At 42.3% G+C, this 71936-nt stretch overlaps 2 protein-coding genes across 8 annotated transcripts; one reads left to right on the top strand and one right to left on the bottom strand.

Annotated features, from left to right (window-relative positions):
* Nucleotides 1–30737: 30737 nt before the first annotated feature.
* LOC125518606 (60S acidic ribosomal protein P1-like) lies at nt 30738–32043 on the top strand. Of its 2 annotated transcripts, none has more exons than XM_048683438.1 (4): nt 30738–30874; nt 30985–31086; nt 31171–31294; nt 31721–32043. In XM_048683438.1, exons 2-4 carry the CDS (start codon nt 31018–31020, stop codon nt 31858–31860), a joined length of 333 nt encoding a protein of 110 aa, XP_048539395.1. In that variant the 5' UTR covers nt 30738–30874; nt 30985–31017; the 3' UTR covers nt 31861–32043. The 2 variants fall into 2 exon arrangements, with proteins under 2 accessions (XP_048539395.1, XP_048539396.1); XM_048683439.1 differs by having other exon boundaries at nt 30813–30874; nt 30992–31086.
* Nucleotides 32044–33736: 1693 nt separating this feature from the next.
* LOC125518605 lies at nt 33737–58108 on the bottom strand. Of its 6 annotated transcripts, XM_048683436.1 has the most exons (49): nt 57781–58107; nt 57268–57345; nt 57027–57139; nt 56840–56933; nt 56171–56214; nt 56021–56089; nt 55315–55428; nt 55152–55225; nt 54366–54573; nt 54132–54197; nt 53971–54050; nt 53459–53608; nt 52739–52802; nt 51926–52027; nt 51329–51508; nt 51099–51217; nt 50421–50571; nt 50250–50339; nt 50049–50150; nt 49437–49495; nt 49252–49351; nt 47532–47723; nt 47333–47449; nt 46868–47127; nt 45253–46793; nt 43989–45142; nt 43306–43434; nt 43076–43228; nt 42173–42769; nt 42033–42104; nt 41004–41468; nt 40740–40926; nt 40419–40659; nt 39943–40317; nt 39420–39536; nt 38890–39163; nt 38704–38817; nt 38521–38604; nt 38071–38121; nt 37811–37987; nt 37407–37720; nt 36979–37323; nt 36814–36895; nt 36114–36260; nt 35652–35756; nt 35458–35568; nt 35266–35370; nt 34894–34963; nt 33737–34819 (listed from the first exon to the last, which is right to left on the bottom strand). In XM_048683436.1, exons 1-49 carry the CDS (start codon nt 57875–57877, stop codon nt 34158–34160), a joined length of 10395 nt encoding a protein of 3464 aa, XP_048539393.1. In that variant the 5' UTR covers nt 57878–58107; the 3' UTR covers nt 33737–34157. The 6 variants fall into 6 exon arrangements, with proteins under 6 accessions (XP_048539393.1, XP_048539389.1, XP_048539390.1 ...); XM_048683432.1 differs by having other exon boundaries at nt 35266–35568; nt 57781–58108; XM_048683433.1 differs by having other exon boundaries at nt 35266–35568; nt 50421–50568; nt 57781–58108.
* Between the last annotated feature and the right edge of the window lie 13828 nt (nt 58109–71936).

Below are 71936 nucleotides of genomic sequence, written 5' to 3'. Positions count from 1 at the left end.
ATTCACCTCATGCAAGACTATTTGCTAGGGCTCCAAAGCCAAAGTTCTCAGATGATGCACTTAGACTCGTTGCTTCGAAGCCACCCCTGAAAATGTGGGTGATTAAGAAAACTTAACTCTCTTTTGCAGGGAAGGGTCTCCAGCCGGAAATCAAAGGCGTCAGATGCTATTGTTGGGGACCTAAAACGTCTTGTGGGGCGCAAGATAAAATGCCCAAATGGTCTTACTATGTATTTTGTTCCTAAATCGCTTGCCAATCATCCTATCAGTCCTAACCTAGATTTGAGCTTTCATAATCCACTCGTTCATCAAATGTTTATGCTTCACAATACCCTTGGTGAAGCCTATCCCCCTAACTGCATTGTAGGGTATGACACCAAAGGCTTCAGAATGGATTATGGACGGTGGATGCACTAACCACATGACTGGTGATCGAAGTCTTCTCATGGACTCAACCTTACGTCCATCTGACAAGAGTCACATCATATTTGCTGACACTGGTAAAAGCAAGGTATTGGGTCTAGGTAGAGTTGCAATCTCAAAGGATCGGCACATGGATAAAGTGATGCTTGTTGAATCCCTTGGTTTCAACTTAATGTTTGTCTCAATGCTTTGTGACTTGAACATGATTGTGATTTTTGGCAAATATCGTTGCCTTGTGCTTATGGAGTCTGACAAATCTCTAGTCTTTGAAGGATATCGAAAGGACGATTTGTACATAGTAGATTTCTCAGCTGGACCACAAATGGCCGTATGTCTTCTGGCAAAAGCTTCAGAATGTTGCCTCTGGCCTCGGAGGCTAGGGCATGCTGGCATGAGGAACTTGTACACTCTCGTGAAGAAGAAGCATGTCGTAGGCATCGAGGGAGTCAAGTTCAAAAAGGATCATCTGTGTGGTGCCTGCGAAGCTGGGAAAATGACTAGGACCAAGCATCCCTCGAAGACAATCATGACGACATCACGTCCATTCGAGCTGCTTCACATGGACCTATTCGGCCCTACTCATTACTCCACTCTTACTACCATTGCTTGTCTCTATGGTTTTGTTATTGTTGATGATTACTCTAGATATACCTGGGTGCATATAATTCTCTACAAGACTGAAGTGCAGGATGTCTTCAGGTGATTTGCCAATCGTGCCATGACGAACTATGGCATCAAGATCAAGCACATCAGAAGTGACAACGGCACAGAGTTCAAGAACACTGGCCTCGACACCTATCTTGATACGTTGGGCATCACTCATGAGTTCTCAGCTCCATACACATCTGTAACGCCCCGGACACACCCGCCGGTGGTCGTTACTCCTGGCGGGATCTAGACTGGCCCCACAGATCAATACTAGTCTTTTCTGCGCACTTTGTCCTCACTCGTGCGCACCCAGGAGCAACTTCCCGGTCGGTCACCCATCCTGACACTACTCCAAGCTAAGCACGCTTAACTTTGGAGTTCTGTCCGAATGGGCTCCCGGAAAAAAAGGAATTCCTTATTGATATGAGTAGTCTATCATCCCTAATAAGCCAGGCTATCACATACACCCCCACTCAGAGGAACCAACGTCCTCGTCGGGCCACAGGAACGTTCCCTCTTGGCACATACGTCTGTGCTTCCAGTCCAGTACATGTGCCATGTCGTGTGCCATGACGGGTCACAAACGTCATGAACAACATGACCACGCACCTGTCCGCAACCATCCGTGTAACCGCGAGGGTCGGCTCTGATACCAACTTGTAACGCTCCGGACACACCCGCCGGTGGTCGTTACTCATGGCGGGATCTAGACTGGCCCCACAGATCAATACTAGTCTTTTCTGCGCACTTTGTCCTCACTCGTGCGCACCCAGGAGCAACTTCCCGGTCGGTCACCCATCCTAACACTACTCCAAGCTGAGCATGCTTAACTTTGGAGTTCTGTCCGAATGGGCTCCCAGAAAAGAAGGAATTCCTTATTGATATGAGTAGTCTATCATCCCTAATAAGCCAGGCTATCACAACATCTCAGCAGAATGGCATCGTGGAGCACAAGAACAGAACCCTCATTGAGATGGCTCGGATGATGCTTGATGAGTACAAGACTCCAAGGAAGTTCTGGCCTGAAGCCATTGATACTACATGCCATGTCATCAACCGTGTCTATCTTCACAAGCTTCTAAAGAAGACATCATATGAGCTACTAACTAGTAAGAAGCCAAACATAAGTTACTTTAGAGTATTTGGTGCTAGGTGTTGGATCAAGGATCCGCATCACACTTCAAAATTTGCATCGAAAGCACATGAAGGTTTTATGCCCAGTTACGGAAAGGATTCGCACTCCTACAAAGTCTTCAACCTCTTTCACTATAAAGTGGTTGAAACTATGGATGTGCGGTTCGATGAGACTAACGGCTCGCAAAGAGAGCACCTGCCAAATGTGCTAGATGAAGTCCCTCCTAGTGAATCGATTAAGCTTATGGGAACTGGAGAAATCATACCTTCAGAGGCACAGGCTGAAGAAGAACTCATCATTTCTACACCTAATCAACCTGAAGACACTGCTCTGCCCGAAGTCAATATTGATGATGAAGACAATGATCAACCAGAGCAAAGTCTTCGACCAGTACATCCTCATGTTGCAAATGAAGTACAGATTGAGAAGATAATTGATAGCATCAATGCACCTGGTCCACTCACTCGTTCAAGAGCAACACAACCAGCAAATTTCTATGGGCACTTTGCATTTGTCTCTATATCTGAACCCGAGAAATTTGCTGAAGCCTTCATGGAACCTGAATGGATTCAAGCGATGCAAGAAGAGCTTCAACAGTTCGAGCTGAACAATGTGTGGGAATTGGTTAATCGTCCCGACCCTCGGAAGCATAATATCATAGGCACCAAATGGATCTATCACAACAAACAAGATGAGCATGGTCAAGTTGTCAGAAACAAGGCTCGTCTCGTTGCTCAAGGATACACTCAAGTTGAAGGGATTGACTTCGATGAAACATTTGCTCTGGTGGCTAGGCTTGAAGCCATTCGCATACTGCTAGCCTATGCCAACCATCACAACATCCTTCTGTATCAAATGGATGTAAAGAGTGTCTTTCTCAACGGCAAGATTGAAGAAGAAGTGTATGTTGCACAACCACCTGGCTTTGAAGATCCAAAACATCTTGATATGGTATACAAGCTCAACAAGGCACTGTATGGCCTCAAACAAGCCCATCGTGCTTGGTAAGACACACTCAAAGACTTCCTGAAGAGCAAAGGCTTCAAACCTAGTTCCCTAGATCCCACTCTCTTCACGAAGACATATGATGGTGAACTATTTGTGTGCCAGATCTATGTGGATGACATTATCTTCGGCTGCACTGACAAAAGATACAGTGATGAGTTTGGACACGTGATGCAAGAGCAATATCAGATGTCCATGATGGGTGAGATGAAGTTCTTCCCTGGTCTTTAAATTCATCAGCAGAGCAATGTCATCTTCATTTCTCAAGAGAAGTACCTCAAAGATTGCCTGAAGAAGTTTGGAATGCAAGACTGCAAAGGTTACTCAACGCCAATGCCAACCAAAAGTCATCTGGGCCCCAACGACAAAGGTATACCGCTCCATGATTGGTTCTTTACTCTATTTATGTGCATCTAGGCCAGATATCATGCTTAGCATTTGTATGTGTGCCCGATTCCAAGCGGCACCAAAGAAATCGCATCACTTAGCTGTGAAGCGAATTCTTCGATATTTGGCTTACACCCCAACACTAGGATTATGGTATCCAAAGGGCTCGGAGTTTGATCTAGTTGGATTCTCAGATGCTGATTATGCTGGTAATAAGGTTGATCGCAAGTCCACATCAGGCACATGTCACTTTCCTGGACGATCTCTTGTCTGTTGGTCTTCAAAGAAGCAGAACTGTGTGTCTCTCTACACTGCTGAATCTGAATACATTGCTGCTGGATCTTGCTGCGCTCAGCTTCTTTGGATGAAGCAAACTCTCAAGGACTATGGCATTCGTCTGAAGCAAGTGCCACTATACTATGACAATGAAAGCGCCATCAAGATTGCCAACAACCCAGTTCAGCACTCAAAGACAAAGCACATTGAAATTCGTCATCACTTTCTGAGAGACCATGTCATGAAGGAAGATATTGATATCATTCACATCAACACTGAAGAGCAATTGGCAGATATCTTCACAAAGCCCTTGGATGAGAAAAGGTTTTGCAAGTTGTGGTGTGAGCTAAATATCTTAGAATCCTCAAATGTCCTGTGATTGGACACACATCCTAACGCTTATGCAGGTTGATGACTTAGATGTGCAACACACGAAGTAAAGTATATCTTCAATAAATGAAGACATACACTCTAAGTGTGAAAACATTAACGCGGAATTTGACTTCAGAGCGCCACGATAATTGTGCGCCGTGTCTGGGTCTAATACTTCCTATACGGTGAGTAACGCCACCACCAAAGTCTTGCTTGAAGTGTTTTGAATTGGCATCACATTTGCATAATCTTCGCATATGGTTTTGTCTTCAACATTGATTCGACTTCATGTTTATCTTCACAATGTTGATTTGGTATCATATTGATATATACATATATTGGTGTTCTGTCCTCTACAGCATTCACTTATAGCTATGACTTCATGTTTGAATCTTTTGGTCTAAGTGAATGTGATCGGACCCTAACCCCCTCTATGCTTCTACCTCAGATTCTATCTATCCAAATCATATGCATTCTATTGAAACTTTCGATTGTCTTCTCTGAGTCCTTGTCAGCAGAAGGCACAGAGACAAAAATTGAATCTATTTCAATGTTATATCCTTATTGCCTGAAACCCGGAGAAGCCGGAACGACCACCCGACAATTCAGGCATGCGTGGGAACATGGAACAACTTCCAATGTGTTGCATGCATGCCACGTGTCCTTCAGATGTGAACCGCCAGGGGCACCTACGTAACTACGTTGTGCTGTCCCCTTCCTTATAAATACTCAACTCATCGCGGTCATTATCTCTTCTTCAACCTCGCCACCTCGCACAAACCCTAGCGCCTCCGCTAGCTCACGACGACACTTGAGACGAAGCGCTTAGCTGCCGCGACTTCTTCGACGCCATCCTCACATCGGCCGCGGACCTCATACTCTCTGCCGCCGTCGTAGGTGTCTTACACCGCCAAGTTAGGGCGCGGGAGATTGAACTGCTCGGCCTCCTTCTCAACTTCGTCTAGCAGTTCTTTGTGTGGTAATTAAATCTTACTTTTACTGCCCTCTTCGATCCGTCAGATTCATCCACTTCATCCAAAAGTGGTTTCTAAATTTCCAAATCTGGATCTATTTTTTCTGCATCTCATATCTTGCTAGGTCTATTCACTTATGCTTCACAACTAGTTAGATTCCTCACTTGTACTTATTCTTGGATTTGTACAAATCTGGAACCAACTCTCATCAAATAAGTGACTGTCTTCACACTATGAGGTCAATGTCTTCAAACTGATTTATCTTCAAAATCTTCTAAGAATGCATATGACCTCTTCCCCTTCCCTCGCACCTCTAATGCTGTCACAGGTACATGTCCATGGGAGAATCCCTTGGTTCTCATAGTCTGCATTCGTTTGCAAAATTCTTACAGCTACACATCAATTCTCCTGAAGCCAGTTCCTGTTTGACCAGCAGACGGAAGCCATTTACAGTCTTGAAGCCTTTCAACTTAAATACAATGGCCACTGAGAAATCAGCTTGGAAGGGCGGCAGACAATGCCGTGGGAATACAGCCAAGGACTTGCCATCGGATCTCTTTGAAATGTACAAGACAGATCCTGAGGAAACCTACGGAGAACGCAAGAACCGAATCTAATGGATTCAAAGATATTGGGTAGAGGAATGGTACAAATACAGATTTGTAACTGCCAAATATGTTGAAAAGAACGCCATCAAGGGCCCCTGGGGAGATATTGTATACAGAGGTCTTCAGCCCAAGTCCAAGTCTGAAGCCATAGCTCAAGGCTTCTATCCTTGCATGGTCCGTGGACCGCAACTAGACAATGCCGACCCATCATCTCTGCTATGGTGTCGTGAAGACAATCTCTTCAAGCGCAATTTCCAGTTTGCAAAGGAGTCTGTTGCAAAGAACAAGAAGGACCTGGGACTCAATTTCAACCCTGGTCCGTCTGCTCCAAGGGATGATGGCACACGTGATGCCAATCCCAATGAAATTGGCCCCTTCTACAACCTCGAAGGCCTCATCACTTACATAACTATACACTGGGCTACGGTGGACCACTCAGCTAACGACGCAGATTCTGAAGATGCGCCAGCACCACCAAAGCAGAAGCCAAAGAAGTCAAAGGCTTCAAAGCCCTCTGCCGCACCAAAAGCTTCATGTGCGAAGCCATTGGCCACTGCACCTCCTGAACCCAGTGTGCAATCTAAAGATCTTTCTCGTGTCTCCAAGAAGACGGAGAAGCCCAAGAAGAAAAAGCCCATGAAGATTTTTGGGCATGAACTTACACATGCTGCTGTTCTGCGGAACGAAGATGAAACTATTGATCTGTCCAGTGATGACGAGCTTGGCGATGAAGCCCTTGAGCAGCTGATCAAGAGCAAGCAGGAGGCAGAGATCTTCAACGATCTGCCCCTCTTTGACATTGACATTTTGAATAATTTCATTAATGAATGGTTCAATGATCAAAACCTCAGCATTGATGATCTTCAGCTGCCAATCAGCATAAGCGTCACGTTTCATGGAGCCATTGCAAACGAACTGGCCGTGGCTCAGAAAATCGTCGAGCTGAAGAACAAAATTGATTATGAAAAGGCGTAGTTCAAGAAGAACATGGCAAAGCTCAGTGTGGTAGAAGTTTAAAGCTTAAAGGTGATGATGAATGAGCTCGAGGAGCAGTTTCACAAGAAACGCGAGGAAGCTAAAGGTTCAATAGAGCATATGAAATACTTCGTTGAGAAATGTGTCCAAGCACACAATGAGGCTGAGAAGCGCAAGGCTCTGGGGCGTCCTGGTATCGACCCCAGAATGGCTGCCAAACTGAAGAAGAAGTCTGCTGCGGCACACACTGAAGCACCAAGGCAGGAAGCACCTAGCATTGTCTTCCCTGCCAGCATGACAGGCTTGAAGCCTAAGGTCCCCTCAGCAGCTTCAGAACTGAAGAAGACTAGGGTAGCTGAAGCCGAAGCCAAGAAGCGAAAGCACAAGAATGCCTCTGATGGTGCTCCATCAACAAAGAAGCCGAAGACAAAGTCTTCGCAGAAAGAGCTTGCTGCTCCACAGAGCCACTTGTTGTTGATCCCATCTCAGTTGCTCGTCCTGCCTCCTCCAACCAAGAGCGTCAACTTGTAGTTCACGAGCCTGCTACCACAGAGGCTCCTGAAGACGAAGAAGTACCAGCTGTTGAGCCCATCACAGCTGAAGACATTGGTCGTGAAGACAATGTATAAGATGATGAAGTCCTTCCTTAGATCGAGCACCAACTAGTATCATCGCCTGTTCTCATGAACAGCGAACTCATCAGCATTGGTCGTCCCATGACGCCAATTGCTTAGGATGCTTCGTGGGCATATTGCCCTCAACAAGAGACCCCAAGTAATGAAGACACACCCAGTACTCCACCACCTCAAGTCACCACTCCGGTGCTTGACGACGACTACATGGTCCAGACCACTCCATCACCACAGGCATCGCCCGCACTCCGCAGGCTTCGCAAAGGCCCTAGGCCATAGGTCATCATGTCGAGCATTCCAAAGGGAGAAGTGCAACAAAGCTCAATAGCACGCGAAGTGTTTCCTGAAGCCACTGCTACTGTGAATGTCTCTGAGTCTGAAGCCAAAGCTACTAAAGACATTCTGGCTGCATCAGCCAAAGAAGAAAGAAGAGAAGAAAGAGTTGCCACACCCCCAGTCACTCAAGAAGTTGTTCTCGAGGAGAACGTGTCAGTGCCCGACCCTCCTATTACTGAAGAGGAGGTTGAAAACATTGAGGCGGCCACAAACAACACTGCTGAAGCCAATGGCGTTGTCATGGCTGAAAATACTATGGCGCCTGAAGCTAATGTTGCACCTGAAGCTAGTCTGCAACCTGAAGCCACAGTCAATGCCGAAGCTGCAGTTCCACCCCCAAGGCCTCACACTATTGAGCAAGCATTTGATCGCGGCCAACTTGTCACTATCAGATGGCCTGTTCTGGTTCCTCCCACTGCTCCTGGACCACAATATGAATATCATGTGGAGCACAGGCCTCAGGTCAGAAGCCAAAGCCCAGACTACCAAGGTTTCCCAGTGCTGCAACATCGCCAGGATCGTTTAGTGTGAATAGCTTTAGGGCACAGAACACATTCTTTGACAGTGCCAAGAACCCGTATTCAAAGCCAAAGATCTCATCTGATCGCTTCTGGAGCTTTCAGCGGCGCAGTTATTACTCATGTATCTTATACAATCAAGGGCGGATCTTTCCTCACATGCGTCTGGATTGTGAAGCCATTGCTAGACTGCCCTACTTGGAAGAAGCTCTAGACTGTTTCAGAGATGTTGGCCTTCTGCAGTTTGTCACTGACAAAGAGCATTGGAACGAAGAGCTTGTGCTGCAGTTCTATGCTACTCTTCACATTTGTGGCTACAACAGGGATCCGAAGACTTGGGTCCTTGAGTGGATGACAGGTTATGTGCACCATGAAGCCAAAGCTCAGGATATCATCGAGCTTACTTCCCTGCCCACTCCAGGTGAGTTCTATGAACCTGGTTCTTAGCTACACAGGAATGCACTGGAGAGCATATTTCAGAAGCCTGAGCCCAACATGAGTCGGATGCTCAGCATGATGAAGCCACTTCCACAAGATGCTGAATATCCTAAGGAATTCTTTGTCGAAGACCTCGAGTATCTGCCCCAAACCATTTATCACATTGTAAGGTGAACTCTATGGCCCGTCAAAGGACATTCTCCTGCAGCCAAGCTTGAAGGAGCGATGAAGACATTGGTGTTCTATATTCTCAATGGCATCAGCTTCAATGCTCAAGATTTCTTCATCAGGCAACTTGCTGCATCTGGAATTGATCTATTTGGCCTGAAGTTTTATGCTCCATGGGTGATGCGCTTAATCAAGCTTCACTCTTCTGTCAACTATCAGCCCTCTATGCGCAACCATCTTATCTTCTTGCCTAAGGTTGATATGTCTGTCGAAGCCATCTACCCTGAACCTGCCAAGGAGCCAATTTATCTTCATAATGTTGATCGCCAAAGCTTCTCACAACCAATTGAGGGAGTTCTTGCTGCAACTTGTGTCTATCCTCTAGTTGGCAATACACGTGCACCTCATCGTGCAACTACTGAAGCCACTGAAAGCACCATTGCTCAAAGGCCTCGGAAGCGATCTCGTGTGCTCAATGACCGGGAGCTTCTTGTGGCCTTGCATCAGAAACAAGATAGGCACCATGACTGGCTAAAGCGTCAGATGCAGAGCATCTTGGTGGACGTCAATCACATCAGAAACTTGGCCACCAAGAACTCATTTGTTTCCCATGAAGCCTGTAGGAGGTCCTGGAAGAGTCTCACACTTCTATGCCCTAAAGAAGATCTTCGCGGAGATGGCTTCACTAAGGGTTACAAATTTGACTCCACTCCTCCTCGCAATGCAAGCTGGCGTCGAACTCCACCCATTGAAGATTCTGAGTATTCATCTTTGGCTGCAACTGTTGTTGCGAGAGTCATCGAAGAAGAAGACGATGCCACTTCACCAGCCATGGCTTCACTGCATCTTGACACTACACCAGGCCCCTCTGCACCACCGAACTCCAACGTCGACCCTACTCCTTCATCTACTCCTGATGGGAATGAGTAGATGCTCTATGTCTTCAAACCTTTTTGGTCCTTACTAACAAAAGGGAGAGAAGCATATGAGTTGATAGTCTTCAAGCGGGTCCATATTGGTGGTTGCTATATTTTTTTGATAAGTGGTTACAACTCCCGTTTTTGATATATTTAGTTCTTTGGGTTGTAACACTTAAACTTGATGGTCGTCTGCTACTTTGTCTTCCACTCTGTGATGCGATGATAAATTCCGCATGAAGTCATTCCACAGACGTCCATTTTTCATTGTGCATGTCATTATCTTCGTTATATCTTTATATGCATAATGAATTTTCTTCATAGGTTAAAGAGGATCTCCACAAGTAAAACCTGCCATGTGCATTTGCATTCAAGAGCAAACTACTTATATGCACATCTTCAGGAGGAGCCTTTTGCTACTTATGAAGACAATGCCTTAAATCTCTAAACTTTCACATACTTTTATCCCCGTTGAAAACTTCAACCAGTTTGTCATCAATCACCAAAAAGGGGGAGATTGTAAGTGCATCTAGTGTCACCCCTAGTTGGTTTTGGAGTATTGATGACAAACTTGGTTGTGGGACTAATGTGTTTGTGAGAATTGCAGGATAACACAGGTAGTAGTCCCTCATTGATTCGGTTTACCTACCAGGGATGACCCCTAAAATGTTTGAAGACAATGGTGGTCTGTGAAGAGATTCACATTGAAGACTATGACATGAGAAGACATCGCATGAAGACTATGGATTGCGAAGACATAGTTGTTTCGTAGTTTCCTTTTCTTCTTTGGTGAGTCATAGGAACCACCGTACTGTTAAGTGGGGTCCAAGTGAACAAAGTCAGTGTGACTGAAGTGATGCTCAACCAAATCCTATGTCTTCGAGTGAAAACAATGAGAGCAAATCTTATCCAGAGCTGGACGAGTCAGCTTTACTTGTAGCCCAACTCAAGCTGCCGCATGTGTTTGAAATCTAACCATTGGACACGTGTCAGTTCCTTAGTGACCCAGGGTCATTCCGGACAAATCAGGTCGGGTTGCCTCCTGGCTATAAATATCCCACCCCCTACACCATAAATTGGTGGCTGCTCAAAGTTAGTGCACGGCTTTTGTCGTTTGAGAGAAACCCACCTCCGAAGCGTTTGAGAGAGAAATCCTTGCGAGGACAAAGCCCTAAACACCCAGAGCCAGACAGTGTTAGGCATCACTGAAGTCTTTCTGTCTACGTGATCTGAAGACTTGTTACAATTGAGGACTGTGAATCCTCCAGCCGGTTAGGCGTCGTGTTCTCAGCATCCAAGAGTCATTGTGGATCACCGGTGAATGAAGTTTGTGAAGGTTTGGAAGTATACCTTGAAGACTTACCAGAGTGATTGGGCGAGGACTGTGTGTCCTTAGCTCAAGGGGAATAAGGTTGTAACGCCCTCGATGCGGCTATATCTCCCACGTGTCGAAGCACGACTTAGAGGCATAACCGCATTGAAAGCAATGTCGCAAGTGAGGTAATCTTCACACAACCCATGTAATACATAAGGGAAAAAGATACATAGTTGGCTTACAATCACCACTTCACACAATACATGAATAAAGCATTACATCATCCAGATACAATCAAGGTCTGACTACGGAACCAAAATAAAAGAAGACTACCCCAAATGCTACACAGATCCCCCATCGTCTCAACTGAGCTCCACTAGTGATAAACTGGAAACGGAACAACATGACGAACACGATCTTCATCGAGCTCCTCCTTGAGCTCGGTTGTGTCACCTGCATGGTATCATCGGCACCTGCAAACTGGTTTTGGAAGTATCTGTGAGTCATGGGGACTCAGCAATCTCACACCCTCGCGATCAAGACTATTTAAGCTTATAGGTAGGGAAAAGGTATGAGGTGGAGCTGCAGCAAGCGACTAGCATATTTGGTGGCTAACATACGCAAATGAGAGCGAGAAGAGAAGGCAAAGCACGTTCGAGAAATCTATGATCAAGAAGTGATCCTAGAACAACCTACGTCAAGCATAAGTCCAACACCGTGTTCACTTCCCGGACTCCGTCGAGAAGAGACCATCACGGTTACACACGCGGTTGATGTATTTTAATTAAGATCAACTTTAGGTTCTCTACAACCGGACATTAACAAATTCCCATCTGCCCATAACCGCGGGCACGGATTTTGAAAGTTCAAATCCCTGCAGGGGTGTCCCAACTTAGCCCATCACAAGCTCTCACGGTCAACGAAGGATATTCCTTCTCCCAAGACAATCCGATCAGACTCGGCATCCCGGTTACAAGACATCCTCGACAATGGTAAAACAAATCCAGCAAAGCCGCCTGAATGTGCCGACAAATCCCGATAGGAGCTGCACATATCTCGTTCTCAGGGCACACTCAGATGAGACATCCTACGAGTAAAACCAACCCTCAAGTTGCCCCAAGGTGGCCCCGCAGTCTACTTGGTTCGGACCAACACTCAGAGGAGCACTGGCCCGGGAGGGTTAAAATAAAGATGACCCTTGGGCAGGCCTACCCAAGGGAAAGAAAAGGCTAGGTGGCAAATGGTAAAACCAATGTTGGGCCTTGCTGGAGGATTTTTATTCAAGGCGAACTGTCAAGGGGTTCCCATTATGACCCAACCGTGTAAGGAACGCAAAATCTGGGAACATAACACCGATATGACGGAAACTAGGGCGGCAAGAGTGGAACAAAACACCAGACATAAGGCCGATCCTTCCACTCTTTACCAAGTATATAGATGCATTAATTAAATAAGAGATATTGTGATATCCCAACCAAATATCCATGTTCCAACATGGAACAAGCTCCAATCTTCACCTGCAACTAGCAACGCTATAGTGAACAAAGCGGTAACATAGCCAAACAACGGTTTGCTAGGGCAAGGTGGGTTAAAGGCTTGGTTTAGCAAAATGGGAGGCCTGGTAAGCAAGTGGTAGGTATCGCGGCATAGGCATAGCAAAAGAGCGAGCAACTAGCAAGCAAAGATAGAAGTGATTTTGAGGATATGGTCATCTTGCCTGAAATCCCGCAAGGAAGAAGAACGAGTCCATGAAGAAGACAAACGGACGTAGACGAATGAATCCTCACAAACACGACGTTATCGGAACCAATCCGAAGAAGCAACACCGGAAAGAAGCAAACAACATAGTAAACAACCACCACATAAGCATGGCACGATACGCAAACAAGTATGATGCATGTCCGGTTTAATGAGGCGTGGCATGGCAAAGTGCACAAACAACCCTACAAATTAAGTGGAGCTCAACATGCAACTCCGTTGCATATTGACGAAACACGACATTCAAGTTATTTAGTTTCGATCTTGTTTATGTACCCAATAATATTAAATGTTGTTAAACATTGCAAGAGACGAAGCATAATGAAACTATCTATCTAGGCAAGTTTAAATGAGGCCGGAACAACAAAACAACAAGTCCGGAAACTCCTCATATGCATATATTAGGTTTGGTATTGTTCTGCCCTAAACCATATTTTAGAGTTGTTAAACATGCAAAGTAAATCCACCATGTTAAACTAGGCATTCTTCTACCCCATTTACATATAAAGTTTGTTAAATTTGGAGCTACGGTTATTTAGTTATGAATTAAATAATTTTAGCATGGCATAGGAGCAAATTATATGCAAACAACATTTTAAACATGGATGAAAAAGGCATATTATGAAACTACACAAAATTCTAAGCAACTTTCATATTAAGTTTGTTTTAATCCGATGCACGGTTATTAAGTTATTATATGCATGAAGATGGAGGGGTTTTCTGCAATACACTAAACTCTGGATAAAACAGAAATTCACAAAGCCTAGAAATAACCTATACGGGCTGAAACTGGAAGGCTGGCCCAACAGATGTGGGAGTGCAAAATAATAGGAAAACCTAGCAAAAAATGGGGTCGACCAGGACTCAAAGCCTGGACCCTTGGGATGGATAGATGCTGCGCTAGCCACTGGGCTAGCTGATATGCTTGTGGTAAAACTTAGTGGCAACTCTAAATAACCTCTACATGCCAGAACGGATCTAGGAAAAGAACGAAGCTGTAGTAATGGAGGAAGTTGCTCATAGCGGGAAAAATAGAGGCCGGCGACCATGGCGATGTTGGCCCTTGGTTGGCTGGGTAAGAGGAAGGAGCTGGGTGCCCCTAGCCTTGAGGCCCTTGCGCACACGCGGGCGTGGGAAGTCAACGGGCAGGGGCGGCTTCCGCTATCTGCTCCCGACAGAAGGAGCCAGTGCAGCGCGGAGCAGCGTTTGGGCTGCAGCACGAAGGCGATGACAGCAACGCGCATGGCGAGCAGGGATGGCCGGCGGTCGACGAAGACGCCCGGGACCAGGCGGATATGACAGGAGATGGTGGTTGGCGGGCTGGAGCTTGGCAGGGCCGGCCATGGCGACGTGCTGTGAAGAAAGGGACACAGAGAGAGACGGACAGCGTGAGAGAGAGCTAGGGAAGTACAGGAGAAATGAGAAGGGAGAATCAAGGGCACACGGCGACCTGCAGGGCTCAGGTCGGCGGCGCTGACCCACGCACGTGGCTCGGTCAATGTGAACGATCGAGCTGCTGGTGCTCGACGCCGCATAATACGAGGCAGAGGGTTCTGCCAACGGCGAAGCGACTCTGACAGGTTGGAGTCGAGGCAGCGCATGGATCCGGCCAGTCTTTGTGGCGGACGTGCCAGGACAACGAAGAACGCCGGCGAGCTACTCCGGGACGAGGCGGTCAACAAGGAGCAGGTAGTTTCTTCCATGGCGTCTCCTGTTCCTGTGAATAAGAGAAGGGAGAGAGCTGAGAGAGGGAAATAGGGAGGGGGAAAGGGAGGAGAGGGAGGCGACGGGGAGCTGCAGCATGACCTGGTGCTCCGGTCGGCCAGGTCGAGGTCGGCTTTGCTTGAGGGGCTCGGGCTCCATGGGCGCGAGGGGATCGAGGAGGAGCAAGACGCATGGCTGGATGGCTCGATGGATTTGGAAGGTGGCTGAAAGAGGAGGGAGGTGGTTGGCTGGTTGTGGATCCCGATGGGGAAAGTGGCGGCGGGGTGAGGAAAATGAGGGAGTTGGTCTAGGGTTAGGTTATGGTAGGATGGTTTATATATATAGAAGTGGGATTAAGTTAGGGATATCTCGTCCCTACGATCGTAATCGGACGGTCGAGAAATAGATAGGTAGGGAGTCCAAATAAGAAAAGGGAGATGTTCTAGGGATATTTGGGGATGAACCGAATCCAACGGTGACGAAAGTCCGAGTCGGGTTCGGGACAACTATCGGACACGCGCGCGAGGAGGGCTGCGAGCTGACGAGAGAGGTTAGGTTGGACCTGGCGGTAGGTAGTGGGCTGTGTAGACGGTCTCGAGCTGAGAGAAGAGAAGAGAGGGAGGCCCGGCGACTGTTTTCGAAGACCAAAAACGTTCGACGTTAGACCGGCTATAATGCCGCTATAGTTTAACGGTTGGGCTATCAAACGAACTCCGAATGAGATGAAACTTGACAGGCGGTCTATCTACACTAAAATAAGACCACACACCAACTTTCAAACCAATCCGAGAACATTTTCCGGCCACTTATAAAATAATATTTCAGACGTGCCGCGGGCTCGGGCAAGTGTGGTTGGACTCAGAACGGACAACAGAAGGAACGGGGAGGCCGGGATGGATGCAAGTTTTGAAAACATGATGATGCAATGCACATGATGACAAGACAAGATGCAACACGCAAGCGAATGACATGGCAACGACAGCGAATAACTGGAAGACACCTGGCGCAACGGTCTCGGGGCGTCACAAAGGTGAAGACGCGGTCTTCTAAGTTAAATCCCAGCCTCCCTAACCAGACGTACAGTTGTCACAGCAACTGGAACTGGTCCAACAAATCCTTGTCCTCGCCAAGCAACTGGTTCTATCCTTTACCTCTCTTTACTTACTGTTTGTCTTCGTGAAGTCATTGCCTGCTTGCATGATCTGATTGACTTCACTGTGTGAAGACTGTTGTTGTTTGGCTTCATACTATCTTCCATCCTGATCCATTCTACCTAGTTGTTGATAGTCTTCGTGCTTTCACTTCATTGCTTACTTGACTATGGCTTGTCTAGTGTAGTCTACCTTTCGCTGCATATAAATAGGTTCATTTCTATTGTTTGTATTCAAAGCCCCAGTGTTTTGAAGACTTCCATAAAAATCGCCTATTCACCCCCTCTAGTCGATAACTAGCACTTTCAAAAATGCTATGGAACATATTCAAAAGTTGCTAGACAAAAGCGATGACCTGTTGGACGCGGAAATGACTCGAACTCAGTCCTTAATTGAAGACATTAAAAATCTTCACGTTAAGTATGAAGAACTTGAAATTCATCCTGAAACGCTCTCAACCACTCATGAAAAGCTCTCCTATGATTATCTTCAAAGGAAGCAAGAGCTTGAGAACTTGAGATCGGCTCATGAAGATCTTCAAAAGGAGAATGAGTCACTCCGCGCTCAACAGATCAGTTCCGCTCAGGAAGACTTTGAGCCACCATGTTTAAATTGTCTTGAGCGTGATAATGTTGTCTCTTTTGCTGGATGTTCTACTGATGCTACTGTTGCTATGTCTTCACCTACTGATGTGGAAACTAACCCCTCTTTTGAGGATACCACTACTATTGCTGATGAGAATGCCAGGTTGAAGACATTGCTTGAAACAGGGGTGTACAAAAGTCTCAAAGGGCATCAGACACTATGCGATGTCCTCAAGAAACAGATTCTGAACTGAAACCCTAGGAAAGAGGGTGTTGGGTTCGAGGAGGAAATGAATGTTGATAGTTCATACTGGAAGCCTGAGCAGTACCCCAAAATCACATGGGTTGCTGCAAAGGAACCTTCAGTGGATCCATCTACCCTATCTGGCTTCACTTGTGCTAACCCTATTACCATTGATGAATCCTTTGATGTAAACTACAAATTGTTTAAGAATCATAATGGTGAAGTATTTGCCAGGTATATTGGTACTAACTACAGGAATGGACCATCTTTGAAGAAGATCTGGGTGCCCAAAAGTTGTCTTGAGAATCTTCCTGTAAATGTCATCATGCCACCACCTGGGAAGAAGACAAACCCCAGACCAAAGGCTTCATATGGTCCAAAGACTTCATACAGACAAAGGACTCACCAAGTCACCCTAACGCCAATGTTTTGCAGGGAAACCATACTCAGACTTATGAATATGAGCGTGTTTCATCAAACCACTATGTTCATAAGACCAAGAACTATTCTGCTTATTCTTATGAGTATTATTCACCATCTGCAAGGCTATTTGCTAGGGCTCCAAAGCCGAAGCTCTCAGATGCCGCACTTAGACTCTTTGCTTCTAGGCCACCCCTGAAGATGTGGGTGGCTAAGAAATATTAACTCTCTTTTGCAGGGAAAGCCGAAAATCAAAGGTGTCTGATGCTTATGCTGAGGACCTAAAACATCTTGTGGGACGCAAGATAAAATGTCCGAATGGTCTTACTATGCATTTCGTTCTAGGATTCCTTGACAACCATCCTATCTATCCTAACCAGGATCTGAACTTTCATAATATGCTTGTTCATCAAATGTTTATGCTTGACATTTCCGTTGGTGAAGCCTATTCCCCGAACTGCACTGTAGGGTACGACACCAAAGGCTTCTGAGTGGATTATGGATAGTGGATGCACTAACCACATGACTGGTGGTCGAAGTCTCCTCATGGATTCAACCCTATGTCCATCTAACAAGAGTCACATCACATTTGCTGACACTGGTAAAAGCGGGTATTGGGTCTAGGTAGAGTTGTAATCTCAAAGGATTAGCACATGGATAAAGTGATGCTTGTTGAATCCCTTGGTTTCAACTTAATGTCTGTCTCAATGCTTTGTGATCTGAACATGATTGTGATATTTGGAAAATATATTTGCCTTGTTCTTATGGAATCTGACAAGTCTCTAGTCTTCGAAGGGTATCGAAAAGACGATCTGTACATGGTAGATTTCTCAGCAGGACCACAGTTGGCCGTATGTCTTCTAACAAAAGCTTCAGAGTGTTGGCTCTGGCATAGAAGGCTAGGGCATGCCGGCATGAGGAACTTGTACACTCCCGCGAATAAGAAGCATGTCGTAGGCATCGAGGGCGTCAAGTTTAAGAAGGATCATCTATGTGGTGCCTGCGAATCTGGAAACATGACAAGGGCCAAGCATCCCTCGAAGACAATCATGACGAGATCTCGTCCCTTCGAGCTACTTCACATGGACTTATTTGGCCCTACTCACTACTCTACCCTTACTACCACTGCTTGCCTCTATGGCTTCATCATTGTTGATGATTACTCAAGATATACATGGGTGCACATAATCCTCTATAAGAATGAAGTGCAGGATGTCTTCAAACGATTCGCCAATCGTGCCATGACCAACTATGGCATCAAGATCAAGCACATCAGAAGTGACAACAACACAGAATTCAAGAACACCGGTCTCGACACTTATCTTGATACATTGGGAATCACACATGAGTTCTCAGCTCCATACACACCTCAACAGAATGGCATCATGGAGCGCAAGAACAGAACCCTCATTAGATGGCACGAACAATGCTTGACGAGTAGAAGACACCAAGGAAGTTCTGGCCTGAAGCCATTGATACTACATGCCACGTCATCAACCATGTTTATCTTCACAAGCTTCTAAAGAAGACATCATATGAGCTACTTCAGAGTAACTGGTAATTCGCACCGAAAGGACATGAAGGTTTTAGTCTTCAGCCTCTTTCACTATAAAGTGGTTGAAACCGTGGATGTGCGGTTCGATGAGACTAACGGCTTGCAAAGAGAGCACCTGCCAAATGTGCTAGATGAAGCCTCACCGAGTGAATCTATCAAGCTTACGGGTACTGGAGAAATCATACCTTCAGAGGCACAGGCTGAAGAAGAAATCACCATTTCTGCACCTAATCAACCCGAAGACAATGCTCAACCCGAAGTCAATGTTGAATATTAAGTCAACGATCAGCAAGAGCAAAATCTTCGTCCAGTTCATCCTCGTGTTGCAAATGAAGTACATATTGAGAAGATAATTGATAGCATCAATGCACCTGGTCCACTCACTCGTTCAAGAGCAACATAGCTAGCAAATTTCTGTGGGCACTTTGCATTTGTCTCTATATCTGAACCCAAGAGAGTTGCTGAAGCCTTCATGGAACCTGAATGGATTCAAGCGATGCAAGAAGAGCTTCAACAGTTTGAGCTGACCAATGTGTGGGAACTGGTTAAGCGTCCTAATCCTCGCAAGCACAACATCATTGGCACCAAATGGATCTATCGCAACAAACAAGATGAGCATGGTCAAGTTGTTAGAAACAAGGCTCGTCTCGTTGCTCAAGGTTACACTCAAGTAGAAGGGATTGACTTCGATGAAACATTTGCTCCCGTGGCTAGGCTTGAAGCCATTCGCATACTGCTGGCCTATGCCAACCATCACAGCATCCTTCTGTACCAAATGGATGTGAAAAGTGCCTTTCTAAACAGAAAAATTGAAGAAGAAGTGTATGTTGCACAACCACCTGGTTTTGAAGACCCAAATCATCCTGACATGGTATGAAAGCTCAACAAGGCACTGTATGGCCTCAAACAAGCCCCTCGCGCTTGGTATGACACACTCAAAGACTTCCTAAAGAGCAAAGGCTTCAAACCTGGTTCCCTGGATCCCACACTCTTCACGAAGACATATGATGGCTAATTGTTTGTATGCCAAATCTATGTGGATGACATTATCTTCGGCTGCACAGACAAGAAATACAGTGATGAGTTTGGACACATGATGCAAGAGCAATATCAAATGTCCACGATGGGTGAGCTGAAATTCTTCCTCGGTCTTCACATCCGTCAGCAAAGCAACGACATCTCCATATCACAAGAAAAATACCTCAAAGATTTCCTGAAGAAGTTTGGAATGCAAGACTGCAAAGGATACACGACGCCAATGCCAACCAAAAGTCATCTGGGCTCCGACGACAATGGTAAAGATTTGGATCAAAAGGTATACCGCTCCATGATTGGTTCTTTACTCTATTTATGTGGAGGCCAGATATAATGCTTAGCGTTTGCATGTGTGCCCGATTCCAAGCGGCACCAAAGGAATCACATCACTTAGCTGTGAAGCGAATTCTTTGATATTTGGCTTACACCCCAACACTAGGATTATGGTATCCAAAAGGCTTAGAGTTTGATCTAGTTGGATTCTCAGATGATGATTATGCTGGTGACAAGGTTGATCGCAAGTCCACATCAGGCACATGTCACTTTATTGGATGATCTCTTGTCTGTTGGTCTTCAAAGAAGCAGAACTGTGCATCCCTCTCCACTGATGAATCTGAATACATTGCTGCTAGATCTTGCCGCGCTCAGCTTCTATGGATGAAGCAAACTCTCAAGGACTATGACATCCATCTAAAGCATGTGCCACTCTACCGCGACAATGAAAGCGCCATCAAGATTGCCAACAACTCGGTCCAACACTCGAAGACGAAGCACATTCAGATCCACATCACTTTCTCATAGATTATGCCATGAAGGAGGATATTGATATTATTCACGTCAACACTGAAGAGCAATTGGCAGATATCTTCACAAAGCCCTTGGATGAGAAAAGGTTTTTACAAGTTGTGGTGTGAGCTAGATATCTTAGAATCCTCGAATATCCTGTAGTTGGACACACATCCTAACGCTTGTGCATGTTGATGGCTTAGATGTGCAACACACAAAGTAACATATATCTTCAATCAATGAAGACATACACTCTAAGTGTGAATACATTAATGCAGAATTTGACTTCGTAGTGCCACGATATTTGTGCGCCGTGTCTGGGTCTAATACTTCCTATACGGTGGGTAACGCCACCACCAAATCCCTTTTGGAGTGTTTCATTTGATGTCATAATTGCATAGTCTTCGCATTTGGTTTGTCTTCAACATTGATTTGATTTTTTTAGTTTATCTTCGCAATGTTGAGTTGGTCTCATACTAATATATATATATATATATATATATATATATATATATATGCATGTTCTGTCCTCTACAGCATTCACCTATAGCTATGTCTTCACTCTTGAATCTTTCTGATCTAAGTGAATGTGATCGGACCCTAACCCCCTCTGTGCTTCTACCTCAAATTCTATCTATCCAAATCATATGCACTCTGTTGAAACCTGTCAAATGTCTTCTCTGAGTCCTTGTCAGCAGAAGACACAGAGACAAATGTTTAAATCTGTTTTAAATGCCATATCCTTTTTGCCTGAATACTGGAGAAGCCAGAACGACCACCCGACAATCTAGGCATGTGTGGGAACATGGAACAATTTCCAATAAGTTGCATGCATGCCACGTGTCCTTCAGATGTGAACCGCCAGGGGCACATGCGTAATTATGTTGTGTCGTCCATATCCTTATAAATACACACACACCGCGGTCATTATCTCTTCTTCCACCTCGCCACCTCGCACAAACCCTAGCGCCTTCGCTAGCTCGCGTCGACGCTGGAGACGAAGCGCTTAGCTGCCCCGACTTCTTCGACGCCATCCTCACGCCGGTCGCGGACCTCGTCTTCTCCGTCGCTGCCGTAGGTGTCTTCCGTCGCCAAGTTAGGGCACGGGAGATTGAACTGCTCGGCTTCAAAACTCTGCCTCGTCTAGCAGTTCGTCAGCGGTAAATAAAACTCTCTTTTTACTATCTTTTGATCCGTCAAATCCATCCACTTTGACCAAATGTAGTTTCTACACTTCCAAAATCTGGATTTGTCTCTGTCTGCATCTCATATTATGCTTAGGGTATTCACTTATGCTTCATAACTAGTTAGATTCCTCACTTGTACGTATTCATGGATTCATACAAATCTGGAACCAACTCTCTTCAAATAAGTGAATGCCTTCGCACTATGAGGTTAATGTATTCAAACTGATTTATCTTCAAAATCTTCTGAGAATGCATATGACCTCTTCTACTTCCCTCGCACCTTAATGCTGTCACAGGTACATGTCAATGGGAGAATCCCTTGGCTCTCATAGTCTGCATTCATTTGCAGAGTTCTTACAGCATCGCATTCACTCCCCTGAAGCCAGTTCTTGTTTGACCAGTAGACGGAAGCCATTCACCATTCTGAAGCCAATCAGTCTGAATATAATGGCAACAGAGAAATTAGCTAGAAAAGGTGGCAGGCAGCACAGAGGCAACACAACTTTAGATCTGCCTCCGGATCTGTATGAACTGTACAAGTCAGATCCTGAAGAAAGTTACGGTCAGCGCAAGACCATAATCCAATGGATTCGAAGATATTGGGCTGAACAGTGGTTCAAGTATAACTTCGTGACCCCTGAATATGCAGAGAAGAAAGCTATCAAGCGCCCATGGGGAGATATCATGTACAGGAATCTACAGCCAAAGTCGAAGCCTGAAGCCATTGCCCAAGGCTTCTACCCATTGCATGGTCCGAGGACCGAAGCCTGAGAATGCCGACCCATCATCCATGTTATGGTGTCGCGAAGACAATCTGTTCAAGCGCAACTATTAGTTTGCTAAGGAGTCAGCTACAAGGAATAAGAAGGAGCTAGGACTCAACTTCAACCCTGGTCCATCTGCTCCAAGGGCTGATGGCACGCGCGATGCCAATCCAAATGTCACCGGCCCCTTCGACAACTTCGATGGCCTCCTCTCTCACGTCGCTGCTCAGAGGGCTACGATGAATCAATCTACTGATGACGCAGATTCTGAAGATGCGCCAGCACCACCGAAGCAGATGAAGAAGAAGTCAAAAGCTTCGAAGCCCTCTGCCACACCCAAAGCTTCGACTGTGAAGCCATTGACTACTGCACCTCCTGAAGCCAGTGTGCAGTCCGAAGATTTGTCTCGTGTCTCCAAGAAGGCCGAGAAGTCCAAGAAAACCAAGAAGCCCAAGAAGATTTCTGGGCATCAACTGACTCTTGCTGCCGTTCTGCGCAACGAGGAAGACACCATTGATCTGTCTAGTGATGAAGATCTTGGCGATGACGCACTTGAGCAGTTGATCAAGAGCAAGCAAGAGGCGGAGATCTTCAATGATCTGCCCCTCTTTGATGTTGACATTCTGAACAACTTCATCGATGAGTGGTTCGGTGACCATAGCATTGGTATTGATGATCTTCAGCTGCCTGTGGACATCAGTGTCACCTTCCACGGAGCCATTGCCAATGAATTGGCCGTGGCTCAGAAAATCATCGAGCTGAAAAACAAGATTGATTATGAGAAGGCACATTTCAAGAAGAACGTGGCCAAGCTTAGTGTGGCAGATGTTCAAATCTTCAAGAAGATGATGCATGATCTCAAAGAAGAGTTTCACAAGAAGAGGGAAGAAGCCAAAGGCTCACGATAGTGTATGAAGTACTTCGCAGATAAATGTGTTCAAGCCCACAATGAAGATGAAAAGCACAAAGCTCTTAGGTGTCCTGGCATCGATCCCAGGATGGCTGCCAAGCAAAAGAAGAAGTTTGTTGTAGCCCAAACTGAAGCATCAAGGCAGGAAGAACCTCGCATTGTCTTCCCTGCCAGCATGACAGGCTCGAAGCATAAGGTCACCTCAGCAGCTTCAGAGCTGAAAAAGACAAGGGCAGCTGAAGCCGAAGCCAGGAAACACAAGCACAAGGATGCGTCTGATGATGCCCCATCCAAGAAGAAATTAAAGACAAAGTCTTCAAAGAAAGAGCGTGCTGCAGCCTCTGAGCCCCTCATTGTTGAACCCATTTCTGTTGCTCTTCCCGCCTCCACCAACCAAGAGCGTCGCCTTGTGATTCATGAGCCTGCTTCCACAGAGGCTCCTGAAAATGAAGAAGTTCCAGCTGTTGACCCCATCACAGCTGAAGACATTGGTCATGATGACAATGTTGAAGATGATGTAGTCCTTCCTCAACTCGAGCCCCAGTCGGTATCATTGCCTGCTCCCACGAGCAGTGAACTTATCAACATTGGTTGTCCATTGACGCCAATTTCTCAGGATGACTCATGGGCTGAGCGCCCTCAGCAAGACACCCCCGTCCTTGATGAGACACCCAGAACTCCACCACCTCAAGTCACCACTCCGGTGCTTGACGACGGCAACTACATGGTGCAGACCACTCCTTCACCAAAGTCGTAGCCCGCATTTCGCAGGCTTCGCAAAGGCCCCAGGCCATAGGTCACCATGTCGAGCATTCCGGAAGGGGAAGTGCAACAAAGCTCAGTAGCACGTCAAGTGTTTCATGAAGCCACCCCTACTGTGAATGTCTCTGAGTCTGAAGCCAAAGATGCCGAAGACATTTCGGCTGCATCAGCCAATGAAGATAAATGAAGAAACAAGAGAAGAAGAAAGAGTTGCCACACCCCCTGCTACTGATTAGCCCCTTCGCAAGGAGAATGTGATTGTGCCCGACCCTCCTGTTATTGAACAACGGAGGTTGAAAACACTAAGGCTGCCACAAACAACACCACTGAAGCCAATGACACTGTCATGGGTGAAGACAATGTGGAGCCTGAAGCCAACGTGGAAGCTGAAGCCACTGTTCCACCTCCAAGGCATCACACCATTGAACAGGCCTATGATCATGGTCAGCTTGCCACAGTTAGATGGCCTATTATGGTTCCTCCCACTGCTCCTGGGCCACAGTATGATTATCATGTGGAGCAGAGGCCACAAGTTCAGAAGCCCAAGCCACGACTGCCAAGGCTTCCAGGTGTTGCAACTACTCCAAGTTCTTTCAATGTGCACAGCTTCAGAGCGCATAACACCTTCTTTGACAGTGACAAGAATCTATACTCGAAGCCAAAGATCTCTTCCGATTGATTCTGGAGCCATCCTCAGCGCAGCTATTACTCCTGCATTCTATACAATCAAGAACAAATCTTTCCACACATGCGTCTTGATTGTGAAGCTATTGCTGGGCTGCCCTGTCTTGAAGAAGCACTTGATTGCTTCAGGGATGTTGGTCTTCTACCATTTGTGACAGACGAAGAGCACTGGAATGAAGAGCTTCTGCTGCAGTTCTATGCTACAGTTCACATTCGTGGTTACAACAGGGATCCGAAGACATGGATCCTTGAGTGGATGTCAGGTGATGTACACCACGAAGCCAAAGCTCGTGACATTATCGAGCTTACTTCTCTGCCCACTCCAAGTGAGTTCTACAAGCCTAGTTGTCAGCATCATCAAGATGAACTGCAGAGTATCTTCCAGTGGCTCGAGCCAAATATGAGTGAGATGCTCAGTATGATGAAGTCACTACCTCCCGATGCTGAATACCCCAAAGAGTTCTTCGTGCAGGACCCCGAGTACTTGCCACACACAGTTTATCATATTCCGAGGCGTACTCTCTGGCCAATCAAGGGACACTCTTCTGAAGCCAAACTTGAAGGAGCCATGAAGACTTTGGTATTTTATATCATCAATGGCATCAGATTCAATACCCAGGATTTCTTCCTCAAACAACTCGCTGCATCTGAGATTGATCTGTTTGGCTTGAAGTTTTATGCTCCATAGGTGATGCGCCTGATCAACCATCTTGTTTTTCTGCCTGAGGTTGATATGTCCATTGAAGCCACCTACCCCGAGCCTACCAAGAAGCCTCTACATCTTCAGAATGCCGAACACCAAAGCTTCTCACAACCAATGGAGGGAATTCTTGTCCCCAATACTGCGACCCCTACTTATCATCTGGCTGGGAATATGATAGTGCCACATCGTGCCAACACCGAAGCCACTGCAAGTACGGTTGCCCAAAGGCCTCGGAAGCGATCTCGAGTACTCAATGACCGAGAGCTTCTTGGGGCCTTGCATCAGAAGTAGGATAAGCATCATGACTGGGTAAAGCGTCAGATGCAGAGTGCCTTGGTGGATGTCAATCGCATTCGAAACTTGGCCACCAAGAACTCGTTTGTTACCCATGAAGCCTGTCGGCGGTCCTGGAAGAGTCTCACACTGCTTTGTCCTGAAGATGATCTTCGCGAAGATGGCTTCACTGAGGACTTCAAGTTTGATTCCAGGCCTCCACAAAATGCAAGCTGGCATCGCACTCCCTCAATTGAAGATTCTGAGCGTTCATCTTTGGTTGCAAATATTGTTGCGAGAGTCGTCGATGAAGAAGACGACGTCACTTCACCAACAATGGCTGCACTGCATCTCGACACTGCATCAGGCCCGTCGGCACCACCAAACTCCAATGTTGACCCTGCTCCTTCATCTACTTATGATGGGAACACGTAGATACTCTATGTCTTCAAACCTTTTTGGTCAGTACTGACAAAAGGGGGAGAAGCTTATGAGTTGATAGTCTTCAAGCGGGTCCGTATTGGGTGGTTGCATTATTTTTGCTAAGTCTTTACAACTCTCGTCTTTTGAAACATTTGGTTATTTGAGTTGTAACACTTAAACTCGATGGTCGTCTGCTACTTTTTCTGCTATCTTGTGATGCGATGATAAATTCCGCATGAAGCCATTCCGCAGACGTCCATTTTTCATTACGCATGTCATTATCTTCGTTATCTCTTTATATGCATGATGAATTGTCTTCGTAAGTTGAAGAGAATCTCCACAAAGTATAACCTACCATGTGCATTTGCATTCAAAAGCAAACTACTTATATGCACATCTTCAGGGGAGCCTTTGCTACTTATGAAGACAATGCCTTAATTCTTAAACTTTCACATACTTTTATCCCCGTTGAAAACTTCAACCGGTTTGTCATCAATCACCAAAAAGGGGGAGATTGTAAGTGCATCTAGTGCCACCCTTAGTTGGTTTTGGAGTATTGACGACAAATTTGATTGAGGGACTAATGTGTTTGTGAGAATTGCAGGATAACACAGGCAGTAGTCCCATATTGATACAGTTTACCTACCAGAGATGACCCCTAAAAATGTGTGAAGACATTGAAGACAATAGTGGTATGTGAAGATATTCATAGTGAAGATTATGACATGAGAAGACATTCACATAAAGACTATGGAGTGCGAAGACATAGTTGTTTCATAGTTTCCTTTCCATCTTTGTTGAGTCATAGGAAGCACCGTACTGTTAAGTGGGGTCCAAGTGAACAAAGTCAGAGTGACTAAAGTGATGTTCAACCAAATCCTATGTCTTCGAGCGAAGACAATGGGAGCATATCTTATCCATAGCTGGATGAGTCAGCTTTATTTGTAGCCCAAGTCAAGCTACCGCATGTGTTTGAAATCTGACCGTTGGACACGTGTCAATTCCTTAGTGACCCAGGGTCATTTCGGACAAATCAGGTCGGGTTGCCTCCTGGCTATAAATAGCCCATCCCCTACACCATAAATTGGTGGCTGCTCAGAGTTAGTGCATGGCTTTTCTCGTTTGAGAGCAACCCACCTCCGAACCATTTGAGAGAGAGATCCTTGCAAGGATAAAACCCAAAACACCGAGAGCCAAAAAGTGTTAGGCATCACTGAAGTCTTTCTGTCCGCATGATCTGAAGACTTGTTACATTTGAAGACTGTGAATCCTCGAGCCGGTTAGGCGTCGCGTTCTGAGCATCCAAGAGTCATTATGGCGGTTAGGCGGCGGCGGCTAGGTCTAGGAACTTGCTGTGATAGATACCATGTAAAAGACTAGAATAGGCTATGCAACACAATTGCATTGATCGGTGCACCACATACGTATATATGATATACAAAGGGGGGCACAACCTCAATTATACAGATAAACTAGAAGGTGAACCCAAGATACAATATACACGTACAATATATTTAACGCTCGATACTCCTCCTTCCTTCTCCCATGAACGAATCCATACAGACTTGGGCTCTCGTAACTTCTTTAAAAACGAACCGAAAGTACACCGTGAAACATTAACGAAAGAAGAGAAAACGATGGGAGCAACTAGTTAACGAGCGCTCCTTCGGGAGCCTCGTAATGATCAGCGTCACTTGGCGCGCTCTCAGCCATTTGCCACGTGTCGCGCTCTGGATGCTCCCTCTGGATTTTGTTTTTTTATTTTTCCGCACGCTTCGGTTTTCTAAATGTTTTTTTTCTGGGTTGTTTCGACGTTTTGGTTTTCTCCCGGTCTTCCTTAACTTTTCGATCAAAAAAATTTGAAAAACAAATTTTGCGCGAAAAAAATGCTTTTTTCCTTTCGCGAAAGTCACGGTTTTTTTTGCGAGAGGCACGGTTGTGCTTTAGCGAGAGTCACGGCCGTGCCTTTTGGAAACGTAAAAAAACATGTTTTCTATTTTTTTTTGCGAGAGTCACGGTTTTGTTTTCGCGAGAGGCACGGTTGTGCTTTCGCGAGAGTCACGGCCGTGCCGCTCGATGCTACCTCTTGAGCACTGCGTTGGTTTTCCCTTAAAGAGAAAAGGGTGATGCAGTGGAGCAGCGTAAGTATTCCTCTTAGTTTTTGAGAACCAATGTATCAATCCAGTAGGAGGCCACGCACGAGTCCCTCGCACCTACACAAACAAATACACTCCTCACAACCAACATGATAAAGGGGTTGTCAATCCCTTCACGGTCACCTACGAGAGTGAGATCTGATACATATGATAAGATACTATTTTTGGTATTTTTATGATAAAGAGAAATAAAGATGCAAGTAAAATAAATAGCAAAGGAAATAACTAAGTATTGGAAAATTAATATGATGGAAAATAGACCCCGGGGGCATAGGTTTCACTAGAGGCTTCTCTTGAGAGCATAAGTATTACGGTGGGTGAACAAATTGCAGTTGAGCAATTGACAGAATTGAGCATAGTTATGAGAATATCTAGGTATGATCATATATATAGGCATCACGTCCGAGACAAGTAGACCGACTCCTGCCTACATCTACTACTATTACTCCACACATCGACCGCTATCCAGCATGCATCTAGAGTATTAAGTTCAAGAGAACAGAGTAACACTTTAAGCAAGATGATATGATGTAGAGGGATAAACTCATGCAATATGATATAAACCCCATCTTGTTATCCTCGATGGCAACAATACAATATGTGCCTTGCTGCCCCTACTGTCACTGGGAAAGGACACCGCAAAATTGAACCCAAAGCTAAGCACTTCTCTCATTGCAAGAAAGATCAATCTAGTAGGCCAAACCAAACTGATAATTCGAAGAGACTTGCAAAGATAACCAATCATACATAAAAGAATTCAGAGAAGACTCAAATATTGTTCATAGATAAACTTGATCATAAACCCACAATTCATTGATCTCAACAAACACACCGCAAAAGAAGATTACATCAAATATATCTCCACAACAGAGGGGGAGAACTTTGTATTGAGATCCAAAAAGAGAGAAGAAGCCATCTAGCTAATAACTATGGACTCATAGGTCTGAAGTAAACTACTCACACTTCATCGGAGAGGCTATGGTGTTGATGTAGAAGCCCTCCGTGATCGATACCCCCTCTGACGAAGCTCCGGAAAAGGCCCCAAGATGGGATCTCGTGAATACAGAAAGTTACGGCGGTGGAATTAGGGTTTTGGCTCCGTATCTGGTAGTTTTGGGGTACATAGGTATATATAGGAGGAAGGAGTACATCGGTGGAGCAACATGGCCCCCACGAGGGTGGAGGGCGCGTCTGGGGGGAGTTAGGCGCACCCCTACCTCGTGCCTTCCTCGTTGATTGCTTGACGTAGGGTCCAAGTCCTCTGGATCATGTTCGTTTCAAAAATCACGTTTCCGAAGGTTTCATTCCGTTTGGACTCAGTTTGATATTCTTTTTCTGCGAATCCCTAAAATAGGCAAAAACAGCAATTCTGAGTTGGGCCTCCGGTTAATAGGTTAGTCCTAAAATAATATAAAAGTGTACAATAAAGCCCAATAATATCCAAAACATGATATAATATAGCATGAAACAATAAAAATATTATAGATACGTTGGAGACGTATCACTCGGAAAGGGAAAAACAAAATGCGTTTTCTGTTTCTTTTTTCTTTCGCGAGAGTCACGGTTTTGCTTCTGCGAGAGGCACGGTTGTTATTTCGCGAGAGTCACGACCGCCCCTCTCGGAAAGGAAAAAATACGCGTTTTCTGTTTTTTTTTCTTTTGCGAGAGTCACAGTTTTGTTTCCGCGAGAGGCACGGTTGTGCTTTCGCGAGAGTCACGGCCGTGCCTTTCGGAAAGGAAAAACAAAACACGTTTTTGTTTTTTTTTTCGCGAGAGGCACGGTTGTGTTTTCGCGCGAGTCACGACCGTGCCTCTCAGAAAGGTGAAAAATACGCGTTTTTTGTTTTTTTTTCTTTCGCGAGAGTCACGGTTTTGCTTCTGCGAGAGGCATGGTTGTGCTTTCACGAGAGTCACGGCCATGCCTCTCGGAAACGAAAAAAAACGTGTTTTCTGTTTTTTCCCTTTCACGAGAGTCACGATTTTGCTTCCAAAAGGCACGAGTGTGATTTCGCGAGAGGCACGGGCATGCCTCTTTTGAAAACGAAAAAAAATCATGCTTTCGGTTCAGTTTTTTCGTCTGGTTTTTTTCATTCTTTTTTTGTGAAAAAAAGTTTGTCAAAACCTATTAACATGAGATCTAGTTTTGAATATTTCAACGCGAGGAATCCAATGGTGAAAACGATTCGAGATTTGAACACACGATTTTAAAAATAAAACATTTTAAATAAATGAATCTATAAAAAAAATTCTCAAGTTGCAACAAATGACGTGTTGCATGTGCGTCACTTATCGCGACCTGGAAAGTGAAGTGTTTACAAGTACTCGATTTCACAAAACGATTCGCGAACACAGTCGTAGAAACAGTCGAACCATGGGCCGTCCTAGAAAGAGGAATCCAGTTAGGAGGAGTTCCCATCTAAGAGGCCCAGTTTTTTTACAGACCCGACACATGACGAAACAATGGGCCCATTTACCACATTGCACCGCATCCGCACAAAGGCCCATGCGACCGTTCAGTCCAGCCCAAACTTCTACCGCGAAACCCTAGTGCTCGGCACGAACCACCTATAAATTCCCATCCCACCGCGCCTCCCCAAAGCCTAGAAGACCCCTGCCTCCTGCGCCTCCACTCCCATCGCCTCCCCAAGGTAAGAGCCGCCGCCGCCCTTCGTTCCCACCTTGCCGCCGCAACCCCCCCCCCCCCCCCCCCCCCCCCCCCCCCCCCCCCTGACGCTGCATCGTGTCTTTACTCTTGCAGATCGCAGATCCTCTCCGGTGAGAATCCGTCGCCATGTCTTCCAGCGAGGTCGCCTGCACCCTTGCCGCCCTCATCCTCCACGATGACGGGATCCCCATCACTGTAAGTTGTTTGTCTTGGTTCCTTCTCTTTGCGCGATTCCTGGTCTGTTTCGTTGTCTGAGTGTTGTTGCTTGGCCCAACGCAGTCCGAGAAGATCGCGACGGTGGTGAAGGCTGCCGGAATCAAGGTTGAGGCCTACTGGCCCGCGCTCTTCGCCAAGCTCCTGGAGAAGAGGAGCGTCGATGACCTCATCCTTTCCGTCGGATCTGGTAAATCTCTCCCGCTCTCACTGTGTTATAATCCTCTGTAGTTTGTCCGAGGCTTTGATTCACCTGGCCCGTTGTGTACTTTGCAGTAGATCATATTTATGTAACGTACTTTGATCTGCTGCTTGGTTAGTCTGTGCAAGTAGAGAATCCATCGCTTCACTTCATGTTAGACAATTTATTATTAAATTGAAGGATGATCTTCTAGTATATGTACCTCTTAGCTGTTATGTTTCTGAATTTAATTTCATGTGTAAATTTGTAGCCATCCCTGTTTGACCAATCTTCTGCATTGTAATAGCAGAAACCGAGTATGCTACTCTTGATGTTTGTAATTTACCATGAGCAGCAACAGCAGTCGTTCTATGCTTTACGTTTTTCTTTACTTTTAATCTTGTCAATGTAGTAATGTATTTTATTTGTTTATAGGTGGAGGTGGTGCTCCAGCTGCTGCTGCTGCTGCCCCGGCTGCTGGTGGTGCTGCTGCCGCTGAAGAGAAGAAGGAAGAAAAGAAAGAAGAGGCCAAGGAAGAGAGCGATGATGACATGGGCTTCAGCTTGTTCGACTAAGCTGTTCAATTCCAGTTCTCCTGTGGGTTCTTCTATGCGAAAGACTTGTCTTATGTGCTTTTAGGTCGAATTTTGAAGATTTATTATGTTATGCTGTTTGAGACTAAGTATCTGTGCAATGAGTACTGCAAAACCTCCTTGGGATTGTCTTGTTAGAATGAAAATGGTTCTACATTATGTTTATTGATCTTTTGGTGCATGTTTTCCTTTTTCTGGTCAGTTACTGATTATGTTGTCACCAGTTTTCTATGCTCTGTGCTTGGATGACTGCCTGTAGCTTTTTTGAAATTGTGTCCCGTTGATTAATTATGGTGATGCAGCTGATTTGGTGGGGTGCACGTAGCTGCTCGTATTATGTGTGCCGATGGGTTTGTGTATTTCTGCTAAACATTTATACTCCCTCCTTTCATCTATATAGGGGCCTAATGCGTTTTTCAAGACCGTGTTTGACTACTACATGACATGAAAAACATATTAGGCCCTGACATGAAAAACATATTAGGCCCTGTAGGGAGTAATCTGTTTCTAATGGAAAGGTACTTCTTGCATGATAATTTGGCAGCTTGTTGTGCAACAAGCGCATACTTGAATATAACAGCAGGAGTTTGACAGTACAGTACATCTACCAATACCAGTTTTTCCAAAGAAAAATTTAGGCAGTTCTGTAGAAATTTGGCTAATTAGTTCCATGGACCCCTTGTGAATATAAAAATGGTTTTTCATTCCTTCGCGAACTGAAAACGAATAGAAAAGATTGGCATACCTCAAAATTTCAGATTCTGATTTTACTAACTAAAAACCCATGAAATTGATACTAAACTTACGCCATGACTGACTCTTATTGGCCATATATATATACTTGTATCCATGCAACACTCTCTCTTTGTTATGTGCATCCATCGCTCTTTCTTTTCTTGGCTCACTCGGGTAAATGCTGGTTCAATTTTTTTTGAAGAATCAATTTATTATGGAAGTTCACCGAAAATCCAAATTATCTTTTTAAAGAATCAATGTATTATGAAATATTATGAAAGTTCACTGAAAATACAAAGTATCACACGAGAAACCCTAATCTCATAGAGAGGAATTTATGACAGAGCTCCATGGACTACATCAAAATGTACGAACTTAAGGGGTTAAGAGCTTGTTTTGGACTGCTCTACTCCTTAAAATTCAGCTTTGTTTCAGAAAACACAAGCCAAATGGGGTAGCTCCATGATATGCTGCTCTGCAAAAAAACTAGAATCCGAGGTACAACTCTTAGTCTTTTATGAAGCTCTTTAGGGGGTGCTCACCCCTTCGTTTCTTCCCCCTCAACCTCTCATTCTTGAAGCTGGAGCTAGATGACAGCCAAACATTCCCTCTGGTAGTACTACAACTTCTAGATGAAACTGCTCCAAAGTGAATTTAGTGAAGCGAAACCAATTTTTGCGAAGTGAAGCAGTCCCAAACAGGCCCTAAATCTTGTCATATAGCAATACACCCTAATATCATAGCGGCATATGACGAGAAATCCTGATCTCATAGCCCAAAGAGACGAGGGGAATCTATTCCGTCGACTACATCAAAATAGACAAACTCAGGTTACGAACAAACTTAAGAAGCACCGCCATCTTGCCCAAGTGCAGCACCTAGGACTAAAAATACCTAACCTAAACCGAAGCGAAGGTACCAAGATTCCCTTCCACATCACTGGCCGCCAAAGCGGCAAGCAGAGGGCAATCCTTTAAGAATGGAAAGTTCAAGGCTTTAGTTTTGAAGATGTTGGCTGGCTGTTTTGCGTGGTAGCTTGAACAATTTGTTTGACTAAAAATATGTTAAACTTTCGTGTGATACACAAATGCGCATAATGAAGAATGATAGTGGCGATTCGCAATAAAAAGGGAATGATAGTGGATAACAAAACTTTTGCGACTCAAATGCCACCATTTACAAAGCCGTGGACAAAATTCTGGAAAACCCTACATGTGTACATTTGGCCTACAAAAAGGCTGAAACCTTAATCCTACCTATTCCGATCATCCAGGAAAAAGGCTACAAAATTAAGCCAGTTACTCCAGCCCCTCGTATATCAGTATCTATCCTGATCTACTAGTGGTATCAACAGATGCTTACACGTTCACTTGTGCTTAATACGCCTCTTGTATGGAGCAGCTGTTCCAAAGGTCATCCACGTTCACTTGGACGCTGCGCCGTGATCCTGGCTGGTGTCGTCTGAGGTCCTGGCTGGTGTCGTCTGAGGTGTATGCGGACTACTCATTCACGAGTACTGTAGTAAGGATCAAGACCCCAAAACCTCAGCTAATGTTGCTTCGGTGAAGGATGTTCTTGTCCCATCTCCTTGCCTTTCCCTTCTCGATAAGTGCCATTAAGAACTGCAACGTGCCCTCTGCATCTTCGATGTTTGGCAGCTCGACACTGAAATGAAATAGTGGGATGAAGGCTGAGCTCAGGGCAATGTCTCTTGATCTGCCTCTTTTGTCCCTCGGCGATGTTTCGCCGTTGCTACCAACAATGTTCACTACCTCCTGAGCTCTGTCCAGATGAACAATAGATTTCAGGTTCATCTCAGTTTCAATCGCCCACTGTGGGTCAGGAGGAACACCAACAAACCGGGGTGACCCCAAATCCACCAAGTACCGGCTCGAGACTAGCAGGAGCAGTTTCTCACTAAGCACAAGGAACTTTCCGGGCTCTCGAAGTGTCTTGCACACGACAAATGTCTCATCCTTTAGCCTGCCACCATCAGCTTGGACAAGCAAAGATACTCCAACTGCTTCTTCCCAGGAGTATGGGAACAAAGGGCGATCTCTGGCCACAGGCCTCGAGAAACGGACACGCAGGCGGTTGGATTCATGAGGATTGCTTCTGTTTCTTATGCTCTGTGCAGTTCTGCCCGTGGCTTCAAGAATACTGGCCATAGGCCTAGCCACAAGCCCAGCTGTTCCCATTGCTATACCTGTAAAATAGATACAGTTGGTCAATGTCTCGAACAACAAAAGCTGTCTGCAAGGGCCTATCGAGTGGCATTACCTGAGATAACCCCAGGAAGACCATGTTTCTCAGCACCTCTGATTGGTGATTGGAGGAGCCCAGTCAGACCCTACAGAACAAGATTGAAATGCACACATCGTATGCTGCTTTAGAGACAGGTCCAGCAACATTCTATGAAGCGCATACTGAAGAATGAATGCGTAAATAATAGCTGTGACAGATTTTCTTTCCAATAGTATGGTAGTGGAAGGACGCAGTTACTAAATTGTGTACAACTATCAAAACTATGGAGCAAGAACAGGTCATCAGGTTCCAATTCAAAGAGTCATCTAGGATTTGGGTGTCACACGAGAACAGACAACGGCTATAGAGGTAAATCAGTAATACTTGATCAAGAGAGATGGCTTTCACCTCTAGAAACCCATTCAGCACTCCTTCCCCATGCAAACCTAGCTGTCTGTCCCGTTCATCCAGTTTGGAAGCGGCTTGCTCATCATATGTAAATGCAACAAGGCCCTGCATAACAAATTTCCATGAGCTATGTGAGCCCATGACTTCTGGAGAGCGTAATTTCCAATGATCAAACTGGAGCTCAGATAATACCTTATAGGCAGTTTTACTAAAGTGAGATGTGGCGCTACTGACTGCATAAACCGTACTGCCAATAAGATTTTTTGAACCTTGTGCGATACCATTTAATAGCTCAACAGGACTCTGTCAAAGAGTAAATCAATAGAACTTTAAGAAAAGAAGGATTAAAGAATTGCTACTTCCTTAAAAAAACTGCGTTTACAAACCTGCAATTTCCCTTTCCTTGAGGCAGACATAAAGTCTTTTAAGCCAAATCCAACATTCCTGGCAAAACCCATAGGATTCCCTATAACACCAGCAGAGCCAAAAACCTGCACTTACAGCATATCACAACAAATTCTGCTCCCAAGACACATGTAGTAACTATGTAATACTGTTGGACATTGGAAATACAGATTATATAAACCAAGGTAGTCCTACAGAATTCAATACTGCCCGCTTCTTAACGGGAAAAAGGAAAGAAATGGAGGTAAATGTTGGCACAAGCACATGGTTGCAGCCACTCACACTGCAGAAGATCTGAGGGGAGCAACAAGTATCCATGTTGTTTTGGTTCCAGGATTGTTCGATAAGCTTATTAAGGTTATTTTGGACATTAAAGAAGATGCCCAAGAAGAAAAAGATATACTTGACTAGAAAGAATACTAGCTTGAATGGTGCCAATTTACCTTATAGAGTTCATGAAGCAACTGCCTGCTATAGTGCCTCACAAGAATGTCCTGGATGGATTGCCAACTTGCCATAAGATTTTCTACCATTATTTCTCCTAGATGAACTGGTACTCCTTCAACGTCAATGAGAGCCATAAGGCCTCTCTGCAACCAAAGTGCTTAATTAAGATGGCATACAAGGAAATACCCTAGTAAATAACTTCAGAGCCTACAAACAAATCAAGTAATGTGAAAAATCCATGTGCATATGTGCTACCAGGTCAACACTACCTACACTAGATAAGAATTCAGGACAAGCAAATCTGTTTGCACTCGTATAGCATTTTCCAACTCAAGAAAGAGCCACAGATAATATACTATCTTGGGAACTGTATCAATCAGCACACTCTCTGAGAAAAGAGAACTCAATGGATCCAGCTTTCATAGAAATAACGCTGCTACTATCGCGTGTAGTTCCTCCAAAAAGAAAGAAAGAACTTATGTAGATAACAGAAGCACGCACAATGCTCTGATGTGAACACCTCTTATAAAAAAATTCAGTTGTAGTACAGAATGAGGTCATTAACATTTGCAGGGCCTGTAGAAATGTATGAGCATATAACTATCCTTTAAGAAGCGGGGCCAAATAATACCATAGAAACAAAAAACATTTTCTTTTGCATAACATCTCCGGAAGTGTCATGGAGTATTGTTCCACCTGAATAGCAGTACTGTTGTTGAAGCTTGTGCTGGGGTCTGAGACACCTTCATTCCTATTGAGCCATGGAGTGCTAGTAAAACTACAGCAAAAGAGAGTCACTGGTAAATTGATAATGTTTTTTCACAGTGGCATTCGGAAACATAAACACAGAGAAGGAATAACCTGAAAGTTAACTTGACAGGAGTCAACTCAAACAATTCAATATATACTTTTTTCTGCTTCCTGGCTAATAGGTGTATCTGTTGCCATGGTGCACCAATCGGGATAACAGAAGGCAGCAGTCCATTGTCTTGATCAGTGTCCACTGTGTAGGAGCTTTGGGGCTTGTCTGACAGGTTTTTTGAGATTTTTGCATATTCACCAAAATTATCAGTAGCACCACATAAAATACTTGAGTCTACACTTTTCTCCAACACACCAAAATGCACTCTAGAGGAAACGGATCTAACAAAGTCAATCATGCTTAGGACAAGTCGTTCTTCAAGTTCAAGGCAGAAAGGTGCTACACTGTGAACCACCAAATGAAGAGAATTACCATAAGTCCAGATATAAACATCTGAAATAACTTAAACTGATAGTGTAAATAATACCTGATGTTTATACGTTGGTACGAAAGAAATGATGTATCTCTAGTTCTCCATTTTACTGCAGCGAACCGCAGCACAGGTTCAAGGGTATTAGAACTTTTACTCTCACTTAGAGATTTCTGCTTGGTATCTTTACTCTTCAAAAAATTAATCGATTTTCCCTTGTGACTTCCCTCAAATGACAGCATGACAGGGTATGGGCTGTCAGAGAATTGATTATCAATTTGCATACTTGGTATTTCAACCGTAATCCGCTGCTGATCTAAGCTCTGCATGGCAACAAATGTCATATCCTTGGCAGAAGCAAACAACAATTCCTGGCAAAAAAAAAGCAAAGTATATTAAAATAAATGCAGTGCTGAAAATTACTTGGTGGGATTCAGCCTCAATCATAGCACTCTGTTCACCTGAGGAGAAGAGCTTATCAAAGATATGCCCATGAATGGTAAGTGTATTTTGATAACTTCAGTGAAGTTCAACCCGATCTCCTGTTTGTGATCAGCATCTTTTGGTTCCCTTGATCCAAGGACACCTGCTTCTTTTGTGTCCATGTTGTGACAATTTGAATCAATAATACTGAGCACCTGCAGTTTATTATCGCAATGAAAAACTAACAAGAGAAATATATTGATCAAATCTTGATAGCTACTGGTCCTTGGAAAATAACCTTTATTGCTCCCTCCGCATGCACCGAGATGCCGAATTTTCTTTCGGCTTTCTGGCAAAAGCATATTAAACAGAACCAGGTCAGAAAGCAACTGAAAAACATCAACAATATTAATAAGCAGAACCGACTAAGATTGTCATAAATAAAACCAAGCATGAAACCAGCCTTTTCTCTTTCTTTGATGTGATTAAGTAGTAATTTTCCATGGCCGTTATAAATAGAACCATGTGAAATCGGGTCACACAATTCCTATTGTTACAAAGCTTCTCCACACACAAAATTTGCAAGCATAAACAGTGCTCAAGTAAAAGGACTTGTTATTAACTGATAATTATTTGATAAAGCCTCTTAAGTTTAGCAACTCCAGTCAATATTATCGTGTTAATAACAAAAAAACCGAGTTAGCCCTTGATCTATTCAGTTAGCAGCAGCTACAAGACATTGAACTACCTCAGGTGTGGAAGGTAGGGCCACATGAACATCATCACTGAGAACATCCAGACTGTATGTACCCAAACTCCGTTCCCCAGGAACCTGTACCAGAGAGAAACCATGTTGTATACTTGCTTGAGAGATTAAACTGAAAAAATAAGTTATTTAAAAATAACTGAAGAAAGAAGCTCAATAAAGTACCTCAACAACAAGACGGTGAGGATAGCAAGGTTCATCCCAGGCATATTGACATGACGTGTAAGGATATACAATTGTTTCAATAGATTCACATCTTTGCTGATATATCCGCAGTTTCTGAATTAAGAAAAACAATCATAAACTTGAGAACCAGAGTTTCAAGAAAGCTACATAGCAAGAGCTATTTACCTCAAGCGAAAAGTTGTCAATCCTGTAAGGTACAAAACCAGTCTTGTCATCAGACAGCAGAATCAGTATTGTACCGGTAGTACTATTGTTTCTTCCAGCAATTTTTTTGCTATGTATGTCTATATCAGCATTTTGTACTTCCACTCGAACCATATTTGATACACCTGAAGCACTATTCCTCATTTTCACTTGAGCATCTCCCAGGCGGTCAGGGAAAAAGCTACCAGACCATTGCCATCCTGGCCCATCAAATCGAATCGAGACAAGCAACTCTCTGCAAACAGAGTTTCCTCAGAACAAACTGTAAATACTTGAAAAAGGGTCTATGGAGAGCACATATAACCATACCATGCTGATAAAATTGACGGTTGAATTCATTTAATATTCTAAATCCAAATTTCTAAAATATACATGCATGAATTGTTGACTCATACATATGAATTGACCATCTCTTAAAAATCAAACTAAGCAAGCTAGTTCAGAAAAGAAATTGTATGGCTAAGCTCCAGATACAAAGGATAATAACTCACCTGGCTGTATCAGCCCAGTGAAGAAAAGAGTGTTGCCCCGAGCTTAAATGCTTAGAAAATCTTGTTCCCTTTTGTTTATAGAACATATCATTGCTGCATGCATTACAAATTACATATCTGGAAAAACAGGGGGAAAGAGGTACAATAACAAATTAGCCAGGCCACCATAGAATGAAAAAGTTACATGTCAGAACAAAAAGAATTAAACTGAAAATTAGTTTTGATGAGCTGCTACAGCCTTAGGTACAGTGGAATCCTCGGAAAAATTATGTCTGAAATTTATAGCATTTCAGGACTACAGACAATGACAAAGTAAATCATGTTAAAAGGAATGAGCCAGCCAAGGCTACTGCAGAACTCCAGTGTGCTAAGTTTCATTTGTTATGGGTAAATGATCATGGTGTTTTTTTGTTTTGCTTTTCTTTCTAGTGAGTGGAATCCACTCCAAAACTCATTGTAACTTGATAGATAACGATGAGCACTGAAACAATCTCGTCGCCGTTACAAGCAGTTGATGAATTACCTCGGCTGGAAAGCAATAGCCTTTGTCCTCCCAAAGAGTTCTGTCGAAACAGGTACAGATGTTACGGCAATTAAGAAGGCACTAGAAGTAGATGATTGTGGAATAGTGAGACTCGTTGAACCACTGGCAGGGACAAGGAGGAATGGACTCGACCAATCTCGTCGAGTTGTTTCAGTTCCACTATTAGGTACAGATGCATTCAGCTTAACTGAAAGTTCAGTTGCAGGTGTATGTCCGGCAGGGGCAAACATATAAGCTTTAGCCTCTTTGTCACATTCTTTCTGCACATGCTCACTGTTATTTGCCACTCTTCTGTTTGAATGAGAGCTGTGTCCATCAATAAAATCCAACTGTGGCATTTTACTTGCAAAGCGCCTGGTAAAAGAAACGCACTAGTTATTTCAAATACGAAGCCGAAAAACAAAGTTAGTTTTTAACACACGCATATGAATGCTTTAAGGGACATAGCCACTGACTGGATGGATGGATCTTCTGAAACAAGAGAAAGGCCATTTTTCCCAAGCACATGTCTTGTGTGCCCATCTAACTCAAAACTGCAAGGGATCAAAAGGGTGGACCCGCTCCTCTCATAGCTGATTTCTGTGACTGTAAGCAAGAGATCTGTGCAATTGTACAAAAGAAATGGCACGGAAAGGCATAGCTCTCTTGCACCAGAATGAGCATCTGTTGCTTTCTCAAGCATAACATTGAAAGGACCTGCCAAAGAAACCACCACCGAAATTTTAGCTATGCACTATCAACTTACTCAGAGTAGAGAGAAAGGCTGAACAACATACATTTCGACACATTTGAGTAGAACGCAATCGTCTCTGTTAAGGAGAATTTCAAGCCATTTGATGTGGCTCCATTAGAGAATGCTTCCACACGGGGAAACTTTATGGTCACGGATCTGTAATCTTGAATATGAAATGTGATTCCAAGATCGTTGGAGGGGTCAACAAAATAAATAGAGGCGGTGCCCACCTGGGAATATCATTCAGTAACGAATTAGCGAAATAATAGAGTCGAGGTAATATATATGTATGGTATCAGAAACTTACCTCCTTAAGTGAAACCTGATGTGCAACCCCACCATTATCTATTGTCAAAGATACACACACAGGGAGATAGTTCTTTATGAGAAGTGGTGTACTAAGTCGGACTTGCCGGATGAAATGTGTTCTTGTTAAAACCTGCTTAGAAGCCCTTGGAGCAGTATTTCCGAGAATTACTTGTGCATTCAAATGGTCAGTGCAGTACTGACCTTTCTGGGCACTACTAGATGAAGGGACAGTGTACTCTTCAACAGATACACAGCAGCGAAATGGATCATTACTAGGGTGAGAAGGATAGCACACAGATGATTTCATAAAACCCACCCTGCTTTCACGTGAAAGCAAACTTGATAAGGAGTGGGTTTCACTCCACAAATAAGTTCTGCCAACAGGATGCCACCTAATCTGGCCAGCCTCAGACAAATGAACCGGCAGGGGAATCTCTTTGTTTGGAAGAATTGGCCCGATTACCTGCAGGATAAAGTTTCTTGAGAAATCTCATGTTTGTTCCTTGTGAATCATCACTTAACCAAGAGTGCTCTACAGTGAGTAGCTGAGAAGTTGGGATTAGGTAGCAAATGAAGTATACAAGAACATGTTTAGAAGAGTAAAACGCACAGATTTGAACAGGGCAAACCGTGCAACTACTCTGTGCATTGTGCAAGAATAGAATTATGAGTCTAAAGCTACTGGTAGCAGGCAATCTATCGGAGTTCATGGCAGGATTGTCCTTTGGCAACATGGTCAACTTTTATTTCATATATAAATAAACATTTTGAATCCAAATGCGACTTCAAAGTTTGAAATTCAGCCACCAACCACCTGCTTTTCCCCAATTTCCAATAGTTATCTTTCGCATTTTCTTTAATCTAGAACATGAATGAACAATAAAGGCACAATGAGGCCAACATTAATCTATTCTCTTACTTTGATAGTACCTTTATCAACATTTTCTCAAAACAGTTGCAAGATAAAATTAGGAAGAATATATATATATATATATATATATATATATATATATATATATATATATACCTTTGAAGAAACACCAAATGGTATATCAAACCGCAACTCAAGGGGCATTGATGTTGCATTGAAGAGTATGACCTATAAAAAGAGATCATAAGCCTGCGTATGAGGATAATGATGTAACTGATCATTCAAAAGGTTATTACCGTCGAGTAAACTCGTACAAGTTTGCTATAATTCTGCAAGGAAACATCGAGTACAACAGGCACAATTAATCCATCATGATGGCTACCCTTTCTACTAGATCCAAATGCTTCCAAGCTTTCCTCGCCAAGAATTGGCTTCTTACTTGAAGAGAAGTTGACTTCAAAGAAGTAAATGCCCACAAGGTCAATTGACATTGGCTTAGAGGACCCGGAAGTCCCCTCAAATTCAATGGAAATCATATAGTGTGAGACTGCACTCATCCATTTCTCGATGAGGTGTTCAGATGATTGTGTTTCCCTGTGCTGGAAGAAGAATTCATCTAGAGTTTCTTCAACATATATCGGGACAGAGTATCCTGCCGGCACAGAATTCTCATCTACTACAGAGAAACTATCAATGTCATCTGAATTAACAGCACCACGGTACACCTTGAAACTAAATGGCAATGATGTGTCATTTGAGAGAATATATGGTGCATATCTCCTGGTGTGCACATCATCACGGCTTAACCTCACAATCCCAGGATCTTCTCGAAGATCACCTCCACTACTTGGATTGAGAGAATCTGTAATCATCTCACTAAGTCTGAAGATAGCCTACATATGCAAATGATAAAATCAGAGCAACATACTTGAGAATTGGGACTCAAAAGCACATACAGATATCACACACTGCTGAGTTAAGTTAAGAAAAAGAGAACTTCTAAGCTAAAGTGCCAATGCTCCTTGAGAACAGATATATGGCTACATTCTATCTGCAGACCCATTGCCCTGATTCCTGAATCACGCTAATCAAGATGATAATGGCAGCAGAAAACTATAATGTTAATCACTTGAAGATAGGACAGAACAATAATTTGCCTCCTGACAAGTTTGAAAATACAATATGCCAAGATCATGTACCTCGATCAAGGGCTCTGATATATTGACATTAAGCTGCTTGCTTGAATTTAGCGACACCTCAGTACTGGGAGATACATCCAGTGCATGATCAGCACATTTTCGAAGTATGTTTAACTGAAAACTTGAGGGCTCTATAAAAGGTTCCCACATAACCTACATACATATAAATTGTTATTCCTTTATATCATGAAAAACATGATACATCGGGCAGCAAGGAAGCATAACTTTACCTTGTCGATGTTGTTGTAATTTATCAGAAAGTCAACAAAAGCAGAAACTTCAGTCTCAACACCCATTTGACTAAATTGCAGTGACAAGTTCTTCACCAACGTCTCAATAACAGGCCCATGGCTGCTCCACTGTCAATCAAGTATTACCAAAAACCAGAATGAGCTAAATGTTTAAGCTTACAAAGAGGATATGTCAATCAGCATATTTGAGTTCACAAAAAGACAGACATAAAAAAAATTGTTGTCTGATCAATTAAAAAATGGACAATTTTTTTGTTAGGGGCAAAGTAGACTTCAAAGTCATCTTACAGATTCAGTTGCAAGGTTGACCAAACAAAGCTAATGATCCATTACTGCTGACAGTACAGAATCGTCTTTGGAAGGCACTAACTAATGTTTCATTCTGTGACATTTTTTTTACATTATTTAGCTCGCTTCAATACTTCATAGTGCTCCTTTGTTAAAAGCAATATATTCAAATTATTTTTGACGCTTTATCTACCAAATGGCCAAGAAAATGGCTAAGTCGCATGAGACTACAAGTATTTTCCAGTGATACTCCACCTCACAAACCCGAATAAAACATTCAACAAATAGCTGGTCTAAGGATATTTGTTACACATCTAAGCCTAGATGGCATTTCACTACAGCAAATTAATAACTAGCAATGTAGCATAACTCACCCTTCCATCATTTAGCAGGAGAGAACCTTTTCTTAATCCCACCTTGAATGTCACAGAACAAAATGAGGAAGCTGATGACGACGATTTAGGAAATCTGAGTTCTATACTACGCCAGAAACTAAATATCTGGTGTGAAAAACTAACATCCATGTATTCTGCTTGTAGATCAACAGAAAGATGTGGCATGTCAGTTTCTGATTGATGAATATAGCCACCAGCTTTAATCTTAGATATATGCATGAACGGAACAGAGGTGCCCTTGCTCACTTGGATCATCTCCAGTATTACTTTTACTCTATCTAAATCACATTTGAACTTCACCCAGCTTTCACCTAACATGACCACAAAATGTTTACTCTCGAAAGTTAAGGTAACGAATTTGCAACCTCTTGGTTCAATGGATTGATTATCATCTGCATGGTGGATAAAATAAGAACCAGAATTTCCATCAACCCTTGGATAATTGCTACTCTCATTTTGTTCTTTCTCCCAGATAGGTACATGAACAACAACAGCAATATTTTCACATGTTACCACCAAGTAAGAATTGTCTTGTGATTCTGATTCAAGAAATGATGACATTGCAGAGCCTGAAAAATGAGGCAAAGCTGCTGGATGCCCCACATGCAAACTGTTGCCTTCCTTTCTTATGTAGGAATGAAAATGGTTGATAATGATATCCCAATCAACTAAATATAACCAGGTCTCGAAAAAGGGTACAGTAATTAATATCTCATCTCGCCCAGCATGATGCTTTGTGAACTTGATTAGAACAGGAGATGATGGTCCATCAGAAACTATGGAGGCAAGAGTGTGGCCACCAGATGAGTGTAGAGCTAAAGAGACAATATCCATGTCAACATGCTCAGGTTTTTCACTAACCATTACAGCAGAAACATCAAACTCAAGGTTTGCAGTGGCAACCTTCTCCAATGGCAAATCTTTATCTTTCGAGTGACCAAAGAGAACCACCAAATCCTTGATAGAAATAGTAATATTAATAGGCTCATTAGATTCAACGCTCTCCTCATTGGATCTTCTACATTCTAAAAACTGACGGGCATTGCCTTCGTACATTTTACTTTCTTTGACAATTGAAGTTAACTCGTCAGAAATATGAATAACTGTCTCCATCCCGTCCATAAAATACAAATCTGTACAAGATAAGACAGAGTATGGTATTATTGCATAACCGATACATATCAAGAAATGTTTAAAAGCAGATAGTATCAATCCAAATCTATACATCAATCCAAATCTATACCTTCTGGTATCAAATTGCATTTTGATATTTTGCTCATAATGAAAGTGGCCAACAAAGGCTGCTCGGAGCAGGATAGTTCTTTGCAAGGAACTTGAATCCATATACCAGCATCAAGCTTTTCCACAAGAGGGTGTATTCTTGCAGGCATGTCCTCATCAAGCTTCGGGATAAATTTTGTTTGCTCATTCAGGAATACAAGTGATATGGATGCATTTCTTGAACATAGGCTGATGACGTCAGCTCTACTGGAAAGAGTACATTCTAAACTGAAGAATTCTTTGGGAATACGCTTGACAAATTCTGCTGAAATCCCAGTTGGAATGAACTCGCAGAAAAAATATGGAACACCAAGCTTTATACAAAAAAGTTCTTGATTTTCGACAGGAAAAAGTATAACACAATCACATATCTCAATTTTGTAGGTGATACTGTCATGCAATTCTCCAGAACACTCAAGATTGTTACTTGCCACAGAGTGATGCTCTTCCACCATAGGATCCCAATCATCCAATAAAAAATATCCAATAAACATTGCCAACAATTTTGTTGGTAATACACAACAAACATTTTGGGTTGCAATACATACTTCAGTCGAGAGGGCAGACAAGTCCTTTTTGACACGGACGTTGAGTACATTAGAATTACAATGTGAATAAGTCCCCCAGAGTACCTCACTGACACTTGGTGATGTCCACGGTGAAGCAAGCATTATATCTTTAGCAGAGAATAATAGGTCCCATGAGGTTGCATCTGCCAGTGAGAATGTTGCTATAGACTCGGGAACAGTAAGTGTTGCTAAAATACCACATGATTCATGGAAATGTGTTCTAACCGAAACAAGTGATAAATCCAGAATGGTTGTGCTGACATTATTTCCGTTATTCGGTGAGTTAGATGAACAGCTGGAATGCTCAGTTTTACACTGTACGTTGCTTGCAAGCTCTGGTGCAGAGTAACCATTTAAACCTGAAGTCTCATGACACTGTTTACTCTTTGAAGATGTAATATCTAAGGCCTGAACATCTTGAGTTTCTAAACATCCGAAATTAGATATGATATCAGCATGTAAAAAGGGAAAGTGATCAACAGAAACTCCTCCAAATGATGCGCTCTCCGCTCCACAGATATCTGACAATGAAAGCTTGGGAAATTTGGCATTGGCTGCTTTAGGTTTCATGGAACTCTGGTCCATCGATGAGGATACAACAGCACTGCCACCAGGAGATACTGCATCAAGATTGCTCAAAAACTTCTTTATCTGACCAAATACAGACGGATGAACATGCAGATCAACATCATTTAAGTTCAACTGGTACACATGATGTATTTGATCATTATATTTGTGAGTCTTGTAATGCAGCTTTAAGCAAGCCTCAGCAGCAGAACTTTCAGGAAAACCTGTCAAGTATACACAAGTGCTAGTTTTGTAGTTTCCTGATGAACATAGCACATGCGAATTCGATTTGTTCTTCAGATCAGTGCAAGTAATTTCAACCATCTTGGTGATGACCCAAAGTTCTGACAGTTCCCACACAGCATACCTACAATAACAACACCAATTCACACAAAAATCACAGGAGATAATCAAGATTGCAAGATTGTGAAAATTGATAACCTGATATCAATATCTCCAACACCAACAGTGATGAGTGAAGCTTCCTTGCCATTGTCTTCGAGGTCAACCCTTAAACTCAGTTTGTCCAGCTTGAGAGATGCAGACATATTTAAGGCTGGTTTATTGGGCCCACTAGTCTTGGTATCAATGGAAGTGTTTCCAACTAGGTTACTTTCTTTCAGATAGGTACACAAATTAACAACAGCACTGTACATTGTCTGAGAGAAGTAGATATTGGCGGATCGCACAATAGAAGCAACCTGCCAAAATGGTTCCACAAAATATTTTTACAGACACTTACATACAAAGAGGAAAAGTTCATAAAAAAATAAAGAGGGAAAAGAAAGAAAATAGAGCATATAGTATAAACCAGCTAACCATCTTTTGTATGCATTTCTATAAATATACAAGAATTCGGAACATCAAAACCATACAAGAAGACACCTATCCTTCAAAAACTATTACCTCCAATTGTTTCAGCATTGGTTCATCCAAGAATATGCACAATCCAAGGACAATAGAAGCGTCCAGTTTGACCAGTGTAGAGGTTATATCATGTCTACTGGCCATCAACACCTTCACCTGCAAACAGACATATATTTTTCACTGGTCCATGTGGATGTTGAATGAAAATTAACTGAAGAGCATGTACACAAGGCCTAACCTCGAATCCGGTGAGGCTAACCTCAAAATGTTTATATAGGTCATCCAATTGCAACCCAGGTATCAGGCTGTCAGAAAAACAAGTAGAAGTTTTCTTCGACATGTAATCAAGAAAATAATTGTTATCTTGTGTCTGAGAATCATTGTCAACTGTATCTTTGGATCGCATGGATACATCTTCAGCCTCAAAAACCTGCAATTTGTACTTGTTTCAACGACAAAGCTACCTACTATGAACCAAAAGTTTTAAAATTAAGAGTAACATCAAGAACCATCTTCTTTCAATTACATTCAGCTGGAAAGATGCCAGATTTTCTCACTGGGCATGTAGTGCCTGTGAGTGGATTGGAGAAGGGGGGGGGGGGGGGGGGGGGGGGGGGGGGGGGGGGGGGGGGGGGGGGGTCACTTGATATCGGCTGGTGATGTAGTACACACCCTCTAAAGTAAATCCATCCACTGCATTGGCTGTTGTTACATGACATAGTTGTTTCTGTTGCCTAATTCGGTGGCGTGGACAAAAGGAAAAGTAGTCTATGGCTATGCTATGCACGATATTACATGCTTAGATACTTACTCAAATTCACTTCTTGTCATAAACACAGTTGAGCAGTTTCTTTAGCCTGTCAATATATTTTGCCAGCATGCATTCACCATGACCAAGTGCTACACCCCTATGTACTGGCATCTCACCGACCTGGCTGACTAGGTAATTGTCTTTCATTTAAACAATTATGTCCTCTGTTTCAAAATGCAAGTACTAGAGCGCTTCACCTCAAGGTTAAGAAATTTTTAAACTAAGGTGAGCGGAAAAAAGGTCAACTTCTCCACCCTTTTCAAAATGTACAGTTTGACCCAATTCTACTATACAGGGAAAATAAATCCTACAACCAGGTGTAGTTACACCCACATCTCATATACTACCATCGGGTAGCATATATACTACTTCATCATTTTGAGTATGTTCATATACTATTACTAAGATGCTCCAAATCGAACTACGTGGAAAAGTTGCAACTAAGCCCATCGTTTTTAGTATATTTTTAAAATACATTCATATTTGTACATAAAAAAGAGAATGGTAAAATATGGTGCATAGTACTTAAGAAGTACTCCCTCTGTAAAGCAATATAAGATCGTTTAGTGATCTAAACGGTCTTATACTACCTTCACAGAGGGAGTAGTATATATATACTCAGTACTATGTAAATATTCCTATATACTACTCCCTCCAATCCATATTACTTGTCGCTCAAACGGATGTATCTAGCACTGAAATACGTCTAGATACATCAGTTTGAGCAACAAATAATATATACGTACTACACGTACAGTCGTACATACCCTCTGGTAGGGTATGATGGATACTACCTATAATGTATGAAACACACATGGGTGTAACTTGAACATTTATTTCCATATGGGCACTATATAAAACAAAATCAGGGGGAAATGATACCTTATACTATTATGAAACACTAGGAGGCTTACAATCGTGGTTATAGGTTTATAGCCATCCAAGTTTGCCTAGTTCCATAATTTATTCACTACAAGTCAAATTTATATTTCCAAGTTCCAACTTGAAATAAACAGAAGTCATCCGATTTATCAGAACCTCGGTTGGGTCCAAAACTCCCATAAACCCATTGATCATAGTAATACCGTGGAACTAACATGCTCCATTGTCAAAATGTAAAACACTGTTGTTTATCAATGGCACATACCATAGTAAGTTCTCTTCCACAATCATATGATGGTAGCTTAATGACGAAATGGTGAATCCTTAAATCCCAGAGAAGTTTCTTTTGGTTCACAGACATGTACCTAAAATCACGTTTAAACAATGACCCAAGTTCTACTGGCAATACCACAGTACGGAAAATATAGAAGTAAATGGGGGAGAACTTACTCTAGTTTGGAAAGAAGTCTTGTTCCAAAATTATCAAAACAGTTTAGCGAGGAAAGCACCTGGGTGAATGCAGAATGGCTAGGATATTATTTGGCATTTAAACTTGCATAACTTCCTCCAGGTGATAAAAATCTCGAACCAAGTGAGAGTTAACAGTATGTATTTAAGTATTCGAAAGGCACAACAAGTAACAATAAAGTGAGCTGATGCAAAATCCAGGATAAAAAGTGTATGCCTAAAAATCAAGTTGATCTAGGAACAACATTTGTGAGAGAATATCATATTCAAGATTAGAGGATTTGAGTCAGGGCCTCCACTACAGTTTTCGTTCAAAAAGGATAGTAGGATTCAACTCTGCACTTCTAGGAATTAAGGAAAACGGATTTTACAGAATGGGGACTATAGTTGCAGTACACGTTACTTAAACAACACGTGTGGTCACAAATTTGTTTCAATTGATAATCCAACTACATTATTGGCTATTTCATATATCTCTTGCTTCATTAACAATGGTTAGTTATATTGAGCAAACTCATATAACAAAGGAAGACACCAGAAAATACTACAACTCTCCCAAACAGTGGAGCGTAGATGTAGAGCATGAATGCTTACCCTATCATGCTGGAATTGGAAAGAGGAAAACAAATCATAGATGTGCAGCAGATTAAAGAAGAGTTCTGGTTCGTATATGGCATTGAATTCCTGGACAATAACCTAACAAATAACAGGCAAAATAACTAGAATCAGCAATTAAGGACACCACAGAGGTACTATGTAATGAATTCAGCTCTCTTCTGGAAAGAATACAGGTACCCGTGTTGAAGCTTCTGAGTTTTCGTTTGACTTCGGAAAGTCGACTTGAATACTGATAACAGGTGCGCTTAGACCATCACCAGTGCTACACTAAAATATCTTACGGGTTAAAGACATACAGTTCAGAGAAGGGTCCCAAAAATATCTTCAGGGTCAAACTGTAACGCGTACCTTTTCAGCCAGCAAGACTTTATTTTTATTCAACGGGTTAGTTATCTCAAGTGAATCAAGCCAAGCAAGGATAGTTGCTGAATCATCCCATATTTTATATTCAGTACCAAGACCAGTAAACATCCCATCGATAAGCTTCATGCCAAACCTCCTAACCAATCAATATAGCAAAGTTAGACGATGAAGAAGGGGCTCACATATAAGATAAACCATATAAACAGGAACGGAAAATCGGGCAGCAAATAACAGCATAGTAAGAAGCAATTAGTTGTTGCTTAAAACAGAATGAATCAATGGAGTGTTTGCCATTAGAGTGGTCTTTTGGAGTACTTATGCCTTACTATCTTGGGAAATACTCCCTCCGTCCCAAAATTAAGTGTCTCAACTTTGTACTAGCTTTAGTATAAAGTTGTACTAAAGTTGAGACACTTATAAAGTTGTACTGAAGTTGAGACACTTATTTTGGGACGGAGGGAGTAATAACTAATAGGCACAGACTGTTTAGAGCCATCACGGAAATATTAACCAAAAATGGCAAAGATTATCACTCACTAAATTATTTCTATGGCACAACAAAGCAATACCACACTGGCTGTAAAGCTATTATGACAAATAACAAATTTTTGCAACATAAAATATGAAATAACCAGGGAGATGAAGCAGGGAAGAGACACTTGCCTGGAGGTGACAGTTGCGAGTATTTGAGGAATAGATAGTCTCAAAGAGTAGTGGTTTTCCTTTGTCAGATGATTTTCAGCAGAAGAAACAGGATGAAATTCTGTTCCCTCGTAGATATCCTGAATGAAAAACTAAGATGTTAGAACTGCCTGTTCCTAAATAGCAATTGCATTAAAATTGGCTGCCTTGTACAGGATAAGTGAAGAGCTGTATACTTCAGAGTGTATAACCTTAATAATGTCTTCTGAAACAACACCAGCAAATGAACTAGTGTCAGCTGTTCCACCAGCACCAAGCATTCCAAGAGAAAGCCAGTTTAACCATCCTCGGCCTGCCCCTGCTGACGGCTCATCAGTTCGAGGACTTCCTGGACTAGAAAAATTGTCTTTTGTAGATTTCACAGACAAATCCTGCCAACAATATCCAGCGAGATTTTAGCACAGGTGCCCATTTCCAGCCCACCGCCTCCCCCCTGCCCGCGGAAAGAGGCAGAAATGTGTTCTAACCTCTAAAACATAAATACGTGCGCTCTATGGAAGAACCTAAACAACTGCAGATTTCATTCTTGTGTTGAGAAATGAGAAGAAACCAATATAAACCCTTGAAGTATCATTATCCAAGATTAGGAACATTTAGCAATTGGCTAGGCAAGTGGTATAGCGATAATGCGCATGGATGTTAGATGTAAAATGTTTAGGCAAAGAGTACAGTTTTTAGTGGCTCAAATGCCTATAGGTGGGCAGTTTCAACTTTAGCGGTTAAACTGATAATTGATGAAAACAATTCACAGTATTACTATATTATTCTTCACATGAAGTATCAAGTACCTGTAGTTGTTGTTCTGCAATTGTTCTGTAGCTAACTATATCATCTATATCACATTCTTTGTCCAGAGTTTCCAGCTTTTGTAGAATGTCTTTACTTACAAGCTGAAAATAGCAAAACTTCAACAAAGTAAGCTAGTGGAAAGCATGGTATGAACAAACAATAACATAATGTACATCCTGTGCTATTATATTATCTAAAATCGAATAGGAAATTAGTCTATACAAAGAAATGTTGTTTACTGGCAAGAGGGAATAAAAAATGTGCAGTACAATGTATATACACAAGCTAGAACGGTTGCAGAATCAGAATCACCAACCTAAGCCGGGGCTATGTAGCCTGTATGACCAATAAACAAGCATATTAACAGGATCTAGACAAACAAATATGACTGAAACAAAATTTTGGTCAGACCCTATCTACATTAGAAAATGACGAGGAGCAGTGAGTACACCATACAATACAAGATGTATATGTGACATCTCATATTTTCATCCCTTAGCCAATTTCGTTACACACAAATGATACAGAATGTCAGTCCAACATGCACATGATTTGTGATAATGTAAATTTGAGCAAGGAGTACATCTTATCACAAATTTCGCCTGACATAATTTAAAGTTGACAATGTGTACTATAGACCTCCCTCCTGTTCTATCGGCTTTCCTTTTACTTTATGTAACATACAAGTAAGAGAGATTATAAACCTCAGTCTTGAGCTATATTACAGGCAAGAACTCTCTGTTCATGTGTGTGTCGGAACCATTTACAGAATTATGAGAAAAATGCATGCTATACTGAGAAAATCACACAACCTGTCCTTTCTGCAAGAGCTCCAATTTCATTCGGTACAAATTGACATATTTCCGACGGTCCTCCCTGTTAACATACAAACAGGCACACACATCAATCTAGAAAACAATAGAAGAGAACAACTGTGGATGAAAGATATATTTGTTAATATCACTTCAAACAAGATCATCAAGCAGCAGCACATCAGTGCAACAGGTTTGTAAGCAAGTAAACACCAAGTCATAAATCATTAAACTGGAATTGTTTAAACAACAAAGCCTTATCTTCTGCTTATCATTTTTTTAAGATCAATGGTTGTTAGGTCAGAATAATAAACCAAGTCAGCGATAGCTAGTATCATCTTTAGCAAAGAAAATGCCAATCTTCTATTCCTATCTGTCAGCACATAGGCTACATGTGTTGTTCAGGTGCGAAGCTCTGAGCTCCCTGAAGCTTTTTAAAAATATCAAGTAGAAGATATATTTACGAAATAATTTAATGATTTTGCTATCATTGACAATCTATACTTGACATAAAAAAAGAAAGCATCCAATCATCAGGCTCCCTAATTGCCCTCAGCAACAAAATTCAAGCAACCTTCAAACCCATATTTACACTTGTTTTCAATATTTTTATATTATCCTGTCTAGCAATAGTTGCTGCCCATTCAACTATAGATTTTCTGCTCATTTCACACCTTGCTGATCAAGTTGAAAAAAGGGAAGAGCTAATACAAAACTCACAGTCGCTTCCCCAAGAACCTCCAAGAGGTTTTCTTCAGTCTTCTTTCAACGTCTGCCATGATAGAATCCTTGGCATACTGCCACCACATTATCTGCCAACCTTTCTGTCTCTTAGATAAAAAGCTCTCAGGCGGGCGGTAACGACCATATCTGTGAAATAGCAGCAACAAACATTAGAGGTGGTTCTAATTTGGTGTTAGATTTCATTTACCATCAGCAAATCCTCACGCCATTTACTGTTTGTATTCAGCAAATCAGTGAAACCAAGGAGTTCATTATTTCGAGCACAGGTTTAAATGCTAGGAAATTTTACACTGTCCAGCATTATTCCATCAAAGGCAGAAGATGAAGGGGAGTATTGTGCATTAAGGCTTACATTTAGGCTGGAACAAGATTTCATGATGAGAAAATAACAATAAAGCATATGCTTGTCTACGAACAAATACATGGAACCTATGATAGATGTCGGTAACCAGATAATAGTTTTTGGTCGTGTAAATAGACCAGCGTACTTTGTTCGCAGAGCACAGATGGTGAAGTGATCACAGAGATTCAAAACTTGCTGAAGCTGGATTTCATCTATTGATAGAACCTACAAAGAAGATGAAACATGCAAGGATAAATCAACTCCGAAGTGATTAACACATCAACACTGCTAAAAACAGAAACGAACCAATGCAGTTAGTTCTGCAGTCATGTCATACTGTGGCACACCATCACGCTTTCCGGAGTTGTTGGCCTGTGATGCAGATGAAATTTCATTAGAACAAGCTGCTCAGCATTCAGCAAAAAATAAGAAGGGCTGATCTGAAAGTAACCAGAAAGCTTCTGAAACCCAGTTGCCAAACAAGACTACCTGATAATACCATAATTGATGAGAATATGTAGAGAGAAGAGATGCACTTACAAGCACAGACACAGTCACACAAAATGGATTTATAAGATAATCATCTCTTGGGTGGGCCAACCCAAGACTGAAATTAGACTGAGCATCAGTAAGAGCACCAACATCATATAGATTCTGCTGTTCTTCTAACTGTTGACAGTAAATTCCAACATTCGATATATTTATCTTCTTGTTCACTTCATCTTGTCTGGACCTAGCCATCAATGACCTAAAGTGCCCCAAAAAATACACATTTACAATCAATAAATCAAATGTTTGAAATACCAAAAGATTTTCCAAAAAAATGCAAGCAGCATATATTTTACAATGCAATGACAAACAGTCCTGATGGTTTCATGATATATCGCACAGCAGCTATACCCACACATAAAACCAAGTCAGTAAAGCAAGCTACTATACAATTTTAGGCCACCACAGTTAACTGTCAAGAAATTTACAAAGTTAAATTTCTAGTGGCATTTTGGATTCCTTCAGGACTCATAAGTCAAATCAGCTATGCAGAAACACTGTGTAGAGTTGTGCTCCAGTGTTAAGTTGATTACTTTAAAAAATCCCAATGATTTTTAACACTTAAAGAAACTTCACTGGCTTCCAAGCATTTTCGTTACTTTTAATCAAGCATCTCAGTTTTATATGTCTCTGAATAATTTTAATTCCTAATTAAAATTTAGTGATCTTCAGTACTACAACCGTCAGGTTGAATACAAAAAATATTAGACTTAACTAGCAGATTGAAGCTTTGTTATCGGTTTAAATAAAAAGGATAAGATGGCTTCGGTAACTCACATGGCAAAACTTTGCTTCTGTGTATCTGTTTGTATCGAGAGACTGCTGAATTCCAAACCAAATATGAAGCTCCCCTGTATATTACCAAGAAAAACAGGTATATCTGAGAATCAGCAGGAAAAATAAATAACGCTGAAGATAAGAATTGAATATATGGGGATACACGCGTGAAATGCACTTGAAAAGCAATGAGTTTGCTGCTAGGTTTATCTGTAGCGCAACCGTTGATGTTATCGGATTGCAAAGAGTATCGAGGAAGTTTCTGTGAAATATCGACCTGTGGATATTCCGAGACAGTTTTATTAACAATATGCAAAATTGGTATGTATGCAGATATCAAACTAATTCCTTTTGAGTTCAAAACAAGGTGCAAAATGTGGCAACACATAAAGTACTGCTTAACCTTTATGCTTTAGAAATAGCAGGTATGCCTCTGCAAACCTACCACTGGGTTATACTATCAAAACTCCAAAAGTAGACCATTACATGATATTTAGAAGAAGAAAATCGAGCAGTGTAATTCCAAACACTAGGTAAAAATAAAGAAAAAATGATGAGAATTTGATGGACAAGAACTATGGAGACATAGAGGGGACATGGATGAGTTTTGGAGATGGTCTCTTCATGGATTTATAAATAATACAAGAAATAGTCCACCACCATAAGTTCCTCAAAATCTGATTGATACAAATTAAAACCAACTGTCCACATGATAGCATAGCACGCCCAAAGATGGGTAATTATTAGTGTGGAATACTTTCTAACTTTTTTCATCTGGCAACAAAAGCATACTTGAAAGTTGACTAAAATAGATATTGCATCTAACACTCGGTGCACAGAAAGTGAAAATATGATATAAACTTGCGTACCTGATCGTTGTGGGATTCAACATATATGATGTGAACATTTCGTATGGAAACTTGGATATTGTCCAGTATCTGCCAAACGGAGCAAAATTATCAGTGTTTTGGCATATCAATGTTACTATTGTTCAAAGAATAAAATTGTAAACTTGTTACCTTTGCTGACATGTAGGATAGAAGTGATTGCCCCGTTTGGTTATCTAGAAGTCAAAAGAATTAGGGTTTTCAGGAATACCTTTCAGTGTGTTAACTCGGTATAAATAAACATGCAATTTGCAAATGTTATATTAACAGTATGATAAACATAAGCAAGTAAGTGTTACGAATTGGTAACAGCTAGTTCATCACTGGCAGCCTTCAGATACTTGCATACAATTTGATAGATAAAAATGTCTCCGGAATGTGTGTTTGTATCTTGATGACACTGGTCTACACATTTAGTAGTTAGCATATGTACCTATAGATCGCGGATTTTTATACTCCCTCTGTTCCTAAATATAAGTCTTTTTAGAGATTTCAATATGGACTACATACGGATGTATATAGTCGTAGTTTAGAGTGTAGATTCACTCATTTTGCTCCATATGTAGTCCATATTGGAATCTCTAAAAAGACTTATATTTAGGAACAGAGGGAGTATAATGCATGCTAATGCACATGCAAGAAGATAAAGAAAAACAGCAAGGACACGAAACCTGAAGTTACCACTAGCAGTCTAGCACAAACAGCTGAAGTTAGCGTGTTGATATTGAAGTGAATTGCAGTGACAAACTGATATCTGAAATTTGCAAAAAAATGATGAAGATCACAGGAATCGAGACTGACCTGTCACTCTTCTGGAAAATTTAGCGAGCTCTATAGCATTAAGTTTAGCCAATTTTCCAGCTAGTTCTCTCTTACCAAGTGAATCGGATCCCCACTGATAAAGAAACAGCGTATTTATTGGGTCAACACAGTGGAAACACCATTGGCAAGCTAATTGAACAATGTAAAACCAGATTCAGCGACGTGCCTCAGAATCCTCCCGTGGATATGCACATACAAACACATCTTCTATAACAATAATTATAGGGTCCCATCCAAGTTTTTTCCATGGAATCTTTATGCTTAACTTCCCGATTCGTCCTGTGATAACAGCAGAATGGAAACTTACGACTTAGGATAACACATAGTTTTACCTATACGTGCCAAAATAGCAAAAATAGTGTTGGTAGCATCCAGCCAAGCAGTCTGAGTGGGATCATAGATCATACCAGTCTTGAGTGCAAAAGGCAACTGCAGGTAGTCGAAGGCTTCCAGAATGAGCTCTACATTTTCCAAATTTATTTCCTCTGCACAAAATGAAGTCATCAAAAGTTTAGCCACCATCAGGATCAGAGAGACAGCACAATCCAGAGCTAAGGCGCAAAATGTCAACAATTCTAAGAAGAATTACTTGGCAATATGTATATCAGTATCCATCACCGATGCAACGCATAAACAGGCGTAACAACGGAATCAATACATCCCGTGCACATAAAAATCCCAGTACGATCAAACCGAATGCCAGTCACGCCTTAATCAAAACACAAACATCTGCAGCACTAAACGCAGCCATGGAATTAACCAGCGAATTTACTGCTGCGGCAGCCGAGGGGTGACGAATTGGAGAACAGCGGGGACCAGGACAGCAGCTGGCTCGCGGGTGATTGGGCCAACCCAAGTAGCGGAACGCGGGGGTGTGGTCTCTACTCGCTAGTGTTCTTGGGAGGGAATCGAGTACGAACCGTTCCAGATGCCGATCTTAAGCTGCTCCTTCTGGATGCCCTTGACGTAGCGGCCGAGCAGGCCGGCGAGCACCTGGCTCACCACCCCCTCGAACATGGCGGCGGCGGAGGAGGAGGAGGAGTCTCCCTAGCGAGCCCGCGCTCCCATGGGGCGGGGGAGGAAAGGGCAAGGAGGCGAGGGGTGGAGTCGAGGAGGGGGCGAGGCCGTCGAGGGAAGGGAGTGTGGGGAGAGGAGAGGAGAGGCGAGTTGGGTTTGGGACTTCCGTTTGCTTGGAGGAGGAGGCGGAAGAGGACGACGGCGATTCGTGTCGTTGATGCTCGGGCATTCCGGCTCGGTGCGTGCGACCGTGCGATGTACGCGTGTACGGTGCTCGACCTGTATTGTCCGTCTATTTGGCAAACCTATTTTCTTGGACCCCAATCCTGGCGCCCGTTCGCCATGGAGTATCGGAAACTTTTTTAGACGGGACATGCCTGGTTTTGACGGGAGCAATTAGTCTGACGGGAGCAACTAGTTAACAAGCGCTTGTAACAAGCAGTTCAGGAACGCTCCGCGTGTGACAAGTGTCGCGTGTGGAGCGTTCCCGCAAGGGAAAACTAGTTGGCATGGTGGGTTTCCGATTTTCCCTTTCTGGTGGTTTCGTGTGTTTTGCAGTTTGACCCTCGAACTATTAAAAAATTTCGTTTTCCCTTTTCGTGCGATAACACAAAGAAAATACCAGTTCACGCGGTGGTTCTTTGTTTCCCTTTTTCATTTTCCTTTTTGTTTCCATTATATTTCCGGGTAATGGAGATTTATGGGGTAGTTATGGGCGGGGACTACGAACACTATCAAATGTGACCTTTCAAGTAAGGAAAAAACAACAACTTTTTAATGCAAAACGACAGTCTTCAGGATCGTTCAATCGTGTGAATTCTGTATAGGCACAGGTGTACACAAGTAGAGGCACGGATGTATAACTTTATTAAATTGAAGAACATCGCCTCCGGCGTGAGGGAACCTCCTGCTCGTCTTCGGCTCGTTTAATTTTTATAAACATCTTGAAGGGGGGTATAGGTCAAAGTGTGTGTAGGTCGTGCAGCGTGCTGCTTCGTGCGGCGCGTTGTCCGTAGTGGTGTGACACGGCGCCTCCGGCGCGAAGGAACCTCCTGCTCGTCTTCGGCTCGTTTAATTTCATAAACATCTTGAAGAGGGGGCATAGGTCGAAGTATGTGTAGGGCGTGCAGCGTGCTGGTTCGGGCTGCGCGTTGTCCGTCGTGGTGTGACACGGCGCCTCCGGCGCGAGGGAACCTCTTGCTCGCCTTCGGCTCGTATGTGCGTGGATGCACATGTGTGCATCCTACGAAGGCATTGGTATGTTGCCTCTGAAGGCACGGGTGAAGCATGTGCAGTCACGTGCGCGTAGGAGCTAGCCATGGTTGAGGCTCTAGAGGTATGTGCGTGCATGCACATGTGTATATTGTCCGAAGGCATGGGGCCTTGTCGCTTCCGGAGGCACGGGTGTGAATCATCTATAGTCACGTGTGCGTGGCGGCTAGCCACGGTTGAGGCGCTCTTGGTATGTGTGTGTGGATATTGTCTCTGGAGGCACGAGAGGTTGTCTCCAGAGTCATGCGTAAGGGTTCGTTTAAGGAGTCACTGATGTTGAACAAATAAAAAGAGGCACTGTTGTTTATAGTGTAATGGCACTCTCTCATGATGTTCTCCTTTCAACATAAACACGCAATTTCTAATTACATTACATACAAATGTGAGTTATTGATAAACTGTTTTGTCACGTCTTGATAGCCTTGTTGGCTAAATCAAAAGTTTTAGTCTTCATTGTTGCTGAAGATCTTGCTAATCTCATCACTCATTTCATTAGTTTTGACTTGATTCATCTCGCTACGTAAAAGAATGTACATTGCCTCTGCTCTTCAGTTTTCGACCTCATTCTATGAAATTTTGCCGAAAAGAGAAGTATATTATTAGAGTTGGTACATAAAAGTTGTATATAAATAAATATATATATAGACTTACTGTCAAATCTTTCAGGTCTTCGATGAATTTTTCACCATCGTAGAGAAATGCAAGATTTAAAACAACAAATGATGATTCGCCCTTTTCTACCACTGGAACATCTTGCACGGTATGAATCTGCCATCTTGTACCCTTGGCATTCATTGTTTGTCCTAACATGATGTTGAAGACTTCTTTAAACCTAGATACCTGAGAATTGCATTTTGTAATTGTTTTAATATTACAATTTGTAAAACTGAAAAAATTGTTATGTATAAATGCTTACAATTGCCGACTTATGAACATGATATTTCTGAAACTGTGTTTCTCTTTCTTTTTGAGCGTCTTCATGTTCCTGAAGAACTCAATATGCTTCATGTGGATCCAATTTATCCATGTCTATCTTTTCTTTCTCAAATTCCTTTGGAGTCGCTTCTCGAGGATTAATAATGTGAACTTTGTGTTTATATTTGTCCAGCATATATAGTATGTAGCGGTCACCCTTCTCCATTGGAATGAATATCTGCGTCCAAAATACTTGTTGCTTAGATGACAGTTTAATATAAAGTAATTTAATAGAATGCATATTTTTTGATTTTATCATGGAGGAAAGGGATGTTACCATGTTTGCTGTTGAGAGCTTTTTCTGTTGATTTTCTTTGAGATACATGGGAACCAGTTGATTCTTTGTTTTTTGCAATTCATTTTTAAATTTTGCAATACTAGTTTTGTGTTTCTTTAAATTCAATATATGCTGCAAATAATAATTACGATGAAAAAACTGTTAGAAAAAAGAGCAGTGTAACAATATAGAAAGAGTAGGTGTTGCAATATAGACAAGATTTTGCTTTTTTTAAATTCACCTCTGCAAAGTTTGGGCCTAATATTATTCTGTCAGTCTCTTTTGAATCTTGTCTGCTTTCCCAGATTTCTGCTATGTCATCGAGCACACTCTTTTCCATATGATGTGGTATGTTTGTCTGTGCTGGTCTTGGACCAAATACTGCCTTCAGTTGGGCTCCAGTAAGTTGCGTGTTTTTCTCTCCCTACGGATGCGCCTAAATATAGTTTTACTGTGATAGGGAGATAAATAATTTTAGAGGTCAGGGTAATTGAGAAACAGTTTTTTACCTTATTTTTGGCCTCGGTTCAACTATTTTGATGTGCAATAGAAAACAACTCACTTTTTGAATTCCTCCTGCCAGCTGTCGCTCATGACTAGTTGGAAGAGGTCGGATGCCTCCTTTGTGTGTTGGAAGTAATGAGAATGTCTTCGGTATGGATTGGTGCTTCGTCCTTTTTTCCTTTTTGTTTCATCTGTTTCTGTCAGTGGAAGCAGATATGTAATATGTAAGCTCTTGTGATACCAAAGACATTGATCAACCATGGGATTGGTAGGTCATTACAAAAAAAGATAACGAGAAACAATTTTCTTACCTTTGTTGGTGGAAAAGAAGTTTGAAGTTTCTGGTTTGAATTCTTTGATTCTTCCAGGTAGTTGCTCGCACTTTACTTGGTTTGTTTCACCAAATATGGTTGTAAAAAGGAACTCTAGTTTCCACTCGGCATCTACCTTGCTATGTTGTATGAAGGTCATCAGATATTCTTTTATTTTTCTTTGATGCGATAATTGAATTATTCAAGTAGTGCTGCTTCTAAAAATAAAATTGTTGCTCTCGTACTATTCACTTACATGGAAATTCTCATCATCTTTTATGAGATCAATGTCATTCCAGTATTTTACAAATTTAACCATGAAGTGTCCGCATTGGATACCCTGCTGTTTTGGCATGCAAACTTTGTTAGGTGTTTCTGCTATCCTCGACCAGTTTGGTTCACTGTTGGCTCGTAGTTCCGCTTCGTCGTAATGCTTCTTCATGAGTGCATGCATCATTTTAATATGTGATTACGGTTTGGTTTTATTGTTGGATTTTGCCATTAAAAAAAGGGTATACATGAATTGGAAAATTAATTAGAAAACCAAGGTTGAATTGACGTACCAGTTCTGGGTGATCCTTATGGTGTTTTTTCCATGTATTTTTCCCCCTTCGTGTCTGTAATTCAGTGAGTCAAATATGTCGATGGAGCTCGTGTTCTTGTTGAGCACGTACAATGTGAAGTGTTTAGCTGTGTTGTGAGGTATCATAATCTGCGGTGTTTGGAGACAGAGTGAGTTAAAGTTCATTCTTGTCGGAAGAATTAAATGACATGTAAATGTGCAATATATAGGAAGCATGAATTATGTTTGTATATTTCTATTAACTTACCAGCTTTTTTTAAGTTCCTTCCCTGATACACGGGGTACAAACTGTTTCAATGCTCCGTCCTCATTGAATTCTGCTAGTCCTCCTCCTTCTCCAGTATTAACACCGAGCACAATCTGCGACAAAAAAGTTTTCTACTTTTTAGTTCAATCTTTGTAATCACTAAAATGATGCAAGTGTTTTTGTCAAATTGGACTTCATACGTTTGCAAATTCTACGGGAAGTATGGCTTTATCAGTTGTGTTGTATTGTTGCTGCCATGTCCATTCTTCGAACAATGCGTTTGCGATGGAGCCCTCCATCTGTCCTGCATATCCTTTCTGCAGCTGTTCCATTATTTGTTTTCCTGTAATCCAATCGAGTCGCTTCGAGCTAATTTATACATTTAGACTGCAGGCAGAAAAAGTTTATACATTAGGTGGATTTAAAAAGGAGCAACATTTCTTTGTTTTTTGTTGTGATAAGAGAAAGTACTTACTTTGCGCATTCTTCCCGTCCTTCTTTGCTGAATAGGTATTCTTGAAGTGCTCTGGCTTTGTTCATAAATTTGAAATCTCCTGGGACAAAAGTAGGAATCATGATTTTTCCATGGAGTCTGCTTGAAGGCTTTACCGGCCTCTTCTTAATCGAGATTTTCTTGTCTGAGCTGTTCTCAGATGATTGAGGCATTGAATGTTCTCCTGATTCTTGCTGCAAGATTGTCAGATACGGCGTGGCGTCTTTGTTGAATTCATAGCTTTCATGGTCATTCAGCCATGTTTTGATTACATCGAATTTATAGCCCATCTTTACAAACTCATGGTATTCCTTTAGTTGGAGTGAGTTAAGGCTTAAAAGAAATTCATCAACTTCTTCATGCTTTTTCGTTGTTTTGGGTTTTAGGAAGTCTAGAGAGATGGTGCTGGAGGTGCCTTGCTGATTGCTTGTTGAGCCTGTTTCTTCTTGAAGAAGAACAGGTTGTTTATTCTGGTCGGAAACTTGTTCTTGTGTATTTGGTATGTCGTTGCTTCTGTCATCCTTTTTTAAAGCAGTGCCTGTTTGTTCAAGTTGCTCTATGCTCGGGATATTGTTGTTGATATTTTGCTCGTTTGTGGTGTCTGTTTCCTCTTCAGGATGATGTGGTATCTTGTTGTCTGGTGGTGGTTGATCTGGTTCTATTGGTGGATCCTTTTCTTCATGGTCTGTGCAAGATTCTTGGGCGACGACGTGGCTGCTGACATGCATAAGCTCTTTCCGTTTACTGGATATATCAATAACTTCATGCTCTTGTGTGGTTGTCGCATGCATAATATGTTCCTTTGGCTCGGGATTTGGCAGAAGCTCTTCTAGTATGCAACATTCTGCCTGTTGTATTACTTTGTCTCCCATATCGACTTCATACTTCAGCATATGTATTAGAATCAAAAAATAATAATTAAAAAAACTTATTACTTGTTGTAGTGTGACAAAATTGTAAGGTTTTGTTTCTGAAAAGACTAACCTGTTGTACACTTGATTAATGACAGTTTGGTATTCTCTTTGTGTTGACTGATTAGTTGATATAGAATTTTTTTCCTCAACTCTGGTACTTGTTCTGGCTCTAAGATTGCTGATGTTCCATCATTGGAGTAGTGCTTCAGGTTCATGTACATATAGAATGCGCAGTTCATTCTGCATGTAGAGGAATGGTACTAGTAAAATTGTTGCATTCAAGAAACATAAAGAAGAGAAATGTTTGAGCAATGGTAGTGGTAATTGTTGCATTCAAGAAACGGAAAGAAGAGAAATGTTTGAGCAACGGTAGTGGTAATTGTTGCATTGAAAAGACGAAATAACGGAATTACTTCAGTAATGGTAGTAGTGAATCTTGCATTGAAAAAAAGAAAGAAGAGTAATGTTGGAAGTGCTTACGTGTCTACTTCTTGAAGTGGCACTTGCAGTTTGACCTTTTTGAAATGGTCGATGCTTTTTTTGAAAGCTGTAGCTCTGTGCTTACGTGCTTTCAGATTTTCATTAATTTGCTGGTTACATTGTTGAAGAATTCTATTGTGCCTGGGTATGGAGTTGAAGAGTCAAGGAGTTCAAAGCGCTGTTTTTGCATGTTAACTGCAATGGTGAAGTAATGACTTATAGTTTCGTCTTTCTCAAACCCGCGTAACGAACATGGTAGAAGGAACTGCAAAACACAAAATAAAAAGAAAACATTTAGAAATCTTCTTATATTTAGAAATATAAAATAAAAAGAGAACTTTGCATAACATATACGCTATTGTATTTCGTTTTTGAAACAGTTAATCTGCTTACCATGTTATAATCTTGCAGTTTTTCTTCTTCTTGCAGGTTGAAAAATGCTCTAAGCCTGGCAGGTAGTAATTTTTTTCTAATGTGTTCTTGATCATTATTTTTGTAGCACATTGGGTCTTCGCTGTCGGCTTCCTTTATCGAGTGCTGCTTGTTTTGTCACAGATACACAAAGGGTTTTGTTAGTTCAGTTATCTATTTATAAAGTCATATTTATCGTTTTAAACGTGATTCTTTTTGCCGTGATCTTTACAATGTTGCTTAACGACAAAATCTTTCTCCCTGTGCCATTGAGTTGTTTTCTTAAGATCGTTAGCATGGGCTCGATTGCTTCGGTGCTTACTGGTTTACCGACCTTGAAGCTTTCGGCGACATGGCCTAGATTGACATCAAACTTGTCCGTTGTAATGAAAAGCTCATCCATGCAAAGTATATTTAAAAAATGTTTTAGTTTACACATGATACAGTTAAAATGATCGTGTGTAAGAATGTGTTTTGTGTTAATTGCATGAACTTACCTTTCTTTCTTTGTCCATGGCTTGCATACATCGTTGTACAGGTCTTCGATGGCTTTGTTGACGGAATCACTATCTTTGCCCCCTTTATCCATTGTGCCTGCGATGGTTTTGAATTTAATTTAAATAATTCCAAATCACAAGATAGCAATTAAGTTTCTATTGTCTTGCCTGCTTCGGTGCTAGAAGATAGTCCTGTCCAGTGTTGTTCCTTTCTTATTCTCCTTCTGCTTCTTGCGACATGTTATGTTCTTCTTTTTGCGTTGTATTCTTTTGTCCAGTTTCTGCTCCATCCTCATTTGAGTCGTCTGTGCTTTTCTTAGCATCATGTTTTTCCTTGTCAACCGTCATGTCTTGCTGGTGGTCTTTTCCGTCTTGTTTTTCAGTCTCGACCTGGTTGGCACTGACCTCTCTCCCAGGGGAATCGGCATCGTACGACGGTGTAGGGTTTTCTTCGATAGTTTCTGGTTCTTTCTCTGGAACAATCTGTGTGTTTGCTTCATTGGTTGTATCTCCGTGGTTGCCTTCTTCGTGTTTCTGCGTTATCATTGAACAAGCATTGAAATAATTTAACTTGCTACTTTATTTTAATTAATGAAGTTGTATGGGAAAATAATGAAGCGTTCGGTGTGTGCTTTGAGCTATTTTGATTGTGATTAAGTTGTAATTTTGTGGAAAAAATTTGTGCAACTTTACCTGTTGAGTTGTCATTGGTGCTGCTGACTGTTCCACCCGTTCTTCGTTGAGTGTTGTTTCTTGGGGATCCTCTTGTTCTTTCTTTTGATGTTCATCGTCACTATCATGGTTTTTGTCTTGCAGCTGTTCAATCATAAAGGTGGCTAAGTTGGAGTGCATTTGAGTTTTCATGGAACTACTTTATATTTTCGTAGAATCAACCTACGTAACTTTACCTCCTCAATCGTTACTGCTTCTGTTGTCTCTGCTACTGTTCTCGTTGCTGCTGCTGACTGTTCTGCCTATTCTTCATTGAGTGGAGGTTTTTGGGCATCTTCTTGTTCTTTCTTTTGGAATTCATCGCCGTTGCCGGCATTTTTGTCTTGTAGATTTTGAAACACACATGTGGCTAAGTGGCAGTGCATTTGAGGTTCCAGAGAGCTATTTTATACTTTCATAGGATCAGCTTATGTAACTTTACCTTTTTAGTCGTTGTCGTTGCTGCCGTCTCTGTTGCGTGTTTTTCGGTGAGTGAATATTTTGGGGCTTGGTCTTCTGTGACATTGATGTCTGCCGTTTGAAGAACATGCTGCCCTTCTTCAGTGCCCTCCTTTTGCTCACTGGTCTCCTCTGTCTGCAATGCAGGAAGGTAGTGAAATGTCAAATGCGTATTTTTGAACTATAAGATCGTGAAGAGGTATTATGTGTTTTCACCTCTGTATTTGTTGTTGTTACTGTTGATTGTTCTACGTGTTCTTCGTTGAGTGGTGGTTTTGGGTCCTTCTCTTGCTCTTTATTTTGCTGTTCATCATCACTGACCTTGTTTTTTTCTTGCAGCTATTCAAACATAGAGGTGGCAAAGTGAGCGTGCATTTGAGTGAATACATATGTGGTAGGTTGGAGTTTATTTGAGTGTGCACGCAGCAATTTTATAATTTCATAGTTGCGGGTTTCGTAACTTTACCTTCTCAATCGTTGACGCTGCCGCCGTCTCTATTACCTGTTGTTTGGTGAGTGAATTTTTTGTGGCTTGGTCTTCAGTGGCATTGTTGTCTACCGTTTGAAGAACATGTTTGGGTTGTTCATTGGGCTCCTCCGGTTGTGTTTGATGGTCTTGATTGTTGGTGCTCTCTTGAGCTTCTTGGGCCTGCTCTAACACAAAAAATATTTAAGAAATGGGTGCATCTCTGACTATTCAGTTGCAATTTTTTTATAAGACCTCTTTCTCTGGAGTGGCAGGACTGTCTATTGCTGGAACTACGGCTTCTCCTTGTCTCGTGTTGTCCTCTTGTTTTTCTTGTTCAATGTCTATGCCAGTGCTTTCGCTTGCTTCCTCTTCATGTTTAATAAAAATTGAAATTATAGACTGAACTTCATTTGTGTCTGAGTTTTGTGACCTCACCTCTTCAGATGTTGTTGTTTGAAGTCCTGTGTGTTTTTGAGTTTCCTTTGGTTGTGCTACTTCTTGATCTTCGAGATCAACGTACTCATTTTTTTCCTGCATTTGTTCAAAGAAAAGGGTGAGACATCCCTTATAATTGTTGTATTGCGGTGGCGGGGTGTATTAGGTAGTTCAGACATCATAAATATTTTGAAAAGGGGTTGTTGTTGTTGTTGAATTTTTACCTCTGTGTTGATGACTGGGTTATTCATGCCTGCATCGACTGTTTCTTTGTCAGGTATAACAGTCTCTAGTTTCTCATCGGCTGGGATGTCTTGGGCTTTCTCCTTTGTACTCGTGATGGTGATCTACAATGTTGTGGCACTGGAAATCTCTTGTACACAAACTTCCTGTTCTGTGACGCCTTCGTCTATTTGAGGTTCACTAAGGGGTTCAATTTCAACACGGATTGTCTCTTGGTCTTGCAGTGCTTGTGATACCTGGAGATCAAACAATATGAGTTTGCGGTTCACTTTCTTTCCTGCCATTATGAGTTTTTGGTGTGGGCTGTAGTGGGATGTGGAAGTTTACCTCCTCTTCGTTGTTTTCTTCTTCTTTGTCGTTTGTTATGCTAACGGTTGATTGTGGGTCAGCCTCTTGCATTTGGTTGGCGGGACTGCTGACTTGATTGTTCTCTAGCTGAGCCTATATTTTGTTGGAGGTTTGTCAGTTAACTTATAACTCTATCCAGTTTTGAAAGGAAAAATGGATGTTCATACTGACCTCTTCACTAGTTCTGTCGTCGATCGTATCTTGTGCTTGTGTTGGGGTAGTTGTTGTTGTAGCATTGTCTGTTGTGAGGTTTCTTTGTTTGTTGCATTCATTCTTGTTTTTGGGGTTGTTGACATCATCCTGCTGTTGGAGTTCATCTTGGCCTGGCGTCCTATTGGTACGTTCCTGAAAGCATTGAGAGAGTTCTTTTCAGTTGAGGTATGAAAACAGCGGTTTGCTTTAGGGGGCGGAGGGCACGATGCATTACTATTTATTTACCTATTTTTGCCGCTTTATCTTTTTCTTGTCAATGCCCATGTCCCTTGATTTTGTTCTTCTCTTCCTCTCTTCGTCTTCTTCTTCTTTCTTTCTTTTTCTCCTTTCTCCTGGTTTTGTTGTGGCTACGGTTTCATTTGTGCGGTTGTCATCGAGTAGTCTACTTGTGGCTACTGGATCTGCTTGCTCTAGTGTCTGCAGGGTCGCCTTGTCTATCAGGTACCTTGCGCAAACTATGTCCTGAAATTCTCTGAGTTGTCCGACAGCTTCGATCAGGGATATTGTTTGTTGCACGACTGAGTTCTTGTTTTTTTCATCCAATCTCTTCTCTTTTTCGCTGCATTGGTGTTCAACCCTCGTGGTTACTCTGGATAACCGTTCTGCTTCATGGAGCACTTTTTCCAACAATTTCTTTATCCTTTGTAATCTTTCTTCTGGTCCTGTGCTGATGCTTGTGTTTGGTTCCCTGCTTCCACTGGTGCTGACACGTGGTTCGCGCCAGCGCTTGGGTGGAGGTGGTAGTAGTTTGGTCGTGTGCTGGTGTTGTTGTTGTCAGCGATGTTCTCCTGGTATCTGCTAATCTGAAGTAAGTTGATGCTATGCTGGCATAGACGATCCTCTCTGTTGTTCCTTTCCATGTCTGCATTATTTTGGTAGAAATGGAGTTCATTATAATGGAAATAGTTTAAAAAAAGAAAGGATTGATTTATGTACAATAGAGCTATACCTGTATCTTGCCAAATTCATAGTCATCCGGTCGTGCTTTTCTGTCCGTTTTCATGTCTGCTCTAGCTATTTTTGCTAGGTGACTCTCTTTCAGATGGTTTGCTCGTGGTAGTGAGGTCTTGTCCATTGTCTTTGCAATCTTCCGCATTTCTTTGGTGTCGGTTGGCGGTAGCAGGGAGTCGAGGTACATGATTACTGGTCCCTGTACCAAACCATTGAGGTGCTTTTTGTTCTTGCTTTCTTGATCCAATGTCCTGTGCTCCTGCCATTTCTTGGCTCCTTCCTTAATCCTTTCGACGATTAGCTCGCAGAAATCCATCTGTGCCATATATTCATAATTCATGTTTTTGACCATTATAGCTTGTTGGCTGAAGATAGCGGCGGTTGACCCGCAGACAACGTTGTGGAAAAAAATAAGGAAAAATATTTTAACTGATTTCCTGTTCGACTCTTTGTCATCTATTTCCACCATTTTTTCTAGCTCCTTGAACAGTTGTTTTGGCGTGAACTCTGTACTTTTGAAGCCAAGGTCTGACATCAGTTCTTTCATTGAACTTGGGGAACTCGTTGGTCTTGGTGCTGACATTTGCGTGCCGTTTGGGTATCCAAAGACCTTGTGGATAGCTTCCTTGGTAATCTTGATTTTTTTGTCTTCGGTACCATCACCGAAGGTTATTGTCATGCTTTCTGTGTCCAGGTTGTTGTAGATGTGTGATGCAAGCGGTCTGCAGATGGAGCCCGTTATTTTGCAGTTCTCTATGCTGCCAAATCATGTCGTCCTAATATCTTGCCTGTGACGTTCTTTAAGTAATTTCCATGCTTTCTTGACATGAGCGAATGCTGCTCCTGCCTTGATTTTGCATTCGTCCTTATTTGTTGTTGCCTCTTGTTCTTCGTCAACTGTTGGTACTGCCAATTCTTTTCCGCTCGCCTTTCTCCTCTTCCCGGCTTTCTGGCTTGATTTGGGCTGTTTCAGAAGAAAAAAAGGTTTTGTTAGAAAGGACCGTTAGATCTTGAGTGTTGAATAGTGGTATTCAAAATGAGTACATAAGTGCGTTTTTACATCGTCGTCCTATTCTATGTCACTGTCATGCTCTTCCGCATCATCGCAGTCTGCAGGAATGAAATCTGCATCATGTTGTCTGTCATCGTCGGCATCATCGGTATTTGAACCTTTGATGTTGGCATCGTCTTGTTCTTCTTCTACCCTTTGTCGTTTGTTTTTCTTCTTGCTTTCACCTTGTTTCTTTGTGGCGATTGGTGCTGTTGGCGGGAGTACCATTAGAGGTATTGGCTGATGCTGCAAGGTACTAGTGTCGACAATGTTTTCAGCATTGTCCTTTTGCTTTGGCCTTTTTGCTCCAGGAGTAAAAACAGTACTGGTAACTGATTTTCTCTTTTTTTTTGCTTGCTGCTATATGTTTAGTCCTGTTGAGCCTTGTGTAAGTTACCATTTCTGCCGCAGGTGCTTTGTTCTTCATGTTTTATTCTATGTCCTTTTCTGACGAATGAGGAGACATGCTGTGTGTTTCTGCGATTTCAGTATCACCGTCTTTGTGTCCTGCATAATGACCAGGTAACAAAAAAGGATATAGTTTTGTCCGGAAAAAATTGATACAGATTTAAAACTTATTTCTTCCACTATTATGCATAAGGAATGTGAAACTCCGAAACGAGGTTTTTAGTTTCTTTTTTGGGTTAAAATAGTATATTACTACTGTTACCGATTCAGGTAATCAGGGGATAGAACAAACTATTAATTATGGTTATAAGTGCAGCTGAGGAAGTGAAGTTAGGGTCAAGTATTTTCTGGGACAAAAATGCACACTCCAGGTGATATTTCACAATGGGAGGAATATCATCAAGCAGAGTCGAAGATTTACTGGGTAAGATAAACTGTTTTTGAATTAAAAATAAGATAGTGTGTGGACATTTTTAATGTTTTCTGTAAACAAATATATAAAAAGGGGCATGTAGTTTTATTTGTATAAATAATTAAGTTATTATTGTCAAGGAGAGCAGTTAAGTTATTAATGTCTCTTTATAGTTTTTGTTATATCGAGAGTCGACACTTTGCTCAAACCTTTGACAGGAGCTTGCTGTATTGCATGCTCTTCAGCAGGGTCTTCGTCAGTACTTTGCTGGGTGTTAGCTTCTTCGTGAGGGTTTCTCATTGCTGCATAAAAAATGGCCAGGTGTTAGAATCATAGTTGAGTGTTACGAAAAAAAACTGCATGGTGTGAAAACAAATTTGTATGGACAGAGAGGCACAGGTTGTTTCACCCTAGAAGCACATGGTACACCTATTCTTTGTTCACGGTTTTTCACACCAGAGGCACTTAATTTGAAAATTGGTTACATTGAAGGGACAAGGAATGTAGAAAATCTCGTATGGTTATCAGGTTTGGCCTCTCAGGATGCTTGCGGGGTTTGGATCTATCGACGTATTCTAGTTAGTGATGTTTCAGGTATAGTACCTTTGAGCACATATCGTATGGCGAAAATTCTAGGGCCGAGAGTAGTAGCATTTCTATTAATCTCATCTCTACGCTAGTTCAACCTGTTAAACAAATTGATTTAGGGTATTGGGAAACTCCTTGGTATCGGTGGCTAGGGTTGCTGTTCCTGGAAGTGGAAAAATCACTTCGATCTACCCGGTGGAATGGAATGGGATAGAATGATAATTACCTTCAATTACTTGTGTGGTGTTCTTCGCTTCCATCCGCTTATTGTGTCGTTGCTCTTTTTTTTGTTGTGATTTCCTCCGCCACTGTTGAAGTCCTCGCCGTCGGTCGCCGTAGCCGGCGGGGTTATTGATGTTGTCGCGAGCAGTGTTTGGCTGTCTGTATGTTGGACTGGAGGGCAGTTGGCAAATGCGGTGGCGGTTGTCTGGTGACGCGAACTCGATTTCGAATTTGTGTTTTTGTGCAAAAGGAAGGAGGAGAGCGTGCGGGAGTGATGAAGGTTTCGAGATTTACTTTGCGAAAGGGGAAGCAAGATAGTAGAAGAGGGAGGGAGAGATGGAAACCATCGAACCGTCTCTAATCTACAACCGTCCGTTTGAGCATCAAGATTCGTTCTGCTTGGCTCGGGTTTTTTGTGTTCTATAGTATTATTATTTTTTAGTGTTGAGTCTGGTAGTGCTAAAGTGGGGCCTCTCTACAGGCATGTGGATGCAGGCACACGAGGCACGGAAGTGCAGGTTCTACAGGCACGTAGATGCATGCACAGGAGGCACGGAAGTGCATGTTCTACAGGCAGTTAGAGAA

This window comes from Triticum urartu, chromosome 7, assembly GCF_003073215.2.
Source record: "Triticum urartu cultivar G1812 chromosome 7, Tu2.1, whole genome shotgun sequence".
Classification (NCBI taxonomy): domain Eukaryota; kingdom Viridiplantae; phylum Streptophyta; class Magnoliopsida; order Poales; family Poaceae; genus Triticum; species Triticum urartu.
This window is presented reverse-complemented; position numbering and strand designations above follow the sequence as displayed.

What these genes read in the sequence shown, in the direction of transcription:
- LOC125518606 (XM_048683438.1), top strand. Translation starts at nt 31,018, where the DNA reads ATGTCTTCCAGCGAGGTCGCCTGCACCCTTGCCGCCCTCATCCTCCAC. An exon ending in ATGACGGGATCCCCATCACT is followed by an intron (nt 31,087 to 31,170) that starts GTAAGTTGTTTG and finishes GGCCCAACGCAG; the next exon opens with TCCGAGAAGATCGCGACGGT. An exon ending in CATCCTTTCCGTCGGATCTG is followed by an intron (nt 31,295 to 31,720) that starts GTAAATCTCTCC and finishes ATTTGTTTATAG; the next exon opens with GTGGAGGTGGTGCTCCAGCT.
- LOC125518605 (XM_048683432.1), bottom strand. Translation starts at nt 57,877, where the DNA reads ATGTTCGAGGGGGTGGTGAGCCAGGTGCTCGCCGGCCTGCTCGGCCGC. An exon ending in TTTCAGAAGACATTATTAAG is followed by an intron (nt 51,218 to 51,328) that starts GTTATACACTCT and finishes TTTTTCATTCAG; the next exon opens with GATATCTACGAGGGAACAGA. An exon ending in TGATAAGCTCTTCTCCTCAG is followed by an intron (nt 37,721 to 37,810) that starts GTGAACAGAGTG and finishes TTTTTTTGCCAG; the next exon opens with GAATTGTTGTTTGCTTCTGC.